The 72,089-nt window shown below is 41.6% G+C and overlaps 1 protein-coding gene across 3 annotated transcripts; it reads right to left on the bottom strand.

Annotated features, from left to right (window-relative positions):
* Nucleotides 1–12,916: 12,916 nt before the first annotated feature.
* Nucleotides 12,917–54,021, bottom strand: atf3 (activating transcription factor 3). Of its 3 annotated transcripts, XM_078405796.1 has the most exons (5): nt 53,957–54,021; nt 18,872–19,110; nt 18,637–18,744; nt 16,885–16,946; nt 13,497–13,658 (listed from the first exon to the last, which is right to left on the bottom strand). In XM_078405796.1, the coding sequence occupies exons 1-5, from the start codon at nt 53,982–53,984 to the stop codon at nt 13,634–13,636; spliced, it is 462 nt and encodes a 153-aa protein (XP_078261922.1). In that variant the 5' UTR covers nt 53,985–54,021; the 3' UTR covers nt 13,497–13,633. The 3 variants fall into 3 exon arrangements, with proteins under 3 accessions (XP_078261920.1, XP_078261921.1, XP_078261922.1); XM_078405794.1 differs by lacking the exon at nt 16,885–16,946 and having other exon boundaries at nt 12,917–13,658; XM_078405795.1 differs by lacking the exons at nt 16,885–16,946; nt 53,957–54,021 and adding an exon at nt 37,100–37,231 and having other exon boundaries at nt 12,917–13,658.
* Nucleotides 54,022–72,089: the final 18,068 nt, after the last annotated feature.

Here is a 72,089-nt window from a genome sequence, read left to right as displayed (position 1 = left end):
TTTGTTTACTCATCTTTCCTCACTTTTCCTGCAACTTAAAATTTATTTTATCTCCAAAAACGCTCTGTGTTTTTCTCTTCATCAATGCTGCCTGTAAATAGTTTTTTATTTATTTCCCTTTTAAATTCCCAGAATCTATAGTATTTTACTATTGTACCTTGACTACATTTCTCAATAATCTTTTCCTGATAAGACACAAAATGCTGGAGTAACTCAGCGGGACAGGCAGCATCCCCGGAGAGAAGGGATGGGTGACGTTTCAGGTCGAAACGCTTCTTCAGACTGATGTTTCGGGTCGAGACCCTTCTTCAGTAGGGCCCCTTTTCCTGATACTCTGTGACAATGTAACACCAGCCAAGCAAAGCACCAAGGCATGGTACACAGTTACAGAGCGCAGAGAGCAATTGCACAAACACAGAATAATAGACCCACCTTGGGGTCAGAAGATGCAGAGCTTAAATTATAAAGCTCCCAAAAATGGGAACAGAAATTATTATGGATGCGACTCAGTGAACATGACAGGGTGGAGTATGGGATAATGTTTCCCCTGGGACCAGTTCTCCCAGATTCAAGATAAGGGCTTTGCCATTCAGAACAGATATCAGAAATAATTCTTCATCCAGAGGACTTTCTAGCCAGACTGTTGTGAAGGGTCGGCTGCTGAATATGATCAAGGCACAGATTTGCTTTTTTTTCAGCTTAATGGAAACAAGGGATGTGTGGTTAAATGTTTAGAGAGGAACTGCAGATGCTGGTTTACATTGAAGATAGACACAAAATGCTAGAGTAACTCAGAACTCAGGTTGACCCGAAACGTCACCCATTCCTTCTATCCAGAGATGCTGTCTGTCTCACTGAGTTACTCCACATTTTGTGTCTATCTTCCGAGATGTGGTTAATGCAGGAAAGTGGCATTGAAGGAAAAGATCAGCCCTCACCTTAATAAACGATGAAGTAGGTAGAAGCGACCAAATGCTAACCCCTGATTCTACTTGTGGTCTATTTGTCCTTAACCTTCCCTTGCTTTGATTCAGATGCAGCATCAAAGTGGCTTTATTGTAGTGTACAGGCTGTCATTGATGTTAATATTAGTTTAAAAATAGTGCTGGAGAAATTAATGTGAGTGAAACTCAATAAAACCCGATGTCCTGTTAATTTGCAACAAAGTGTATTAAAGAAGTAATCATGGAAGCTGTGCATGAGTTGGCTGTCATCTTCTGAAATTCTACAGATTGTGGAACAGAAACTGCTGAACAGAAGAGGCCAATAAATGAGGGAGAGCAAGGAGCTACAGACCTGTGGTACGGAAAATGGTCAAAGTCTATTATGAGGAATGCAATAACAGTATATCAAAAAATATCAATGGGAAGGAAAACGTGGCTTTATAAAAGGTAACGTGGGTTTAAAAAATGTAGTGGAGCCTTTTGAGGATGTAACTGATAAATGGTAGATGAGCAGTGAATATTTGGATTTTTAGAGACCTTTGATCATGTATTTGAATGCTTACCTTTACAACCAAGTAAATGAAATATAGTAAACCCTCGTCATAACGGTCTGTGTGTGTGTGGGGGGGGGAATGGTGTCCCTTATTGCCGATTGGCTGCTACAACTGAGAAAGGTATAAGTGTAAGTACATTGCATAAGTGGTAGAAGCATACAACTGCAGTTGCTGGTTAATACACAAAAGGATACAAAGTGCTAGAGTAACTTAGCAGGTCAGGCAGCATCTTTGGAAAACGTGGATAAGTGACATTTTAGATCTAGATTCTTGGTCAGACACTCGGTCCGGAACTGGGCTTGGAATCCAGGTGGGTTGACGGCCCTGGCATGCTGGTGGCCGGTGGAGAGGCGAGGATCAGCGGTGGCAATGGTCATGGACAGTTGGAATGTCGGCAGCTGCAGTGGCGGTGGCAGCTGCAGCCTGGAAATGGGCGTGAAAGCTCTGTGGGCCGGCGGTGGCAGCAGAAGGTCCAGCCTGGAAGTGGTACAAACACATGGGCAGCCGGGACAGTAAGTGGCAGGGGACGGGGTGTAAGCCAGGGGTGGCGTACAGGCAGCTAGGGCAGTAAATGGCAGGGGAAGTGGCACGAGCCAGGGTTTGCATCAGCAGCCACCGATAGATCCGTCTGCTATAAACGAGGTCCATTATAAAGAAGTCCGTTAGAAAAAAAGAGGGTTTTCTGTGCTGGCACATAAATAAGTAAATTGGTGTGATTTATCTGCCTATTGTGGAAACATGGCTGCAGAGAGACAAAAGGTGGGAATGAAATATTCCAGGATACTTGACATTTAGGAAGGACAGGCAAAAGGGAAATAGGGTGTTTGGCTTTATTAATAAGGGAGGAAGTCAATGCAATGGGGAGAAATGACCTTGGTGATGATAATGTAGAACTAGAATCAATTTGAGTCAAACTATTCCAGCAAATGTGATTCATCCAGACTAGTCTCCGAGAGAGAGAGAGAGAGAGAGAGAGAGAGAGAGAGAGAGAGAGAGAGAGAGAGAGAGAGAGAGAGAGAGAGAGAGAGAGAGAGAGAGAGAGAGAGAGAGAGAGAGAGGGGGAGGGGGAGGGGGAGGTGGAGGGGGAGGGGGAGGGAGGGGAGAGGGGAGAGGGGGAGAGGGGGAGAGGGGGAGAGAGAGAGTGTCGCCTTTAAGATTTCTTCAGTCTCCAAAAACTGTACTGAAACACCATTGCTGGCTTTGTGGTGTCAATGCAATGGTCTGAAACAGAAAACTACTGAGTAATAAGGATTAACGAAAACCACCATGTTAATGAAACCCGCCACTTTCTCCACTTTACTTTTAATTCAGTGCAGTTCTCAGTCATTGACATTTGTCCCTTGTGTAGAGTAGAGATGGGGTACAGCCTTAATGCAAAGAATGATTTAATTTACCATTACATTTGATTTCATTGTCTGTTTATTGTGACCTGCACATGTGGACGTTCGAGTTTCAATGATTCAATGATACTTTATTATCACATGCACCTAAGTGCAGTGAAATGCTTTGTTTCACATACAACCTGGTAAAATCATACAGCAGACCTCACCTAGACAGTACACAAGTGTCATCACAATTTGGCGCCAACAAAGTTACTAAAGTTCTCCAAACATGCCTATCTTTTGCCTCCCGCCACCCGTGGCAGCAGCCCCTCCCCTCCCCCCTCCACCCCCACATGGTCCCCCATTCATTCTTGGCAGCCCTCACCCCTGCTGGGTTACCCTTCATTCTCAGCGCATGTACAAAAAAAAGTGGGATAACATACTGTAGAACTGGTGCAAATGGGGAATCGGTGGTTGGCGTGAATGGAGTGTGCAGAAGGGCCTGTTTCCATGCTGCGTCTTTCAAAGAAGTCATGTTCACGCAGAAGATCCACGCAAAATGTTGGAACAACGTTGTACGTGGTACAACGGACCCCTTGTGGAGCTGTTTTCTTTCTTTCTCCCTCTCTCTCTATCCCTCCCCCAACCTAGTCGTCCGACCAGTTTTGCTGCCATCCTGCTTCTCTTCACTATAGACAATAGACAATAGGTGCAGGAGGAGGCCATTTGGCCCTTTGAGCCAGCACCGCCATTCAATGTGATCATGGCTGATCATTCACTGTTTGAATCCACTCATTATCAACTTCTCCTCAGCCAACAATGGGCCATTGTGGGCTCCACCTTTCCTTGATCATCGTTGCTGGCTTTGATTTGTTCTTTCGCATACCTTTCATTCATTTGTTCTTTGTACCTTTTCATATTTCTAGTTTCCATCTCCCATGATTCTCAGTCTGAAGAAGGATCTTAACCCGAAACATCACCTATTCCTTTTCTCCAGAGATGCTGCCTGTCCCGCTGAGTTACAATAGACAATAGACAATAGGTGCAGGAGGAGGCCATTTGGCCCTTCGAGCCAGCACCACCAGTCAATGTGATCATGGCTGATCATTCTCAATCAGTACCCCGTTCAACAGTTCAACAGTCCAACAGTTCAACAGAGCTTTATTTGTCATTCGGTACCAAGGTACCGAACGAAACTACATAGCAGTCACACACAAAAAAGAACACAAGACACATGACCGCAACACAAACGTCCATCACAGTGACTCCAAACACCCCCTCACAGTGATGGAGGCAACAAAACTTCCACTCTCTTCCCCACGCCCACGGACAGACAGCTCGTCCCCGACCGACCCGCACAGTCCCCGCAAGGGGATGGAAGTCCCCGCGGCCGAGTCGCACCGTTCCTGCCTTCTCCCCATACCCCCTGACTCCGCTATCCTTAAGAGCTCTATCCAGCTCTCTCTTGAATGCATTCAGAGAATTGGCCTCCACTGCCCTCCGAGGCAGAGAATTCCACAGATTCACAACTCTCTGACTGAAAAAGTTTGCCTCATCTCAGTTCTAAATGGCCTACCCTTTATTCTTAAACTGTGGCCCCTTGTTCTGGACTCCCCCAACATTGGGAACATGTTTCCTGACTCTAACGTGTCCAACCCCTTAATAATCTTATACGTTTCGATAAGATCTCCTCTCATCCTTCTAAATTCCAGTCTATACAAGCTTAGTCGCTCCAGTCTTTCAACATATGATAGTCCCGCCATTCCGGGAATTAACCTAGTAAACCTACGCTGCACGCCCTCAATAGCAAGAATATCCTTCCTCAAATTTGGAGACCAAAACTGCACACAGTACTCCAGGTGCGGTCTCACTAGGGCCCTGTACAACTGCAGAAGGACCTCTTTGCTCCTATACTCAACTCCTCTTGTTATGAAGGCCAACATTCCATTGGCTTTCTTCACTGCCTGCTGTACCTGCATGCTTCCTTTCAGTGACTGATGCACTAGGACACCCAGATCTCGTTGTATGTCCCCTGTTCCTAACTTGACACCATTCAGATAATACTCTGCCTTCCTATTCTTACCACCAAAGTGGATAACCTCACACTTATCCACATTAAACTGCATCTGCCATGCATCCGCCCACTCACACAACCTATCCAAGTCACCCTGCAATCTCGTAGCATCTTCCTCACAGTTCACATTACCACCCAGCTTTGTATCATCTGCAAATTTGCTAATGGTACTTTTAATACCTTCATCCAAGTCATTAATGTATATTGTAAATAGCTGCGGTCCCAGCACTGAGCCTTGCGGTACTCCACTAGTTACTGCCTGCCATTCTGAAAGGGACCCATTTATCCCCACTCTTTGCTTTCTGTCTGTCAACCAATTTTCTCCAACATTTTAGGTCTATCTTCGGTGTAAACCATCATCTGTAGTTCCTTCTTACACAAGTTGTTCAGGCAACTGTTTACCAAGACTGTGTTCAATAAAATATTCGCAATTTGAATTGGGCTTGTGCCTCAGAGATCTTCCACAATGTTGGTGTATTTATCCCTCCAGAATTCTGTATTCTATGTAAAGATTGTGCAATATTTACTCGTCAGTGGCATTGTCATTGAATGTTTACAGTCTAACCAGACCACCAACCCTTCATCCAACATTTACTGGCACTCCACCAACATACAGGTGTTCTGGAGCTCTCAATATCAAATGGTCCCTCAGGGGTCTTCTGGTTTATTTTCAATGTTTCGGTTTCCTTGAACTTGGGGATATTTTTGCGTGTTAGCTACATTGACACATCTGCTTGTCAGTGAGGTGATGCTTACGTTGGCAAATGAAGGAACTTGGCTTACACTTCGGAATTCTTGGAGAGAATTTTTCTTAGATGTGGACACATTTTTACACTAAGCCACGTGGAGAAAAATAAGGGAAGGGAAGGTCGGAAATAACATAATCAACCGCATGTACAGCACCAAGAGATAGATGTTAGGGTCTAATTGAACACTGAATGAGAAAACATTTGAAAGTGGTTTAAGAGCGAGTAGGATACGGTAAACCTGTGTTATAACGGACCATAGAGCGGGGAATGGTGTCCGTTATTGCCGATTGTTCGCAATAACCAAGTTAGGGTCCCCCCCCCCCCATTGACATCACTGCCCGGGTGCTGTGTCAGAATCCTGGAGCCCAGTGGGACCTCCCTCACCACATGGCGAGCAGCATCCCAAGATGGCTGCCAAGCGCCACCTTGTCCAGTGCAGCTGGGGAACGGCAATAACCACGTCCCCTGCTACTGATCCCCACATTCAAATATTGAGAACAAAAATGAGAGGTCTGGGGCGCTGGGGTGACAGTGTGGTAGGGTAAGGAATCCCTGTCCTGCTCTAAGTGAGATTCCCCGACCAACTGCCTGCCTAGAATCCTGGTGAAAGGACATCGACCTAAGGACATCAGCGGCACGGTAGCGCAGCGGTAGAGTTGCTGCTTTACAGCGAATGCAGCGCCGGAGACTCAGGTTCGATCCTGACTACGGGTGCTGCACTGTAAGGAGTTTGTACGTTCTCCCCGTGACCTGCGTGGGATTTCTCCGAGATCTTCGGTTTCCTCCCAAACTCCAAAGACGTACAGGTTTATAGGTTAATTGGCTGGGTAAATGTAAAAATTGTCCCTAGTGGGTGTAGGATAGTGTTAATGTGCGGGGATCGCTGGGCGGCACGGACTTGGTGGGCCGAAAAGGCCTGTTTCCGGCTGTATATATATGATATGATATGATATGATAAAACATTAACTCCACTTCGCTTTCCAAAGACACTAATCTGCCTAGCCTGCTGAGTGTACAAAGTTATTTTTAACAACTAAAAATGCATTTTTGTTACTGCGAGCTAAAAATACTAAAGGCTGTTTGTTACGTTGTTTAATAGAGTTAACTGTAGAGTTAACAAGCAGTCGTTTGCCAATTTCAATTGTTTATCAGTTTCAATGGCCTCCGCAGTGTAACTGGCAGCTTGTGTTCTTAAAGAGAGAGTCCTCTATAACCAAAATCCGTTATAAAGAGGTCTGTAATAACACGGCTCTACTCTATTTCCATACATCACCAGCCTCTCCCAAAATCTCCCACTGTTCCAGCATCATTTTGGATGGTAAAAAATCATTTTCTTTACAATCAATCCACCCTTTTCACAAATCCTAAAGGTGAAAAAGCTTATGATTATCATTAAGATTGGGACTAGAAGCAGAAAATGCTGGAAACATAGACCAGGTCAGGCTGTGGACAAAGAAACAAGGTTAACTACTTAGGTTGGAGACCCTTTGTCAGACCTGGGAAGGAGAGAAAACAAGCAACTTGCCCCAAAGTCAACCCTGACTTCACTCTCCCACCAGCTTGATACCAACTTCCTTTTCTCCTGCCTGACTCTGTCCAAATAGTCTTCTGCTCTTTCTATCCATGTTTTCCACCCTCACATCAAAATTCTGTTCCTAATCGGTCTTCCCTCGCTTTTCATGCCATTCTCTCCATATTCTACTCATCTCATTTCATTTTTTAAGGCAGAGATAGATAGATTCTTGATTAGTATGGGTGTCCGGGGCTATGGGGAGCAGGAGAATGGGGTTGAGGGGGAGAGATAGATCAGCCATGATTGAATGGCGGAGTAGACTTGATGGGCCGATTGGCCTAATTCTGCTCCTATCACTTATAAACATGATTCTATCCTGGTCTCATTATTCCAGTGTTACTTTGAACCATGCAACTTTTTTTTTACCAGCTTCAACATTATTTAATGTTGCCTATGGTTCCCTTTTATTCCATCTTCCTTTCATTGGAACTTCTGTCAAGCTCAATTAAAGGAAATACCCAGACTGCTGTTGCTAGGTAACTGGAATAGCTGCAACATTGGGTTCTTCTTATCATTACCATCTTCTAATCTCACCATTGGATTTTCGCAACAGTCTTGTCCTGCAGTCTTTCATCAAGAGGACTGATTGTCAGAGTTAGTTAGGCATTGCTGTATGTTAATGCTACAATTTCCACAGTGAATGAGTGCAATCTAAGCATTGGCTATGAATCCCTAATATCTCTGCTTGACGTGAAACCTTAAATGTCAGGAATTATCCAAAATGCTTGCTAACTGTGTCACTCTTGAGAAATCATGCACGCATTCTGGGTGGGGTGATAAGTCGTCAGCATGAAATGCTTTCTGTTTCTCCCTCTCTGCAGTTTCAAAATTAGGTTTGGCATGTAGGACAAACCTGAGAAGACATTCTTTCACCCAGAGGTGGGACGTTCTTGGATTTCTCAATCTAAGAAGGCTGTGAATGCTCAGTTTTCCAGAATACTGCTTGGATTAGAGGGTAGAGATGCAGTTCATTTTTTTGTGTCACCTCATTCTGAGTATTTCTCTTAAAGTGTATTTTGCTGACATCATTGTCAACCACAAGAATAATGTCTTGGCAGGACAGACACACAGCACCATCTAGTGAATGTACACTTTCTCTAACACATTCTTCCTACTGCCTGTCCTCACTCACATTGATTGTGCTCTTCATGCAAATGGGGCTATCCTCCACACAGCTTCCTAAAGGAACCTCCCTTGGCACATCCCTTAAGTATTTACACAGCAGTTCTGCTTCAGTCCCATTCACAGCGGCAACTCCACCACACTTCAACTGTTAATTCTTGCTGAGCCCTCACTGATCTGCCATCTGAACTGACCCAAACCCCATTCCCATCAACTGAGAGTTCTCCAGATCATGAACCCCACCCATCACACTTCAACATGCCCTGAACCCACAAACCATAAATCAAGGAGCCCACTCAAATGCTCGTCACTTGACCTTAGTGCAGCTCCAGAAATATAAAGAAATTCAATTCTCTTCAAGACGAGGCTGCCCATTTACCACCCTGAACATTTATTACCACCTTGGCTTCTGCGTGCATTTTGTTTTTAAAGTTTATCCATTCCAAGGCCAGGATTTACTGTCCATTTCTAAATGCCCTTAAGAAGGTGGAAGGGTGGTCACCTTCCTGACCCACTGCAGTCCCATCAGTGAAGGTGCTCCTTCACTCCCCAAGTACTGTTGGGTAGAATGTTCCAGCATTTTGATCCAACAATGATGAAGGAATGGCAGTATTTCTGAAGGTAGAATTTCTGGGCATAATCCAGAAGATGCAGGATCATTTCATTCCAAAGAGGAAGAAACATTCTAAGGGGAGTAAGAGGCAACCGTGGCTGACAAGGGAAGTTAGAGATGGAATAAAACTAAACGAAAAGATGTATTAGATAGCAAAGAGTAGCGGGAAGCCAGAGGATTGGGCAACTTTCAAAGGACAACAGAAGATAGCAAAAAAGGCAATACGGGCTGAAAAGATGAGGTACGAAGCGAAGCTGGCCAAGAATATAAAGGACAATAAAAGCTTTTTTAGGTATGTTAAGAGAAAAAGATTAGTAAAGACAAATGTGGGTCCCTTGAAGGCAGAAACGGGTGAAATTATTATGGGTAACAAGGAAATGGCGGAAGAGTTGAACAGGTACTTCGAATCTGTCTTCACTAAGGAAGACACAAACAATCTCCCAGATGTACTAGATGACTGAGGATCTAGGGAGACAGAGGAACTGAAAGAAATTTGTATTAGGTGAGAAATAGTATTGGGTAGACTGATGGGACTGAAGGCTGATAAATCCCCAGGGCCTGTTGGTCTGCATCCCAGGGTACTCAAGGAGGTGGCTGTAGGAATCGTGGATGCATTGGTGATCATTTTCCAATGTTCAATAGATTCAGGATCAGTTCCTGTAGATTGGAGGGTAGCTAATGTTATTCCACTTTTCAAAAAAGGAGCGAGAGAGAAAACGGGGAATTATAGACCAGTTAGCCTGACATCAGTGGTGGGGAAGTTGCTGGAGTCAATTAATAAAGAGGTTATAATGACACATTTGGATAGCAGTAAAAGGATTGGTCCAAGTCAGCATGGATTTATGATGGGGAAATCCTGCTTGACTAATCTTCTGGAATCTTTTGAGGATGTGACAAGTAAAATGGATGAAGGAGAGCCAGTGGATGTAGTGTATCTAGACTTTCAGAAAGCCTTTGATAAGGTCCCACACGTGAGGTTGGTGAGAAAATTAGGGCACATGGTATTGGGGGTAGGGTGTTGACATGGATAGAGAATTGGTTGGCAGACAGGAAGCAAACAGTAGGAATAAATGGGTCATTTTCAGAAAGGCAGGCAGTGGCGAGTGGAGTGCTGTAAGGCTCAGTGCTGGGGCCGCAACAATTTACAATATATATTAATGATTTGGATGATGGAATTCGAAGTAACACTAGCAAGTTTTCAGATGACACAAAGCTGGGTGACAGTGTGAACTGTGAAGAGGATGTTAGGCGGTTGCAGGATGACTTGGACAAGTTGAGTGAGTGGGCAGATGCTTGGCAGATGCAGTATAATGTAGATAAATGTGAGGTTATCCACTTTGGCGGCAAAAACAAGGAGGCAGATTATTATCTCAATGGTGTCAGATGAGGCAAAAGGGAAGTGCAATGAGACCTTGGTGTCCTTGTACCCAGTCACTGAAAGTAAGCATGTAGGTACAGCAGGCAGTGAAGAAAGCTAATGACATGTTGGCCTTCATAACAAGAGGATTTAATTATCGGAGCAAAGAGGTCCTTCTGCAGTTATGTAGGGCCCTGGTGAGACCACATCTGGAGTATTGTGTACAGTTATGGTGTCCTAATTTGAGGAAGGACATCCTCGCTATTGAGACAGTGCAGCATAGGTTCACGAGGTTAATCCCTGGGATGGAGGGACTGTCATATGAGGAAAGATTGGAAAGACGGGGCTTGTATTCACTGGAGTTTAGAAGGATTAGGGGGGATCTTATAGAGATGTATAAAATTATAAAAGGACTGGACAAGCTAGATGCAGGAAAAATGTTCCCAATATTGGGGGAGTCCAGATCCAGAGGCCACAGTCTAAGAATAAAGGGGAGGCCATTTAAAACTGAGGTGAGAAGTAACTTTTTCACCCAGAGAGTTGTGAATTTGTGGAATTCTCTGCCACAGAAGGCAGTGGAGGCCAAATCACTGGATGAATTTAAAAGAGAGTTAGATAGAGCTCTCGCTAGGGGGTTGTGGAATCAAGGTATATTGGGAGAAGGCAGGCACAGGTTACTGATTGTGGATGATCAGCCATGATCACAATGAATGGCGGTGCTGGCTCGAAGGGCCAAATGGCCTCCTCCTGCACCTATTTTCTATGTTTCTATGACTTAGGATGACATAATGTAACTTAAAGGGAAACCTGAAGCTGGTGACTTTCTCATGTGCCTGCTGCTCTTGCCCTAGTGAGTGGTGGAGGGGCTTTGGGAATAATCTTGACTGGAATAACAATAAAACACACAGCTTTGTCTTGTAGGGCGTTCAGCTTCTTGAGTGTTTAGTTTAAACATACAGCATGGAAACAGGCCCTTCGGACCACTGAATCCGCGCTGACCAGCGATCCCCGCACACTAACACTATCCCACACACACTAGGGACAATTTACAATTTTACTGAAGCCAATTAGCCCAAGCCTTTGGAATGTGGGAGGAAACTAGAGTTCCCGGAGAAAACCAACGCAGGTCACTGGGAGAACGTGCAAACCCCGTACAGACAGAACCCGTAGCCAGGATTGAACCCGGGTCTATGGCGCTGTAAGACAGCAACTCTACCGCTGCGCCACCGTGCCGCCCTGAGTTGGTGTTGCACTCAAGGTAAGTGGGGAGTATTCCATTATGTCCCCGAACTGTGCCTTGTAAATGGTGGAAAGTCTTTAGGATGTCAGGAGGAGAGTCATTCATCAATTGATACCCAGTCTTTGGCCTTCCTTGTACGTGGCTGCTCCAGTTGAGAGTGATCACCACGATATTGAAGGGATTCTGCAGTGGCAATGCCTAATGTACTCTGGCAGCATTTCCTAAATCTGTAACATTGATAACCAAGGAGGCCACCAGGTGCCTGACCACCACCGCCTGCAGATTCCCCATCAAATCACGCAGAATATCACTCAGAAATATATCACCGTTCCTTCACTCTTCCAGGATCGATTAGAAGGGACGGTGCGTGTACTTGCTCTGTGTGGCCTGACAGATGGCAACTCTGTAGGAATGTGATGGGCCGGACCACAGGCAACTACAGACAGCCTTGTGTCAGGAGAAATCTGGCAACTGGAGGGAGAAGTTGTCCTTCTGGTTCCTCCAGCTGCCCTGGCAAGGGCTAGAGCCTGTAGGGATTCAGGGATTGATTTGTACGGGTGTCAGGGGTTATGGGGAGAAGGCAGGAGAATGGAGTTGAGAGCTTGATAGATCAGTCACGATTGAATGGCGGCGTAGAATTTGATGGGCCGAATGGCCTAATTCTGCTCCTGGAACCTATGAGCCTCTGGAGAACAGATGAACCTTGTGTCAACATGGTTATCAAAGCAACCAGATCAATATTCGTCCCAAGGCTCATGACATATCCTGAGTCAAATGTTGAGAACCTATCACTTGTCACCAAGTAGCCAGGCTGTGGTCTCCCGGTGTGGCTGACAGTGGGATGGAGGACTAGCACAAGGCCTTGTGGCTGTTGCCAGTGAACAGTGGAGCCTCGATTACGAAGATTAACAGCCTTCTGGGTGCTGGGGGTGTAGTATCATTTCCACCAAATGGATACATGTAAAGGGATCAGGGCAAAGTGCTCAATTGTCTACCATTTGCAACCTTGGGAAAGAGTGGACCCACCACAATCAATATCACTAACAATCAGCTTATCTACCAAAGATAGACACAAAGTGCCAGAGTAACTCAGTGGGTCAGGAAGCATCTCTGGAGAACATGGATAGTTTATCTACACATTGCCCTATGCAACTAGTGGCCGTGTGTATCCACATAAATACAGGTACATCTAAACTAATGAATTGGCTGCAAAGAGCTTTGGCTTGTCTTGGATGCAAGTCTCCTTTCGCATAATCAAATCAAGAAATGTGTTTGGAAACATGACAAAATTAAATGATATGACAATATTTATTATTAAAATGTATCAAATACAAACCTCAACTATCACAGCGTAGAAAAAAAAATTATATTAGAGCACTCCATTTAAAACTCTTTAGTACGTACATACACGCTTAACTCTTTCGTAACATTGCTTTTCCATCTGAGATTTATGTAACACGCTCATAATAACATTCTGAACGAGTGTAAGTGCTTCAGACCAGAGTAAAAAGCTACAAGGTATAAGAGTCACGTGGCCTCCAAAGCAACAATACCACAAACATGGCTGGCATGCGGGTACATGAACTGGGCATCAATAGCAACAATGCACAAGGAAAGCATGACGCCTGCGTCACTAATAAAAAAATAATTGTGCAGCCTAATGTCGAGACAAGAGAGCAAGTGTTTTTTTTTAAATCTCCCAGTTGCAAGCAGTTTATATGCAGGGCTTTTCCAAGTTCATTTGCATTTAGTGAAACAGATGAAATCCATGACGGTGGAAGTGCAAGCTCTTCTGGCTAACGAACAGCCCTTCCTTAAGTAGGTCGGGAATATACTAACATTAAGCTACTTCTGTTCTTGGTGTTGCCTGGGAGACGGCTTCTGGATCCAGGATTTTATTTCCTTTACAGGTTCAACTCTGTAGTGTTCCTTCCTTGATCTGTTGGATGAAAAGATTTTTCTCATCTTCTGGAGTTCTCCCATTCTGAGCCCTGACTATACACGTTGGCCTGTGCAAGTTCAGCATGTAAATCAGCTGCTGCTTCTCCATTTTGAGTTCCTCTATTTGTGCTTTCAACTCTGCGTTCAAAGATTCCAGTTTTTCAGACTCCTAGAGACAAGATTTTCCCAAGTTAGGATTCTTTATATGGCATGAACAAAGATATTGTTTTTTTGGAAAAAGGATAACTCTTCAAACGCAGGTAACTTTACGTAGGTAAAGTGGTAAACAGCAAAAGTCAAAAGATACAAAATATTTAAATAATAAAATATTTTTTTAAATAAATGGTTTTTAAAAATTAATTAATTTTATTTCAAAAAGGACAAAAGGTATAAGTGACAAATAGCCAGATAGAAACATAGAAAAATAGGTGCAGGAATAGACCATTCTGACCTTCGAGACAGCACCGCCTTTCAATATCTACTGAGGTGAGCGTGTAATGATCCTGATCTGATAAGGGGACTAGAGGTAAAAGAGCCATTAGGAGGCAGTGATCACAACATGATAAGTTTTACTCTGCAAATGGAAAGGCAGAAGGGAAAATCGGAAGTGTCAGTATTACAGTATAGCAAAGGGGATTACAGAGGCATGAGGCAGGAGCTGGCCAAAATTGACTGGAAGGAGGCCCTAGCAGGGAAGATGGTAGAACAGCAATGGCAGGTATTCCTGGGAATAATGCAGAGGTTGCAGGATCAATTTATCCCAAAGAGGCAGAAAGACTCTAAGGGGAGTAAGAGACACCTGTGGCTGACAAGGGAAGTCAAGGACAGCATAAAAATTAAGGAGAGGAAGTATAACATAGCAAAGAAGAGTGGGAAGACAGAGGATTGGGACACTTTTAAAGAGCAACAAAAGTTAACTAAAAAGGCAATACGGGGAGAAAAGATGAGGTACGAGGGTAAACTAGCCAATAATATAAAGGAGGATAGCAAAAGTTTTTTTATGTACGTGAAGAGGAAAAAAATAGTCAAGGCAAATGTGGGTCCCTTGAAGACAGAAGCAGGAGAATTTATTATGGGGAACAAAGAAATGGCAGGCGAGTTAAACCGTTACTTTGGATCTGTCTTCACTGAGGAAGATACACACAATCTCCCAAATGTTCTAGGGGCCGGAGAACCTAGGGTGATGGAGGAACTGAAGGAAATCCACATTTGGCAGGAAATGGTTTTGGGTAGACTGATGGGACTGAAGGCTGATAAATCCCCAGGGCCTGATGGTCTGCATCCCAGGGTACTTAAGGAGGTGGCTCTAGAAATAGTGGAAGCATTGGAGATCATTTTTCAATGTTCTATAGATTCAGGATCAGTTCCTGTGGATTGGAGGATAGCAAATGTTATCCCACTTTTTAAGAAAGGCGGGAGAGAGAAAACGGGTAATTATAGACCAGTTAGTCTGACATCAGTGGTGGGGAAGATGCTGGAGTTAATTATAAAAGACGAAATTGCTGAGCATTTGGATAGCAGTAACAGGATCATTCCGAGTCAGCATGGATTTACGAAGGGGAAATCATGCTTGACAAATCTACTGGAATTTTTTGAGGATGTAACTAGGAAAATTGACAGGGGAGAGTCAGTGGATGTGGTGTACCTCGACTTTCAGAAAGCCTTCGACAAGGTCCCACATAGGAGATTAGTGGGCAAAATTAGAGCACATGGTATTGGGGGTAGGGTACTGACATGGATAGAAAATTGGTTGACAGACAGAAAGCAAAGAGTGGGGATAAATGGGTCCCTTTCGGAATGGCAGGCAGTGACCAGTGGGGTACCGCAAGGTTCGGTGCTGGGACCCCAGCTATTTACGATATACATTAATGACTTAGATGAAGGGATTAAAAGTACCATTAGCAAATTTGCAGATGATACTAAGCTGGGGGGTAGTGTGAATTGTGAGGAAGATGCAATAGGGCTGCAGGGTGACTTGGACAGGTTGTGTGAATGGGCGGATACATGGCAGATGCAGTTTAATGTAGATAAGTGTGAGGTTATTCACTTTGGAAGTAAGAATAGAAAGGCAGATTATTATCTGAATGGTGTCAAGTTAGGAAGAGGGGATGTTCAACGAGATCTGGGTGTCCTAGTGCATCAGTCACTGAAAGGAAGCATGCAGGTACAGCAGGCAGTGAGGAAAGCCAATGGAATGTTGGCCTTCGTAACAAGAGGAGTTGAGTATAGGAGCAAAGAGGTCCTTCTACAGTTGTACCGGGCCCTGGTAAGACCGCACCTGGAGTACTGTGTGCAGTTTTGGTCTCCAAATTTGAGGAAGGATATTCTTGCTATTGAGGGCGTGCAGCGTAGGTTCACTAGGTTAATTCCCGGAATGGCGGGACTGTCGTATGTTGAAAGGCTGGAGCAATTAGGCTTGTATACACTGGAATTTAGAAGGATGAGGGGGGATCTTATTGAAACATATAAGATAATTAGGGGATTGGACACATTAGAGGCAGGAAACATGTTCCCAATGTTGGGGGAGTCCAGAACAAGGGGCCACAGTTTAAGAATAAGGGGTAGGCCATTTAGAACAGAGATGAGGAAGAACTTTTTCAGTCAGAGAGTGGTGAAGGTGTGGAATTCTCTGCCTCAGAAGGCAGTGGAGGCCAGTTCGTTGGATGCTTTCAAGAGAGAGCTGGATAGAGCTCTTAAGGATAGCGGAGTGAGGGGGTATGGGGAGAAGGCAGGAACGGGGTACTGATTGAGAGTGATCAGCCATGATCGCATTGAATGGCGGTGCTGGCTCGAAGGGCTGAATGGCCTACTCCTGCACCTATTGTCTATTGTCTAATATGATCATGGTTGATCATCTAAAATCAGTACCCCGTTCCTGCTTTATCCCCATATCCCTTGATTCCTTTAGCCCTAAGAGCTAAATCTAACTCTCTCTTGAAAACATCCAGTGAATTGGCCTCCACTGCCTTCTGTGACAGAGAATTCCACAGATTCACAACTCTCTGGGTGAAGAAGTTTTTCTTCATCTCAGTCCTAAATGGCCTACCCCTTATTCTTAAACCCCTGGTTCTGGATTCCCCCAACATCAGGAACATTTTTCCTGCATCTAGCCTGTCCAATCCTTTAAGAATTTTATATGTTTTTATAAGATCCCCTCTCTTCCTTCTAAATTCGAAGTCTGACAGAAATAGATAGAGGTGGCTGGTTCACTGAAAGGCACTTGCTAGAACAGTGTCCATCAGGCCAAAGTAATAGAAAACCTGAACTATTTCTCTGACTGTTTCATGGAAATAGTAATTGATCTTTGGAAATAAATGCTTATTTTCAAAGAAATTTCAAAATGCCTTCAAAAGTGAAAACGTTTGTATGCATTAAAAGGAGGGTAAACTCCTCACCTGGACATGGTGCAAACAAGGTTATGGTTGTGTTCCATGTGGGATCGTAACAGAATAAGATACTGCATCAAAAGGATTAGAAAGGGAATTGAATACAGCGATTGTATTTTAAAAACAGAAGCCAAGCAAAAGAAAAGGGCTTCTTATTCATTATAGTTTTGTGAAACCAATTTCAATCAATGGATAAAATATTAACAGTTTGTCCTGAAACACTATTATGAAACAGAGAAATAAACTGATGAAAGCAGGTTGACCCAATATCTTTGGGGCTGATAGGTGGGTCTGTGGGAATAGAGGAATACTTTATGATAAACTCTAGGATGTTTCCATTAGTGGGAGAGTCTAGGACTAGAGGTTATAGCCTCAGAATTAAAGGACCTCCCTTTAGGAAGGAGATGAGGAGGAATTGCTTTAGTCAAAGGGTGGTGAAACAGTGGAATTCTTTGCTACAGAAGGCTGTGGAGGCCAAGTCAGTAGATATATTTAAGGCAGAGATAGATAGATTCTTGATTAGTACGGGTGTCAGGGGTTAAGGGGAGAAGGCAGGAGAATGGAGTTAGGAGGGAGAGATAGATCAGCCATGATTGAATGGTGGAGTAGACTTGATGGGCCGAATGACCTAATTCTGCTCCTATCACTTATGACCTAAACCTGTCACATTTCAGAAATGCTGGATTACTAGAACCACTGACGTTTATCTGGAGCAGACCTTTCACATTAGCTACTGAACACATGACTAATTGTATGTTTGACTCATAAATAAAAAGGCAGAATAAACACTGTTGGACATATGGTCCCAATACCAATTCATATGGTTTGACCATGGATTTATTGACAAAAATAGTCAGCTGAAGGATGTGCATGTGTTTTAGATTGTTGCAAGTACTTCACTGCCTTGAAATATAAATAGTGATGGATGTGAATGCATACAAGTGAAATATCAGTGTAAAAGGGACCATGTAGTCCGAAGTACAACTCAACCGGCAATTTTAAATCATTTATATTGTCTTAAAACGAAAAATGGAAAATGAACCTTGTACAGAATTGGCTTGGTTTAAGAAAAGCCTCTTATGTAGGAGGCAACTGGAAAATTATAGGTTATATATACCCACAAAGAGGGACACAAAGTCTGCAAATATTCAGTCTTACAGATGTTTTGGTTTAGATTATTCACCACAACTTTACTTTCTCAAGAGCTGCAACAGCAGAACCAAGAATTATCTGTAACGTCATTAACAGCTCTAAGGGACTAAGATAGCAAATCCTCAGACTCAGATTCACTCCAACTCAATGTTCTATTATCAGTTCCCATCAATCCCAAAATGAAGCTCCAAATTTTATTTTTCCATTACTTCTCATAAATGTATCCACAAGAAACGAATTATTTAATTGCAATCCTTTTCCACCAAACCCCATCCCCAATTTAAACCAGATTTCAATGGTGAGTCGTCATAATTGTTTGTCTCTTGTCACAAGAGTGCTGCTCTGCCACAAAGTTAATTTACTTTGAGGGATAATACCCATGACTGACCATCAACTTTCTGGTTGCACCCACTCACACTAATATGACAAACATTTATACCTGGCTGGCAAACTAGAACTATTGCTTTCAAAAATGAAACATGCACTAGAGCACAATTCTTTTAGACAGTAAATAGCCATTGCACAAGCCCAATTTCACCAAATCAGATTAAGGCAGCGTTCATACATCAGTGCAAATGAAAAATGCTTATTGATTACACGTGGACTTACTTTTTGCAATATGTCGGTTCTTTCCTTCTTTTTATTTCGACATTTAGCTGCTGCTATTTTATTTCTCTCCCGTCTCCTGCATCTCCTTTCATCTTCACGTGGTGTCAACTGCAAGAATGAATATCCAAACTCATTTTCTAATAGTTGCGAGATGGATGTAGTGTCGAAAGATCAAATTATGTCTGCCCTGTTGCTTACACTGTGGTATTACAAGGTATTTGTTTATTTAACATACCCGTCTTTCCACTGCGTCGCTTGAGCTCTCAGTTCCTGTGCCAAATTCCACGTTTGGCTCTCCATTTGATATCCGTTTGCTTTGAATGGCAAATCGCAGCTCTTCCTTGACCAAAGGTGTAATGTACGTAAACTCATCAAATACCAAAGACATGGAGGGTGAGGTACATGGAACAACTGCAGCGGTACTGACATCTGATGCAGATCCTTGTCCAATGAGTTGCAGCATGTCGGCCTTGCCTGGTCAAAAAAAATATTGGAGCTAAAATTATTATTTGCAATCTGGTTAACATTTTCAACATTTGTTTCTAACTTTTCTTTAGTTATACCACTACGCCTGCCTGTCACAGGCCACTTATCAGTCAAGGTAGGTGGTGGATAAGTCACTCAATCACCATCAACCCCAAACATCAGCTGGAATGGACAAATGCTATACCTGGCGTTTGGGGTGATAGGAGGCAAGGCCAAATGATCTTGGACTTTACTTCATAACAGCACCCCAAGGCATTTTGAAAAGATGAAAACAATTTAGAGCTTACATAGCTGTGTCAAAGTGGCTGATGCTTGGGGGTTCGGCATCTTTAATTCATTGGCTTTTCCCAGTGTACAGTCTGATATGTTGATCGTCTTAACCTACCTGATCTCCCGGTGCCTCAGCACTTCAACTCCCCCTCCCATTCCCAATCTAACCTTTCTGTCCTGGGCCTCCTCCATTGTCAGAGTGAGGCCCAGCGCAAATTGGAGGAACAGCTTGGAACAGCTTACATCCCAATGGTATGAACATTAACTTCTCTAACTTCAAATAGCCCTTGCTTTCCCTCTCTCTCTCTCTCTCCATCCCCTCCCCCTTTCCAGTTCTCCCACCAGTCTTACTGTCTCTGACTACATTCTATCTCTGTCCTGCCCACTCCCCTGACATCAGTCTGAAGAAGGGTGTCGACCCGAAACGTCACCCATTCCTTCTCTCCAGAGATGCTGCCTGACCCGCTGAGTTACTCCAGCATTTTGTGTCTACCTCATGTTGATACTCACTCCGCTTTCCTCCCATTGGCCCTCAAATCCCCTCACGTTGCAACAGTATCAGTTTACACACTCAACGGCAAGGCCAATGATAGCTCTGAACATTTCTGCAGTAGCACAACAACCAAAAGTATCACAAAAACAACACAGGCATATTTCGACACGGACTCACATGTGAATAATTTTGGCAGGTAACCACAAACTCCGTAGCTTTTAGGAAGGATCATAAAAGAAGCAGGGCTGGGAGGTGCTTAGGGAGAGGGTCGAGCCTTGGTTCAGACACCAGTGGTGGAATGATTAAAGCGCAGGGTGATTAATGTAACAGAATTTGAAGAGTATAGATATTCAGGAAGATTGTAGACATGGAGGAAATTGCTGAAAAAGCACAAAGCCAGTTCATAAATTTGAATAGAAAGATGACAAGTTTAAAATTGAGTTGTTTAACCAGGAGCCAATATTTGTCAGCAAGCACAATGTGCAAATGTAAAGGGGCAACTATGAAATAAAGAACAAACATTTATGAATGACACAAGTGTATGGAGAATACAACAAACGAAATTGGCCAGGAATATATTGAAAAGGCCAAGTCTGGAAAGCAGCAATACATGCCTGAAACTTTTGGGAGAAAAATGGAGTCATAGAGTCAAAGAATTGTTGGGTCATACAGTGTGGAAGCAGTCCCCTTTGCCCAACTTGCCCCAGCCAAACAAAATGCCCCATCTACACTAGTCCCAAATGCTTGCATGTTTTCAGTCCAGATCTGTATACATCTTTCCTATCCATGTGCCTGTCCAAATGTCTTTTAAATCTTATTACAGTACCTGCCTCAACTACCTCCTTTGGCAGCTTGTTCCATGCACCCACTGAGAAAGGATAAAGTCAGATGCTGCCAAGGCTGAAATATGTCTCAAATAATATTGTATATTGCAAAGCTCATAATCAAATATGACATGGTTAGAAATGGTTCGAACGTAGACCCTTTCCACAGAGAAATTATCCGTGAAGCAGTTACATTCGTATTCTCATTAAACTCATGTACATATCTTAAAATCCTCGGGGAAACTGGTCTGCAAGTTCAGATATTTATCTTTCAATCAGGCACTAATTTAAAAAATACACTATAGAGGTTAGTTTAGAAAACTATTCTTCAGCTTTATTATTCCAATTTATTACTCTTATGGGTGAGACTCAAAGTTGAAGGTCATTCACCCCTATTTTTCTTTTACAACATAGGTTGCCGAAACAATTGTTGGCACCACACAATGCATTACTGGCTGAAATCAGCCTAATCAGCACACACCAGAGACATTAGTTTCTGTGTCTCCGCTCTTTGTTAAATACAGTAATCTCAGACAACAGAATGACATTCAAACAATGAAACAGGAGCAATGATGGATGAAAGAATTGAAATGTGGAGTACTATCACATACTTTCCCTTCCCATGCCAATTTATCTTAGAACCCTTAGAATTTTTCAGTACATTTTGTGGATTCTAAATTGTTTCTGAAAGATGAATTGGAATTATTCTAAGTCAGTTTAGTTTACCTTATTGTCACGTGTACCGAGGTACAGTGAAAAGCTTTTTAATTCAGCCGAGTCTACTCCAATTGTGAAGCCTTTTCAACCAGTGGTTAGAGTAATCTGTTAGTCACTAATGAATGAGCTCCTTTTCCAGCAGATGCTGCAAGCCAAGAATTAAACAGGTGCTCCTCAACTTACGATGGGGTTACGATGCGACAAACCCGTCGTAAACCCAAAATATCGTAAGTCGAAATGCATTTAATACACCTGATCACGTGGGCGGAAGCGTGCTGCGGCCCGCTACGGGCCACTGCCGTTTACACCATCGCAAAGTCGAAATATCGGAAGTCGAAGCATCGTTAAGTCAGGGAGCATCTGTCCTGGAATTGACATCAACGGACAATTTGAAGAATGTTGTACACATCCAAGCAACAAGGAGTTGTCAATGGAGAGATGTGATGTCACACCGCAAGTGGTTTTATAAAAATCTAATATAGCCAAGAGATTAGAAGGCAGCTGTTCCGTGACAACTCAGTGCGAACACTTGCTCGATGCGGCCCTGTCATCACCTCAATGATCAATTATTTATTACTGCCACATAAGCACCTAGGAATGTTTTATGTCAGAACCCAGGGTTCCACACTGTACATGCACTTCCATTCTTAACAATTGCCGCCGCCAGTACCATCTTAATCCTTAATCAATTGCATCGAATGATACAAAGCTATGTGCTATCTCTATAATGCTAAGCTTCTAAACCTTAAATGTCTACATTTATCACCAACTGATTTATCACCTGACTTACAGTATTAATGCTTTACCTCATGCGCTCCTTTCCGCCTCACTATTCATGCTCCTTTTAAACTTACCTGCCTCACTTGTAATACTGCCCAAGACCCCAAAAAAGTGAATTAAAGTATGTTGAGGTATTAATAGGAATAACATCCAGCAATCTGGAAAATCTGCTGGTCTGGCACCGACTGAAGTCTGGATTGCGGCTGACTAGCAGTCTGTCCGTCTTTTTTTTCCCTTTTTTTGTTGTGTGTCGGTGTTGGGATGGTTTTTATATATATTTTTTTGGTTGTGTATGTGTGGGAGGGGGTGGTGGCGTGGGTGGGTGGGGGGACTTTTCTCTTCCTCACGGCGCGGGGTGCGGCTCGGCTGCGGGGCCTAACATCGCCCGCTGCGGCTCGGCCGCTGGACTTTACATCCCGGTGCGGCTTGGCCGCTGGACTTTACATCCCGGTGCGGCTTGGCCGCTGGACTTTACAGTGCCCGGTGCAGCTCGGCTGCGGGGCTTAACATCGCCCGGTGCAGCTCGGCTGCGGGGCTTAACATCGCCCGGTGCAGCTCGGCTGCGGGGCTTAACATCGCCCGGTGCAGCTCGGCTGCGGGACTTTTCACCGCGGCTCGGCTGCGGGGCTTTTCATCGCTGGTGCGGCTCGGCTGCGGACTTAACATCGCCCGGTGCGGCTCGACCACGGGGCTTAGCTGCGCAAGGCTTGGTCGCGGGCCTTTCATCGCCCGGTTCGGCCGCGGGACGTTTCAGCGCCCGGTGCGGGGACTGTGCGGGTCGGTCGGGGACGAGCTGTCTGTCCGTGGGCGTGGGGAAGAGAGTGGAAGTTTTGTTGCCTCCATCACAGTGAGGGGGTGTTTGGAGTCACTGTGATTGACGTTTGTGTTGGGGTTATGTGTCTTGTGTTCTTTTTTTTTTTTTTTCTATGACTGCTATGTAGTTTCGTTCGGTACTTCGGTACCGAACGACAAATAAAGCTCTGTTATACCTGTTACACCTGTTATTACTGGAGTTTTGCCATATGCACAAGAGCACTGATGTAAATACCACTCAAAAGATATGAAGGTGGCAGACGTTCGGCTCCTTTGCGTACTACACCAGTATAGGCGATTCAATGGAGTGGTTCATCTTGCTCCTCTAGTATCTTTGACTGGATCGGAGGGCAACTGTTCAGTGCAAGAGATGCCTAATTTCAGATGAAAGTTTAAATCGAGAGATTCCAATGATGCCAATTAAATAAGGTTTGAATGTAATCATTGGATTTCTACCTATTCCTCGTGAAGAAATACCAATCTTAGTCCATGACGGTTACATTTGAGCACAATAAATTTCTGCTACTGAACTCCATAATTTTAATAATTCACATGTCAGCACAAAACATGATTTTCTCACTATTTTCACCCTCCTTGGCACTTTCCTTGTCATCATGAAAATTCAAACTGCCCCATTTCTTGAGGAGATGCTTTTCATCGCCCTAAAGAAGCCCGGTCTGTAAAAAAAAATGTATGTACAGTAACTCGCTGTTGTGATCACTTCACTCTGTCACTGACCAGAGTTTACCCGAATCTTACTAAATTCCTTTAAAAACTAAGAACGTCCAAACTTCAGCTGTGCTGCAAATGAAAGGATATAACCAGCATTTTCTTTAAAATAATTTACATAAGATTAACGAAAGAACCAATTTGTAAAAGGGTGACATTTGGCTTGATCATAAACATTCATGAGACAACAGTTTGCTCTTCTTGCATCAGCAGGCAAGAACCAACAGGTAGGTCACAATTACTGGCACGCACTATCTGAATGCAAGTTAAAGATGCCTGTGATTAAAGGATGAGAAATTAACAGCCTTTGCTCAATCCAGCTGCTGGCCCTTACTATACTTGGCACTCGGAACCATGATTAATAGAAAAAAACAACCATGACGCACAGACGGAAACATTCCGCACAGCCTAATCTGCTCTGATACGTGGTTTTCAACAGATGCATTAACAATTTAGAGGCTGAAAACCCATAAAATGGAATTTACTAAGTAATCATGACAACACACCAAGGTTTAAATGTACGGCTTGGATTAAAGCCTGTGACAATTTAACACGCAGATGCAAAACCTTTCTGATGATAGAGCCTTCATCAAGGCAGCACTGGCCAAATCTAGCTTGAAATTTTTGTCCTTTCTTGAAAAAGTTGTCAACTCGATTGCCAAGATAGTTGACTACTACATGGCTTTTATGGTGGCAACGGTATGCACCACAAAACCTGCTGAGTTTTAGTCATGATTCTGGTGACGGCATTATATTAAGCCCTTTTTGTAGGCACTATTTGCCATTACTTTCACAGAATGACATTAAGTTAATTGGCAACCCACAACAACAGAACCTGCTCTCAATAAGTTCCATTGAGCCAGTGATGTCGTCTGGGTTCACTGGCTCTATAAAACTTCCAAATCTCCAGAGAAAAAAATATTTGTATTCACTTTCAAATAATGGCACCATGTGCACTGTAAGTACATAAAAATATACAAAGTTAATTTTAACACCCCAAGATGAAAACTGCATGGTGGTAAAGATGATGATATCAATTTTTAAACGTAGCCATTTCTAGATCAAATATTGATATATGTGATGGAGCAGGAAGTGGTAGAAGGCCAGGTTTAAATACTATTGCATCCGCTGCTCTAGATGTCAACTGATCTATATCGGCGAAACCAAGCATAGGCTCGGCGATCGCTTCGCTGAACACCTGCGCTCGGTCTGCATTAACGCAACTGATCTCCCGGTGGCCCAGCACTTTAACTCCCCCTCCCATTCCCAGTCTGACCTCTCTGTCATGGGCCTCCTCCAGTGCCATAGTGAGGCCCGCCGGAAATTGGAGGAGCAGCACCTCATATTTCGCCTGGGCAGTTTGCAGCCCGGTGGTATGAACGTCGACTTCTCCAACTTCAGATAGCTCCTCTGTCCCTCCCTTCCCCTCCTACTTCCCAGAGCTCCCTCTATCTTCCTGTCTCCACCTATATCCTTCCTTTGTCCCACCCCCGACATCAGTCTGAAGAAGGGTCTCGACCCGAAACGTCACCCATTCCTCTCCCGAGATGCTGCCTGACCTGCTGAGTTACTCCAGCATTTTGTGAATAAATAAATTTAAATATTATTCGTTGTTAGGGGGCTTCTCTGCTATTTAACAAACAAAACTTTGCAGTAACAATTCATTTTCCAGGTTAAATATTTTAGAAAGTATAGCAGAGTAATCACTAAGCTCTGTCCAAGTTTCATGAATTCTATGGATGAGATGTTGAACATCGATGAGCCCAATTTAGCCAGCAGAGGTGCATTGAATGTTTCCCAGTAACATCCAACATTACCCACACTGTTGCACAGAGAGGTGATGTTTTAGTTGCAATTATCAAAGAATAAATGGGGCAAGATGAAAAATGTCCATGTACTTTTTTCTTTAAAAAGAAACTCCAAAATGTACGAAGTATACCATGACAAATTTCATCATCAAGTAATAGATTTGTCTCACAAGCTTTTTGCTATTCATATTGAAAACAATGCCCCTAAAATGGAAAATTGAGGGCAAATAGGCCAAATCTCAAAGGAGCAAAGCCACTTCTTAATATGTGTAACATGTGCTGTTAAATGCAAATGATCTGGAGAAACCTCCGCTGATTAATTTTCTTTCTGGAAAGTCCAGTGGATTCCATTTCCCTGAAATTCAAATTGAATGACCCTCCTCGAAATGGCATGTTTGGTGCTTGGCAAACAGCCAAGTTTTCATTTAGTACAAATTCCAAAATAAAAATCTTTTAAGACATTAAAATTTTAACTGACTTGTTTAATGCTGCACATATTAACAATGCTTGTAATTGTTAATTTCCTCTTGGTTATCGAGGAAGTGTAGGATCAATTTATGCCCTTTATTTTTAAAAAGGATTCATTTTATAGGTGTAGGAAGGAACTGCAGATGCTGGTGTACATCGAAGATGGACACAAAATGCTGGAATAACTCAGCAGGACAGGCAGCATCTCTGAAGAGAAGGAATGGGTGACATTTCAGGTCAAGACCCTTCTTCTGACTGAAAGTCAAGGGAAAGGGGAACGAGAGATATAGACGATGATGTAGAGAGATATAGAACAAATGAATGAAGGGTCTTGAGCAGAAACGTCACCCATTCCTTCTATCCAGAGATGCTGCCTATCCCGCTGAGTTACTCCATTAATTTTATAGGGTTTGTAAGTCTTTACGCCCTTCTCCTATTGTCCAGCCCATTGTGAAATTCACTGCCATGGAGAATGCATGTTAACAACACCAAGCCGCATCCTGATAGTCAGCTTATACATAGGTGTGGCCACTGCAGATGCACAGTTAGTATTCTACAACCACCTCCAAATAGGGAGGGAATCATGATAATCATTTCTTAGAATAAAGGGGAGGCTATTTAAAACTGAGGTGAGAAGGGACTTTTTCATCCAGAGTTGTGAATTAGTGGAATTCTCTGCCACAGAGGGCAGTGGAGGCCAAATCACTGGATGAATTTAAGAGGGAGTTGAATAGAGCTCATGGGGTTAGTGGAATCAAGGGATATGGGGAGAAGTTGGGCAGTTATTAGCCAGTGGATGATCAGCCATGATCACAATGAATAGCGGTGCTGGCTCAGAGGACCGAAAGCAAGAGGTTCTCACTTCTTTTAACAGTTCTAATTTCTTGATATCTGATTAGGCATTAGCACAATGTGCAAAACACATTCTGCACATCAGATAATGGCCATTCAGGTTTAGTTTAGGAAGTAACTGAAGTTAGGTCATCTGTGGTCATCAGACATTAAACATAAAATATTATTTTTACCATGCTGCATGAAGTTTTTAAATTAGAGATACAGCTCGGAATCAAACCCTTCGGCCTTAATGAGTCCACGCTGACCAGCGATGGTCCCATGCACTAACACTATCCTACACACTAGGGACAATTTAGAATTTTACTGAAGCTAATTAATCTACAAACCTGTACGTCTTTGGAGTGTGGGAGGAAACTGGAACACCCGGAGAAAACTCACACGGTCACAGGGATGAATGTATAAACTCCTTACAGAAAGCACCCGTAGTCAGGATCAAACCCGGGTGTCTGGCGCCGTAAGGCAGCAATTCTACTGCTGCGCGCAACTGTGCCACCCCAAAGTGAAAGAAAGATTCTCCAGAAAATAACAGACTCCATAGCTATCAGGAAAGATCCAAAAAAAAGGTTATTTCCTCAACAAAGGAAAGACGTACTGTGGATGAACCAACTGTTCCACCACAGCAACAGTGAATACGATGATTATGTGTGGACAGTCCAAAATTAGAGGCCATAAATACAAGATAATCACAAAAAGGAATTTAAATTTTTTTTTTAAAAATCTGGAAAAATTTCATAAGAATGGAAATGAATATCTGTCGGTGTAGTTGAGGCAATGAGCCAGGCCGCATCCAAATTAGTCAAATACCAAAGGAACAAAGGAATAAAAGCATGATGAAATAAGTGTGAAAACTACATTAGAATGAATGGCCTATATCTGTGCTGCAATCTGTTATCTCCCTCTGCAACCCTTCTCATATCATAGCTGCAGAATATCATGCTGACCAACATCATTTATAGTAGCCAGAAATTGAAGATGCTCCACATTATTCATTTTCATACTCTTAAACAAGCTGCATTTGAAAACATGGAAAAGAGCTGTCAGGGTGTTGTCACGCCATTGTTAAAATTGCCTATGGCCTAAACTCAGGAGTTCAGGAGAAGAACTCAAATTATGTTTGGTCTAAATAATAAAAAGTGAGAAATTACATTTACTGTCTGGGAGGGTTCCTACACCATTGTCAATTAAAGGTATTGCCTCCAAATAGTCCCTGCATTTCTAATTTCCAAGTCATCCACAAGGTTATATGGCATTTCTTCTTCCATGGTATGTGCCAAGCAGTAGGTAATATCCTCAAAGACCTTTTACTACAAAATAACACTGGAGATTAGAATATCTGTCAGTAGCAATTTTAGCTTCCATCAAATTTCTACATCCATGATCTCACAAAGACCCTGATATCTGCATTTCAATTAAAAACAGATTTGTTGTCATTCACTCCCCCTCACATGACATTCCATGCTCCGACAACTCTCAGAATGAAGTAATTTCCCACAAATTACTATAATTTCAAATTAAAGGCCCCGTGATACATATTCTCCTACAAGGGGTAGCATATTGGCATCATCCAAAAAATTATCAATCCCGACAAAATCTTTCTTAATTTCAGTAGAAAGAGCCACATTATCTTCCCTGTTTCTTCCCATAAAAAAAAATCTAATCCAGGGTGTCATCCCAGTTAAGAAACACTTTAATGGCTCTTAAATTCTTTTGACAAAAGGGCACCTTAATCTGGGCTATAACCATAGCTTTGTGTGCTTTTGCACCTAACATGCATGCTGGGCCTTATAAATAAGCATGCACAATTTATGGCTTATTATAAGTATAATGTCAATATTCTGATCACACTGTTACAACAGTCTCATCTGTGAAGGGAATGGACAAACAATGTTTTGGTCAGGAAGCTTCTTCTTGATCCGAAACATTGTCTGTCAATTCTGAACATTTAAACGTCGTTTGGACAGGTACATGGATAGGAAAGGTTTAAAGGCATATAGCTGAAACACAGGAAAATGGGAACGAGCTGAGATGGGCATCTCGCTTGGCATTAGGCCAAAGGGCCTGTTTCGGTGCTTCATAACCTCCATGACTCTCTAAAATCTATCCACTTTGTTTCTCTTTCTAATGAAATATTCAATAGTATTTTTTTAAAATTCATTTACATTATTTTTAGACCTTTGTTTTTTGTTTTTTTCTGAATCAATGTTCTGCTTTTTGACACTGAAATGATATTCAACATAGACGTCTGCAAGCCTGACAGAGCAAACAGCAAATGAAAGTCAAAGAGGCATGGTGGATTAATTTCAGAAAACAGGAACTAGAGCAAGCTCTTGTGCTCCTCTGCCATTCGAGAGGCGATGGTGACCTTTCACCCAGCTCTAAATACACGTTATACCTCACTCCCACCATCCAACATCCCTCACTACCAATTCATAATCCATACCTCCTCAGTGGATCCTCCTGATAGTCCTGAAAGATCTGGGTCCAATTTGAAGACACCTGGCCCTAGACACCCCAGTCTGCGAGGTTTTCCCCCATGTACCCGACCTTCTCATGTAAAATAAATTAGGTGAACTGAGGAAAGCTTCATGCTATATTTCTGACTCAAACAATTCACAAGATCCTGAAGACCAATAACCTCAAGTTTATATTTCATTCTATTTAAGATTTCCAATATATTTTTTGTTTTAATATCATCAGGAAATATATTCATGAGTATTCCATAGGTATTGTATTCCTTCTCTCAATTTCACCTGTTAAATAAACACAAATACACCACCATTTTGGCAAAGGGGGCACATTGGAATAAAGGCTTGTTAGTAATGCTTCTCATTTTTATACAGGAATAAACTTCAGCAATAAGGATGAAGTGGGTTTTAAGCATACCCAATTTCAACATGAACGTTAATAGGATATATTTGGCAGATGTGCAGGGAATTCCACATTACTCCAAATGAAAAAAGGCAAGGCATCATAACCAGATACCTTTTAATGTTCAAAAAGTTAATCTTTCGCTTTCAGCTTCACTGCGGTTTAGTACAGTGTATTTTATCATCTTAATTTTACTCCAAAAACATTAATGACTGTATTTTGTGGAATTTCCTCCCTAGAACTCATCAACCATGTAGAATACAGATTTGCTTTAGTCACCTTTAACAATGACTAACCAAGACAGACCATGCTCTAATAACATTTTGAAGTGAACCGCACCCCAAACTTAATCACCAAAACTGCACTATGACAGCCAACTATAGAGTGTGTATATATGAATCAACCAACAATGGAGATTTAAACTAAAATTAATTTCTGATCAATATTTTCTTTCTATTCTGCTATCTACAAAACAGAATTAATGCATTGCAATTTGCATTACGTTAATTATCTCAGACTCTAGATTAAACTTTTTCCAAAATGTTCTACAATTACAGTGTACTTACAATTTTATGGTAGCATTTCAGGTAATGGCCCTTCCCAGCCCAGCTAATGTGGTCATTCCATTATTATTTAGTCCATTCACTTTTAACACATGTCATAAAATTAAGAAGAAACGGATGCCATACATATCAAAACAATGTTTATGATGAGTCTGAAGAAGGGTACCAACCCAGAACGTCACCTATCCATGTTCTCCTGACCCTGAGATGCAGCCTGACCTAGTTACTCCAGCATTTTGTCCTTTTTAGGAAGTCTTTGATGGTATTTGAATACGTTATTTTCAGTGCAGAGTTTGTGTCAATATCGTTTTGATAAATGAAATTCATAATTAACTCTCATAAAATACTTAATAGATATTGGTCACCATTCTTGAAACATGTTACGGAAACTTTACAATTTTTGCAACTGTTAGTTTCTACATCCAGAATTGCAGAGTTTAGAATGATGCAATATTTAACAGAAATAAAATAAAAGTCTAGAATTTGTAATGAATCATCATGATGCAAAGGAATAGTGCAGATGCTGTGGGACAAAGAAGCATTGCAATTTTCACGCAGAAAATGTGCTACCCTCTCTTGCTTTTCCAAAGCTAGATCCTTGGAGTGACCTATGTGCATTCATCTACGGCCTCAATTCCTGAACCTCAGTCAAATACTGTTTCAGATGCAAAGGGGAAAAGGTCAAGGGGCTGGAGAGCACTTGGAGGGAGAGAGTGGAGGGAAGCACCACGGCATTTGGTATGGAAAAACTGAGATTTATAGCATTTGATGAGGAGGTGGGCTGTGCCTGGGAATGATTGTTCAGGAAACAAATGTATATTAGAATTGGTGTAGGAAGGAACTGCAGATGTTGGTTTACACCAAAGATAGACACAAAAATGCCAGAGTAACTCAGTGGGTCAGGAAACACCCCTGGAGAAAAGGAGTAGGTGACGTTTCGGGTCGAGACCCTTCTTCAGACCGAGTCATTTTAGAATTTGTTGGGCTTGGAGATCAGGTTACCGGCTGAACATTAAGGAGAAAGAATAGTCGGCAGATTGGCAGGAGGAGGCAGCAAAGTTATGGGAAAGGACTCCTGCATCTGCCCTGCCTCCCCTAATGATTTAGGTAAGTATTTTACTTACTTGTAAACCCCTGGTGTCAGTGCTGTGAGACTGAGTTTATTGTACAGGATGCACTGCATCAGGCAACTCCCAAAACACTGTTTCAGTTTCAGGGGCACTTCATATAAACTCTTGCTCTTCATCTTTGCACAGACATTTCTTCATTCTCTCCACCCCAAAGACCTCTCTGCAACCCGAAACATACTCGTTTTCTCACTTTTCCAATTCTGATGACAGCTCAGCAATCTGAAACATTCACTCTCTCAACACAAACAACGCTTGACCTGCTGAGGGTGTTTTCGGTTTCCATTTCATGGAGCAAGTGCCTGGCTGATCTGCACAATGGCCATGATTTGACATTAGAATGATGACAAAGAAAAATGACTCTGGGTAGATTTAATTCTCACTATTACAAAGAAAGCCTTATGATTTGAACTTTTAGGAAAAGCAAAGTGCCAAATAGAAACCAGATGCCATCAAGTGCAAAATGATACTAAAATGTTAAAGCGTTTATCAATTCAATTATGCCATTGAAGTACTTTGCCTTGTTATTTTTCCATTATAGTATTAGGCATGAATACATATTTGAAAGTGCACATGACAATATTTATACACATTAATACGACAGTGGAAAAGTGATTTACAAACTAAATAGGCTGGAAGAGTAAGAAAGCTAAAACCACTATCATTGCTTTTTGGAGTTTTAACTCACCACACAAGAAAATATCACTGATCTGAACTTAAGGTTTAAGTTTTATTTTGCCTTATGAGGTGCACAGAATGCACCAGTTATTCATCCTGCTGCCCTTGACACAATCAAAACAGCTTGTCCCCTGCCTTAAAAAAACCCTCAAAACAAATGACAATTTAGAGAGTAGACACAAGGAATGGCAGATACTGGAAACTTGAGCAAAAAAATAAATAAATGCTGGAATAATTAATCGGGTCAGGCAGCATCTCTGGAAAAACATGGATAGATGACGTTTCAGGTCAGGACCCTTCTTCAGACTGAAGAAGGGTCCGATCTAAAATGTCACCTACTTATGTTCTCCAGAAATGCAGCCTGACATGCGGAGTTAATCGAGCACTTTGTGTTTTTTTTACCATTTGGAGATACTGATGTCCAATTCATGGGATACATCAAACTGGTAGAAGAAATGGAGGAGTACTGGAATACTGTTTCTTAACCAAATGTAATGGATTTTTTGCATTCCAGCCTACTTACCTTTCAAAACAAAACATCCATTCCCCCCCAATATAGCATATTTATTTTAAAAAAGACATTAAATTAATTATTTAAGATAGTCATATCTGAAAACGATATTTCTTTCTTTCGGAAGCTTTCCCCTTACCATTTGTTCTTTGAAGAGCAACAAATGTCATTGCTTATTTGTTAAATCTTTCATAGCATGAACACACATGGTCTCACAAAAGCTTGTTCACTTTGACTCTGGCCCTGGGGAGCAGTGTCTAGTCAATCTGAGTGGAGGCATCAACTCTTCAGCCTCAAACATTAACTGTTTCATTTTCCATGGATGCTGTATACATGCTGGGTTTTGTTTTCCTGCATGTTCTGTTACAGATTTCCAGCATCTGTAGCTTTTTGTTTTAAACTTACAAACCTGTAAAGTTCCTCCTGCACATTGAACCATCGGAATGTTTTCAATGCTAATCTGTGGGATTATTGTCTGTGGGATTAATGCTAATTGTTTGAAGAATCACAACAAATCCAGAGATATAGTGGGAGTGTTCACAGATAACTTAGTATCCATCAACAAATTAGTAGCCACGAGCTACACATGTACATTATATCCACTTAGGGGCAAAGAGGTCTTGGATGAAGGGATTAAAAGTACCATTAGCAAATTTGCAGATGATACAAAGCTGGGTGACAGTGTGAACTGTGAGGAAGATGCTATGAGGTTGCAGGGTGCAGGAAGATTGTTTACCTTTTGATATTGGTTCGATATTATTTGCTACGTCTAAATTAAACAAAAAAATTTATAGGGAAAACCCTATAATATTTAGTGCTACACGAATTTGGAAACAATTAAAAAAGACATTAAAATTAGATAATTTATCACTTTTTCTTCCAATTGTGAATAATCCTTTGTTTAAGCCTTCATGGGTAGACAGGGGTTTTACACAATGGAAGGATTATGGAATTAAAAATATGGGACAACTTTATAAGGAAGGCACCTTTCTGACATTTCAGGAGTTGCAACAGACTTATGGTCTTCGTGGAAATGATTATTTCAGATATCTTCAACTTAGAGATTATGTAAAATCGAACTCCCAAAATTTTCGAATTAGAAATTCAGAAATTCTTGATGAATGTTGGAACAAACATCCTAATACAGAAAAATTAATATCTTATATATATAATATCTTATTAGACAGTGACATTCCCTCCACGGACTTATACAGACAAAAATGGGAAAAAGAATTAAACCAAGTAATTACGAAAGATACTTGGGAAGAAAGTTTGCAACATATACATCAGTGTTCACTAAACGCCAGACATTCTCTAATACAATTTAAAGTAATACATAGGTTACACTATTCAAAAACAAAACTACATAAAATTTTCCAACTTATCTCACCTAAATGTGATAAATGTCAACATTTAGAAGCTACATTATTTCATATGTTCGCAAACTGTATAAAAATTAAAAAATTCTGGGTAAATATTTTTAGCATAATATCTAAAGTAACCAGCACACAATTGGACCCAGATCCAAAATTAATTATACTCGGAATATTAGAATTAAATCAAACATTTAGAACAATACAAAGAAACTTTATGGATTATAGTTTAATAACGGGAAAAAAATTAATTCTAAAATTTTGGAAAGGCCCTACGGTCCCCACAATCAAAATGTGGATTATAGAAATGACGGAGACCTTAAACGTGGAAAGAATCAGATTTTCCCTGTTGGACAAACAGGAATTATTCATTGGAATATGGTCTCCTTTTATTGATTACTTAAAGGGTCAGAATGGTTCAGCACAGGAACCTGACTAGCACTCGGACTAAAGAATGGATGAAATGCTATACTTTGAAATGTACGTATATATCTCGAATGAAGTTTTTGTTATTTTAATAAATTTTTCCATTCTTCTTTAACTAACTTTTTCCTTATCTTTATAATTTGTTTTTGTTTTTGTTTTTATTTTGCTTCTCTCTCTTTTCTTTCTTTACTTCATCTATTTCTTTAGTTCTATCTAGTTTAAAAAAAAAAAGGGGGCAAAAGGTATTGGAGACAATATAATAATAATTGACAATATTATCAATTTAAAAATGTATGACTGTAAAGATGTACCTATCTCCAATAAAAAAAAAAAAAATTTAAAAAAAAAAAAAAAAAAAAAAAAAGTACCATTAGCAAATTTGCAGATGATACAAAGCTGGGTGACAGTGTGAACTGTGAGGAAGATGCTATGAGGTTGCAGGGTGACTTGGACAGGTTGTGTGAGTGGGCGGATGCATGGCAGATGCAGTTTAATGTGGATAAGTGTGAGGTTATCCACTTTGGTGGTAAGAATAGGAAGGCAGAGTATTATCTGAATGGTGTCAAGTTAGGAACAGGGAACGTACAACGAGATCTGGGTGTCCTAGTGCATCAGTCACTGAAAGGAAGCATGCAGGTACAGCAGGCAGTGAAGAAAGCCAATGGAATGTTGGCCTTCATAACAAGAGTTGAGTATAGGAGCAAAGAGGTCCTTCTGCAGTTGTACAGGGCCCTAGTGAGACCGCACCTGGAGTACTGTGTGCAGTTTTGCTCTCCAAATTTGAGGAAGGATATTCTTGCTATTGAGGGCGTGCAGCGTAGGTTTACTAGGTTAATTCCCGGAATGGCGGGACTGTCATATGTTGAAAGTCTGGAGCGACTAGGCTTGTATACACTGGAATTTAGAAGGATGAGAGGAGATCTTATCGAAACGTATAAGATTATTAAGGGGTTGGACATGTTAGAGGCAGGAAACATGTTCCCAATGTTGGGGGAGTCCAGAACAAGGGGCCACAGTTTAAGAATAAGGGGTAGGCCATTTAGATTGGAGATGAGGAAAAACATTTTCAGTCAGAGAGTTGTCAATCTGTGGAATTCTCTGCCTCAGAAGGCAGTGGAGGCCAATTCTCTGAATGCATTCAAGGGAGAGCCAGATAGAGCTCTTAAGGATAGCGGAGTCAGGGGGTACGGGGAGAAGGCAGGAACGGGGTGCTGATTGAGAATGATCAGCCATGATCACATTGAATGGCGGTGTTGGCTCAAAGGGCCGAATGGCCTCCTCCTGCACCTATTGTCTATTAAGAGTCATGTATTTGGTATTTATTTCAAATCGGGAGGATGTTGCACCACATTGGCTGTCTTTCAGGAGGGGACTGGAGATCTTCCCGGGTGGCAAGGACTGCCTTGTTTAGAGCCCTCTAGATATAGCTCCGGTCTGATCGTCCAGCCGCTGTGGGCAGGAGAGCCCCTTTTAACAAACCCAACGCTAATAGCGGCTGGTGACAGCGGCAGTTTTAAAGTGCGTCTACTCTGAAGTTTAATGCACCGGCTGTGACATGCAAAGGGAGGGAACATCCATAGGCCCACAGTGGGGCGTACGGGAAGCCTACGCCTCTCACACTGTCAGCTCTGGCAGCCGCTGTGTTTCCATCATGCGTGTAGACGGAGTACTGCAACATCTGAACTTTGCAACGATCTGCAGCAAGGCGGCGATTGGAAACTTCAGCCCTTTTTACAGGAAACTCCACTGTGTCATCTGACCAGTGACGCCGCTCTGACTAAGCAGATGTGGACCCCGAGTTAACTTTGTAGGGGGGTTGGAGTGGAGTGGAGTAGGGAGGGGAGTGTTGGGGGTTGGAGTGGAGTTGAGGGGAGTGGAGGGGAGGGGGGTTGCAGTGGAGTAGAGTGGAGGGGGGTTGGAGTGGAGGGGAGTTGGAGTGGAGGGGAGTGGGAGGGGAGTGGGAGGGGAGGGGAGGGAAGGGGTTGTCCAATCACAGTCAGAATATTTACACGCTTTCACCACGGCGGGTGGGGGTAAATGAAAAATAAAATAAAGCCCCCCCCCTCCTGTGTGCTGGGTGAACTGTCAGGGTGACAAGTCGCCATGATCAGCCTCATTCAAATCTCGTCCAAAAAACTTGTTTTTTTTGGATGACAATAAAGGTAATTCTGATTCTCTGAAGTCAACAGGCAAAATGCAACAACTGTAGAGATTCGAGGGGATCCTGTACAAGACAGGAATCAAGTCAAGTCAAGTCCATTTTATGTGTACAGCACATTTAAAAACAACCCACGTTGACCAAAGTGCTGTACCCCAGTGCAGGAATGGTCACACAGCCTCCCCCCTTGTCCAGGGGTCCCGGGGTCTCAGCAACCTGGACCAGGTCCCTCAGTCTCCCCGGACCCCGCACTGGGTGGACTACAGGACGGCAGCGTTTCCCGTCCCCCCCCCTCCTTGAAAATAGGCATCAAAATTAAAAACGAAACCACTAGGAAGTATCGCCCTCGCCACATCTCACACCAGTCCCCCAGTGTAAGTGTCCCCGGCACGATGTGTATCAAGCAACTGCAGATACACTGGTCTAACACGGAAGATGGACGCAGCTTTCTGCAGTCTATGGTGGGTGTTCCCCGAGCTCTGTAAAGCCGTGGCTGGCGGCTGGTGGCGGACCTACCTCTCTCTCGGGTGGACTACCTCTGGCCGCCGGGAACCACTGCTACTTCGCTCCTGGAGCAGAGGCGCTGTCTGTGCTCGGCCGCCGGACCCCTGTACTTTCCGAAAAAGTTGCGGAACACCGCTCGGCGTTGCATCACTGCCCTTATATAGTGAGTGTGAGTGTGAGCCCTGGTATTTACAAGCCTAGGCAACTGACGTATTTTCTATTTATAGAGCAGGGAAGCTTTACAAGTGGTGATGCAACGCTGCTCTCAGTGAGGAAACTCAGCACCGCGAACCATAACAGGACCAGATCACTTTGATTAAATCCAGGCATGGCATAGTAATGAGCAAATGTGGCTCCGAACAACGAAATGACCGTAGACGCCAGGCATCTGATGAGAGAGGACCCCCAACTTCGATCTTTAAGCTGTTTTTTCTAAAATAGACAACTTGTCCTCGGCACAAAAATATTGTTTTCGAAAATATGTGTCACATTTTGAGAAACAGACATTACAGTATATTAGTGCTGACTCGGCAGTTTCTTTTTCATTTGATAAAGATACTTTTTGAACTGAAAGTACACATTGTGAGATTGTAAATAATCATTGTGATTTAAATTAGACAAATCGATGGCAGGGAATCAATCCACTGTGGAAACCGGTGCCGCTGGCCACTCTACCATTGGAAAATACTGGCCAATGTAGAATAACACAATCCAAAATATATCTCGGGTTTTAAATCAGGTCACACACAATCACACACACTCGACTATGATCTTTAATCCTTGGAAGTAACGAATTCTTACCGAAAGTGTGGAACAACCTTCTGAGAGTTTCAACTACTGAATCAATATTCCATGCGGTCAAATAACTGAACTGTTTAATGTTATGGCATTATTAGTAATACACCAGTCTTTCAAGTTTGCTATACCCAATAATCAACTGGTTTGGATTCTTAGTTATATTGTAACGTACCTCGGAGATCAAAGGACCAATATCCTCAAAAGATTTTTTAATCAGATATCCAACTTATTACTTATTACTCGTGTAACATCATGCTGAACAATATTTCAGTCTGAAGAAGGGTCTCGACCTGAAACGTCACCCATTCCTTCTCTCCTGAGATGCTGCCTGACCTGCTGAGTTACTCCAGCATTTTGTGAATAAATCGATTTGTACCAGCATCTGCAGTTATTTTCTTATAATATTTCATTGATCTCCGATAACAAGAAATAAGATTTTCACACTTCAAAGGAGGCGCCAGGTATGAGTAAAATTAATTCAACTGTAATATTCAAGCGATGATCACCGTGTATCATGTACATTGAGACAAGTTTGAATCTCTTTATCTCTTATTTATACACTTGAAACATGAACAAATATTGAGAAAAGTCAAATGACTCTAGGTAATGGAATCCAGCGGTCACGAATGCATTATGCGATCAGTGAATTGATTTGTTTTCGATGACTACGAATACAGGAATTTGCTTCGCGGTATTATCCTCTCTATCACCGTCCTCTCTTGGTGCATTTATTCAGCGGGTAGATTTACGCCCCTCTATAAATTACCCAACTCCTGTTAGTCTTAACGAAGACTCAGTTCTTCAAGATTCCCGGCGTGTGCGGGACAACAAAGTTGCCAACCTATGCAGCTATCTCCAGACTTGGACGGGTTCGGGTAAGGTATCAGCCATATGATGAGCACACTTCGAAATTCCCGAACACCGCAAGACTAGCCATTGACGTATTGGAGCTGCGTGGGAGATGTTTCAAAAAGGGGAAAAGAAACTCGAAATATTCACCTTTACAACTCACTGTAAGTCGGTCCTGGCTGGCCTGGTTGGTTCGTGACTTGCAGAATGCTTTCCAAGCTTTAGTGACTTTACTATGTATATCGGGTCTGATATTTCCAATTTATATTTTACATCAGAATGGTCACGGTATTTACAATGAATTTAAGTTCTGCCGGTGTAATGTTAACTTTAAACAGCTTAGGTTATAAATAGCGGTTGTATTTTAGTTCATACAGGGAAACGACGTTGAAGGCATTTGAACTGAACAGACTAATATATGAGTGAACGGGTTATTAGTGAAATGTATTTCTTTATCCAGATGTGTGCGCTTAAAATAATGTCTTAAATGTTTGTTTCAATATATGTACCCGCCCATGGAAACAACTGAAATCGTCTTTGATTGTGTCCAGTTTCGAGTTCTCAGGGTGCGAGGAAGTTTGAAGTAGGGTCCCAACCCGAAACGTCGTCTATCTATTCCCTCCACAGATGCTGCCTGACCACCTTTTTTTTAGCTTAACCTCTCGGTTAATCGACATAGGGAATAATAGTTGCACATAGAACAGAAGAGAGGTTAGTAATTAAGGCAAACTACAATGCCTAAATATTTTGAATTTTGGAACTGTTGAATATGTGGTCAAAACATCCTGGAATATGGCAATCCAGTTATTAATTAGAGCAATAATATATTTATATTCCCTAAAGTAACATAACTATTCATTTACCATCCTGACAGACAAATGTTCTTTTCTCAAAAAATTTAAAATTGTGCAAATTTAAAAATTTTAAATTGTGCAAATTTTAAAATTTTAAATTGTGCAAATTTTAAAATTTTAAATTGTGCAAATTGTCAAACTGCTCATGTGTACGTATATAATACGTGTCAAACGAAATGTCACTGTACCTTCTCGCCATATAAATCTTTTGACACGTACCTGAGGTGAACTTTGACATGGAGCTAAAATATTAACAAAACCATAAAAGCAGAAAACGCTTATTAAATGATAAATTGGAGGTTTGCACAACATAAATAATTTAAATAACTTCATTGACAAGCTTAAGAAATACAGAGCTAAGTGGCTGAAGGCTTTTCTAGATAATGTACATATTACGTGTACATATTATTAATCATTTTAGCCCAGTTTCAGTCATATCTTATTCTATGTGGGTAAGAGAGAGTTAGAGTAGGGCTAACGGAATCGAAGGATATGGGGAGAAAACAGGAATGGGGTACTGATTTTGGATGATCAGCCATGATAATTTTAAATGGTGGTGCTGGCTCGAAGGGCCGAATGGCCTACTCCTGCACCTATATTCTATGTTTCTATATTTCTTATGTTTTCCAAGAATATATATAGTACCATCATTCCTCAAATTCAAATTCCTCCATGTTCTCTTCCTTTCAATTCCAGCCATAACTTTGCTGTCCTCAAAATCCTACCAAACCTCTTCCCCTTCCCTGCTGCTTTCAAACATTTTAGAAACATAGTAACATAGAAAATCAGTAACCTGTGCATGCCTGCCTCCCCATTTCCCATGACTCCACTAGCCCCTAGAGCTCTATCTAACTCTCTTTTAAATTCATCCAGTGAATTGGTCTCCACTGCCTTCTGTGGCAGAGAATTCCACAAATTTACAACTCTCTGGGTGAAAAAGTTTCTTCTCGCCTCAGTTCTAAATGGCTTCCCCTTTATTCTTAGACTGTCCCCTGGTTCTGGACTCCCCCAACATTGGGAACATTTTTCCTGCATCTAGCTTGTCTAGTCCTTTTATAATTTATACGTCTCTATAAGATACCCTCTCATCCTTCTAAACTCCAGTGAATACAAGCCCGTCTTTCCAATCTTACCTCGTATGACAGTCCCTCCATCCCAGGGATTAACCTTGTGAACCTACGCTGCACTGCCTCAATAACAAGGATGTCCTTCCTCAAATTAAGAGACCAAAACTGCACACAATACTCCAGATGTGGTCTCACCAGGGCCCTATACAACTGCAGATGGACCTCTTTGCTCCTGTACTGAAATCCTCTCGTTATGAAGGCCAACATGCCATTAGCTTTCTTCACTGCCTGCTGTACCTGCACATTTACTTTCAGTGACTGGGTACAAGGACACCAAGGTCTCTTTGCTCTTCCCCTTTACCTAATCTGACACCATTGAGATAATAATCTGCCTCCTAGGTTTTGCCGCCAAAGTGGATAACCTCACATTTATCTACGTTATACTGCATCTGCCCACTCACTCAACCTGTCCAGGTCACCCTGCAACATCCTAACACCCAAATGCAATCTTTTGATTACATTTTTTCACTAATTCTTAAATTACTTTATTTTCCCAATTATGCTCTTTGTTTAAATGTAAGATATAGATTATTCAGTACCCAATGTTGCCATTTGAGTGTTCAAATCGAGTGAACCCATACTGGTGAGTTTCATTTAGTTTATATGTGGAATTATGTAATCCAAAATATCTTTTTGTCGGAGGGCTAATCATATTAACAGAAATTTCATGAACGTTTCAAATTAAGTAAAATACTGAAAATTCTGGTACATTTTTATGCCATGGATGGAGAATATGTTAAACCAAGATGCACATTACAGCTAAGGTATTCTACACAATATTCTATGGTGTTTCAATAAATGAAATATCCACAAATATGTACATTAAATGATTCCTGGAGTTGTGCAAATTATCTGAAGTCTCATTTCAGGTTCATTACAAAACAAATGCATAATAATTTTGGAAATGTGTTATGATTCAAGGGAGCCCTTAGTGATGTTACCCAAACTAGGCAGCTTATTATTTTCATTGCATAAAATAAAATTACCAATAAATATATTTATGCAACTTCTATATTAAATCGTTTCATGTTATGAGAATCAGTCTCCTTAAGGATCTATTTTGAATTCTATAAATTAAAACAAAGCATGGATATTTTCCCTGGATATTTTCCCTGATAGGATTCTGTACAAAACTAATGTTTATTGATTAGATTTTATACTTTGTCAATAGAGACCTAAAATGAGTTGAGTTGTAAAACGTGTCTACTACCTATTCCCCTAAAACGCAGTTAGAAATAATGTAATTACTGGTATAATAATGTTGTTTTATAGGAAATATTGGAACATTGTTTTCTTCATCTTCATTTTCTCCATTTTGCTTTAATCTCACACTGAAGAAACTGATTGTTACACTTTATGAGCAGTTTGACAATTTGCACAATTTAAAAATTTTAAATTTGCACAATTTAAAAAATGTTGAGAAAAGAAAATTTGTCAGTCAGGATGGTAAACGAATAGTTATGTTACTTTAGGGAATATAAATATATTATTGCTCTAATTAATAACTGGATTGCCATATTCCAGGATGTTTTGACCACATATTTAAAGGATTTTAAAATGTTCTTTAAATTAATGTGTGTTCTCAGATATTCATTTACCAGATTAGTTTCATTACATGTGAATCCGAAATCAAATGCAAAGTGATGAATTAACATTACAATTTGTTAGGTTCTGTGGATAATTGAAGGGGTAGAAACAAAAGGGGATAAAACTTTGGCTAAGGGAAAGTTAATGAGGATTTTACTGTAAAGATTCTAAAGAGACAGTCATGAAATAAGAAGTTAAATGGATCAGTGTTGGAACACAGGATGGAATGCCGCAGGTTTACTCAGTGAAGTTAAGCAAGGCCTCCCAGAAAGTGTTATAATTTTCATGGGATCAATTCAGAGCTAAATTGTACCAATTGAATTAAGTAACAATAACTATTACTCTCTATGTTTGGTTTACAATGGTATAAAACAGATAAATGATTAGAACCACATTTTAAACCAACCACCATTGCAATGATCTACTGTGTAGAAGACAGAAGAAGTATGTGGTGCAGATCCTGGTCAGGTTTCATCATTGTATTATTATGCCTCATAATTGCACAAGTTGAAAGTGAATGCATTCAGTTCATTTATGACTATGACTACCTGAACTTGAGTAGACCTACAACTGTAGAAAACTGGTTTCTAAAAACCTTTGTGAAATTTTCATTTTCAGTACCTTCTGATGGTAATCTGTTTACCACCAGGTTTCAGTTACAGTAGGTTGTTGCTTCATAGGGTCCAGTTCACACAATAACCCTAAATCTGCCCAATAGAAAGAAATCAACGTCTCTTGATGGAATTTGAGGAAGGACATTCTTGCTATTGAGGCCGTGCAGCGTAGGTTTACTAGGTTAATTCCCGGAATGGCGGGACTGTCATATATTGAAGGGCTGGAGCGACTAGGCTTGTATACACTGGAATTCAGAAGGATGAGAGGGGATCTTATCGAAACATATAAGATTATTAAGGGGTTGGACACGTTAGAGGCAGGAAACACGTTCGCAATGTTGGGGAAGTCCAGAACCAAGGGCCCAGTTTAAGAATAAGGGGTAGGCCATTTAGAACGGAGATGAGAAAAAACTTTTTCAGTCAGAGAGTTGTAAATCTGTGGAATTCTCTGCCTTGGAAGGCAGTGTAGGCCAATTCTCTGAATGCATTCAAGAGAGAGCTAGATAGAGCTCTTAAGGATAGTGGAGTCAGGGAGTATGGGGAGAAGGCAGGAATGGGGTACTGATTGAGAATGATCAACCATGATCACATTCAATGGTGGTGCTGGCTCGAAGGGCAGAATGGCCTACTCCTGCACCTATTGTCTATTGTCTCCAGTTATACTCTAAGGTCTTGCTATTGAGGGTGTGCAGCGATTCTTGCTATTGAGGCCGTGCAGCGTAGGTTTACTAGGTTAATTCCCGGAATGGCGGGACTTTCATATGTTGAAAGACTGGAGTGACTAGGCTTGTATACACTGGAATTCAGAAGGATGAGAGGGGATCTTATCGAAACATATAAGATTATTAAGGGGTTGGACACGTTAGAGGCAGGAAACACGTTCCCAATGTTGGGGAAGTCCAGAACCAGGGGCCCAGTTTAAGAATAAGGGGTAGGCCATTTAGAACGGAGATGAGAAAAAACTTTTTCAGTCAGAGAGTTGTAAATCTGTGGAATTCTCTGCCTCGGAAGGCAGTGGAGGCCAATTCTCTGAATGCATTCAAGAGAGAGCTAGATAGAGCTCTTAAGGATAGTGGAGTCAGGGAGTATGGGGAGAAGGCAGGAATGGGGTACTGATTGAGAATGATCAACCATGATCACATTGAATGGCGGTGCTGGCTCGAAGGGCCGAATGGCCTCCTCCTGCACCTATTGTCTATTGTCTATTGTCATACAGGGGAAATCAGAATCCCATTGTCAGGTTGTTTCCCCATTAGCTGATAGATTTCAGAGGAGACTAAATTCATAGTGACAGCTCTAAATTAGAGAAGTATCTCTCCAATTTAGAATCTAGCTGCACGAAATGGAGGATGATATTGATGAGTAACAGATTTTTCACAACCTGTTGCATGCTCTAGTTTAGCAAATAACAGATATTTTTACATTAGAATTTCTGGAAATATGCAAACTCAGGACAGAAAATGTGCATATGACATGCCATTTCACTTCTGACATTCTGTAAGGAAATTGCACAACTTTTTTTGCAATTGAAATTTAATTAAATGGTGTTTCTGTATACTTCTAACTTTGCGCACAGTAGAATTTTAAAGCTATCCTATACAGAGCAATTCAATACTCAAAGAGGAAATACTAACATTGAGCATTAACATGTTTACTTATTAACAGCATTAGAACAAAGGAAACAGGTGTAGGTAGTGGGATGTACCAAGTGGATATTGAGATTCAGTAACTTCCATGTTGACATGACCTGTAATTCAACTTCACTTGTCTGTCTGTTCTACATTACCTTGACTCCCCTACAGACCAAACAGCTGTTTATCTCAGCTTTCAATATCTGCAATAACTTTAGTTCCACGGCTCTTTGGGGCAGGAAATTCCAAAGATTTGCAATTCTTTGAAAGAAGAAATTCAGTCACACGCCTGTTATAAATGGGAACCATTTCTCTGAAACCATGCTTCCTTACTCTAGGTATCCCTCTTGGGGAAATATATTATCATCGACCCCAATAAGTCTACAAAGAATCCTACAGGATTCAATATGTTAACCTTCAATCTTCTGGACTCCAAAGAGCATTAGCCCAACTTTTTCTCATATGGTAATCCTTTTATCCCACGAATCAACTGTAAAGCTTCTTCGTGTTATCTCTAGTGCAAATAGGTCTTCCACTCCGTTAAGTAAAGAGACCAAACTGTATGCAGCACTCCAGGTGTAATCACGCACAGCCTATATTTCGGGGCCTTTTTATATTTTATCCATTTTGCAACAAAGCACCAACCTTACATTAATCTTCCTACTTACCTGCTGTACTTTAATAGTGCAAGGGTTCATAAATCTCATGAATTGTAAGATTCTCTATTCCCTTTCTATTTAAGCAATGCTTTTTTTTAAACTCTACAATAGTGGATAATCTCACATTTCCCAACATTTTACTCTAACTGCCAAATTTCCCCCCTCACTAAATCTGTCCCTTTACAGACACTTTTTGTTTTCATTATTGTATATAGTATGCAAGGGAAATCCCTGTAGCACTTACAACTACAAAAAAAGAATCTGCCAAAACAAAATTACTTATGTCGTTATAAAACATAAATTAGAACAACAATAAAACTATTTCCTCCCATCTGCTTCCCTCCGCAAAGTACTGTTGAGAAATTTTGATACAGCAGTGGTGCAGTTTCATAGAAAGGAAGTATCAGTGTATATCTAACTGTGGGTCTATTTCACCCTTATAGGTTCATATATATATGATATGATATGATAAGACATAGGAGCAGGATTAGTCCTTTCAGCCATTGTCTGCTCCACCATTCAATCAAGGCTGATCTATCTTTCCCTCTCAACCCCATTTTTCTGCCTTCTCCCCATAACCTTTGACATCCTTACTTATCAGGAATTTATCAATCTCCACTTTAAAAATTACCAAAGACTTGGCCTCCACATGTGACCTTGGCAAATTAATTCCACAGTTTCACGACCCTCCGGCTAAAGACATTTCTCCTCATCTCCTTTCTAAAGGTACGTCATTTTATTCTGAGGCTGTGTCCTCTGTTCCTAGATTCTCACCCTTTACTTTATTTCTGATTTAACTGATAATACTCTTGATGAACAATGGAAAAATGCAAACATGCCAACAGTTGTGCCAGATTTCATATTTCTGCAGAAGCATGTCATAACACAACCGACCAGTTGCTATTTCACTGGGCTCTGACAGACTGGTCTGACATTAGAGTCACCAGATGACTCGCATTCAATGTTGTCCCCTTTACCCTTTATCATTGCATTGTGCATGGTCTGATTGATTTCATGTATTGTCTTTTTTGTCCTAGATACTACACAAACAAAAGCTTTTTTTCTGTATTCAGCACATGTAACAATAATAAACTAAACTAAACAGAACAGATCCGCTGCACAACACACTATTTTGGATTGCAAGATTTTTATTTATTTTTAATCTGAGAAATAGATCCAAATGTACCATCTCAGGTTACCAGTAGTAGTAGTGATCCATTATTTCCTGGAGAATACCAGTCCTGCCGATTTCAACATTCAGCAATATATGGGGTACTGATTCTGGATGATTCTAGATGATCAGCCATGATCGTATTGAATGGTGGTGCTGGCTCGAAGGGCCAAATAGCCTACTCCAGCACCTATTTTCTATGTTTATTTAATCTTAGAATAAACTTCTATTCCTTTGCTTTCTGTTGTAGTTATCCCGATTCCCTTTTAAATGCTTTAGACATGATTAATCCAAATGCCAGAGAGTTTTAGATATCAGTCATTCTCTAGTAAACCTTCTCCTAAAGGATCTCCACATATAATCACAATGGGTCTGTTATTATTCATTTAAAAACAAACTAGAGATAGTGGTGAACTTGAAAGCGGATAAATCCCAAGGACCTGATGATCACATGCCAGAGTACTGAGAAAAATGGGCGGCATAGTGGCGCAGTGGTTGAATTGCTGCCTTGCAACGCCAGAGACCCAGGTTTGATCCTGACAATGGGTGCGGTCTGAATGGAGTTTGTACATTCTTTCTGTGACCCTGTGGGTTTTCTCGAGGTGCTCCAGTTTCCTCCCACATTCTGAAGATGTGCAGGTTTGTAGGTTAATTGACTTGTGTAAATTGTCCCTAGCGTGTTGGATAGAACTAGTGTTCGGGTGATTGCTGGTTGGCGCAGATTCGGTGGGCAGAGGGGCCCGTTTCCACGTTATATCTCGAAAACTAAAACTAAGATGGCTTTAAAGATAGCTGTTGCTCTGTTTTCATCTTGCAAGGCTCTGTAGATTCTGGATTTGTTCCTGTGGTTTGGAAGGTAGCAAATGTGACCCAACTATTTAAGAAAGTAAGGAGACACAATAGGGAACAACTAACCTTCAGATTAGAACATAGAATCAGGGGCAATGTCCTGATATGGACTGGGAATTAGCTATTGGATACCGAACAAAGAGTGGGAATAAATGGACCATTCTCAGATAGGCAGAGGATCATCATCGGCCCATGACATGTGTCAATTATTTGGCTGAGGGGACAAACTGACATAGTCAAGTTTGCTGATGTTTCTAAACCAGGTGGAATGGTACATCTGGAGGAGGATGTAGAGTGGCATCAAGGGATATCAACAAGCTTAGTGAGTAAAAGCTTGGCAAATGGAATATAAAGTGGTAAACTGTGAGGCCATCCACTCTATCACACATAAGAGTAAAGCGAAGTATTTGTTAAATAATGAGAGACTGGGTGGGACAGGGGTGCTTGTGCACAAGTCATTGAAGGTCAACATGCGGGTGAAGTTAGCAACAAGAGGGCAAAATGTTTAAGAACCTTTATTTAAAAAAGGGTTATAATTGCAAGAGACAGGGACCTTGTTGAGATACATCAAGAGTACTGTGGGTTCCTGACCTAAGAAACAATATACTTGCCATAAACGGAATGCAGCGGTGAATTATTCAACTAATTTCAAGTATGACGAGTCCCCCTTACGAGAAGAGATTGCACTGATTGGTCTGCAGTCTTTGAAGTTAATGAGAAGGAGAACTCAACAAAACGTACACAATTCTTGAAGGGCTCGGCAGACTAGATGCCAGGAGGATAGTTTCCCTAACTGAGACATTTAGAGGACAGGCAGCACAATATCAGAATAGAATAGAAAAGAGAAGCATCTAAACATTAAGGGAATAAAAGAATATCTGGATGGTGCTGGAAAATGACACTGAGACAGAAGATCAGACATGATCTTGATGAATGGCAGGGCAGGCTCAAAAGGCAGGATGGTCTACTTCTATTTCTCATCTTAAATTAGTTTTGATTCCATTCCACCCATCGCACACATGCAAATGGGAAAAAATATTTTATTTGTACATAACCTATCAAACCTCTAAAGAAACTTCTCTAAAGATCCCCGGCATATTCAGTCTTTGCTGACAATTATAATCCTCCATACCTTCATCATGCGTGTAATTTCTTTATTGTCGGAGAATTGTTATCATGGACGTTATTGTTTGCTATCCTTGCTAACGAATTAGATAATGACCAAACTTGCAGGGCATTTATTCACAAAATGCTGGAGTAACTCAGAAGGTCAGGCAGCATCTCAGGAGAGAAGGAAGGGGCGACGTTTCTGGTCGAGACCCTTCTTCAGACTGATGTCAGGGGAGGCGGGACAAAGGAAGGATATAGGTGGAGACAGGAAGATAGAGGAAGATCTGGGAAGGGGGAGGGGAAGAGAGGGACAGAGGAACTATCTAAAGTTGGAGAAGTCAATGTTCATGTAATTTGTAACATAAAATCTGTGATGCTGAGGTTAGTTTGGTCCTTTGCAAGAACACGTAATCACAGAATTAATTTATAAATTGATAGATCATAAGCACACTCCCAGCATGGTCTCTGCTCTAACCTTTCAAAACAAGCATTCAAATGTAATAGTTGTGATTATTACATGATAAAAGAAAATAATGATTGCAGTTACTAGATACAGACATGAGGCCGTGTTTGACATGGACATTAGGGTTTTAAAGGCGCTGCCTGTTTATTCGTGGTGGTGACAAACAATATCAATTTACTCTTCGGCTCCTATATTGGTATTAGTTTATTATTGTCATGTGCACTGAGTGAAAAAGCTTCTTTGCATGCTATCTTGTCAAATTACACATGAGTGCAATCAAGCCATTTATAACTACAACAGGTACTGCAAAGAGAAAAATACCAGAGTGCAGAATATAGTGTTGCAGCTTTATAGCATTACAATAACAGAGAAAATGTCCAACGTCTGCAATGCAAGTTGAATCAGGAGATAAAATTGGCGTGTCAAAAATGTAATGCTACGGTGGTTATGGGAGATTTCAACATGCAGGTAGACTGGGAAAATCAGGTTGGAAATGGACCCCAGGAAAGAGAGTTTGTAGAGTGCCTTCGAGATGGATTCTTAGAACAGCTTGTACTGGAGCCTACCAGGGAGAAGGCAATTCTGGATTTAGTGTTGTGTAATGATCCTGATCTGAGGTAAAAGAGCCATTAGGAGGCAGTGATCACAACATGATAAGTTTTACTCTGCAAATGGAAAGGCAGAAGGGAAAATCGGAAGTGTCGGTATTACAGTATAGCAAAGGGGATTACAGAGGCATGAGGCAGGAGCTGGCCAAAATTGACTGGAAGGAGGCCCTAGCAGGGAAGACGGTAGAACATCAATGGCAGGTATTCCTGGGAATAATGCAGAGGTTGTAGGATCAATTTATTCCAAAGAGGTGGAAAGACTCTAAGGGGAGTAAGATTCACCTGTGGCTGACAAGGGAAGTCAGGGACAGCATAAAAATTAAGGAGAGGAAGTATAACATAGCAAAGAAGAGTGGGAAGACAGAGGATTGAGACTCTTTTAAAGAGCAACAAAAGTTAACTAAAAAGGCAATACGGGGAGAAAAGATGAGGTATGAGGGTAAACTAGCCAATAATATAAAGGAGGATAGCAAAAGTTTTTTTAGGTACGTGAAGAGGAAAAAAATAGTCAAGGCAAATGTGGGTCCCTTGAAGACAGAAGCAGGGGAATTTATTATGGGGAACAAAGAAATGGCAGGCGAGTTAAACCGTTACTTTGGATCTGTCTTCACTGAGGAAGATACACACAATCTCCCAAATGTTCTAGGGGCCGGAGAACCTAGGGTGATGGAGGAACTGAAGGAAATCCACATTAGGCAGGAAATGGTTTTGGGTAGACTGATGGGACTGAAGGCTGATAAATCCCCAGGGCCTGATGGTCTGCATCCCAGGGTACTTAAGGGGGTGGCTCTAGAAATAGTGGAAGCATTGGAGATCATTTTTCAATGTTCTATAGATTCAGGATCAGTTCCTGTGGATTGGAGGATAGCAAATGTTATCCCACTTTTTAAGAAAGGAGGGAGAGAGAAAACGGGTAATTATAGACCAGTTAGTCTGACATCAGTGGTGGGGAAGATGCTGGAGTCAATTATAAAAGACAAAATTGCTGAGCATTTGGATAGCAGTAACGGGATCATTCTGAGTCAGCATGGATTTACGAAGGAGAAATCATGCTTGACAAATCTGCTGGAATTTTTTGAGGATGTTACTAGGAAAATTGACAGGGGAGAGTCAGTGGATGTGGTGTACCTCGACTTTCAGAAAGCCTTCGACAAGGTCCCACATAGGAGATTAGTGGGCAAAATTAGGGCACATGGTATTGGGGGTAGGGTACTGACATGGATAGAAAATTGGTTGACAGACAGAAAGCAAAGAGTGGGGATAAATGGGGCCCTTTCGGAATGGCAGGCAGTGACCAGTGGGGTACCGCAAGGTTCGGTGCTGGGACCCCAGCTATTTACGATATACATTAATGACTTAGACGAAGGGATTAAAAGTACCATTAGCAAATTTGCAGATGATACTAAGCTGGGGGGTAGTGTGAATTGTGAGGAAGATGCAATAAGGCTGCAGGGTGACTTGGACAGGTTGTGTGAGTGGGCGGATACATGGCAGATGCAGTTTAATGTAGATAAGTGTGAGGTTATTCACTTTGGAAGTAAGAATAGAAAGGCAGATTATTATCTGAATGGTGTCAAGTTAGGAGGAGGGGGAGTTCAACGAGATCTGGGTGTCCTAGTGCATCAGTCAATGAAAGGAAGCATGCAGGTACAGCAGGCAGTGAAGAAAGCCAATGGAATGTTGGCCTTCGTAACAAGAGGAGTTGAGTATAGGAGCAAAGAGGTCCTTCTACAGTTGTACCGGGCCCTGGTGAGACCGCACCTGGAGTACTGTGTGCAGTTTTGGTCTCCAAATTTGAGGAAGGATATTGTTGCTATGGAGGGCGTGCAGCATAGGTTCACTAGGTTAATTCCCGGAATGGCGGGACTGTCATATGTTGAAAGGCTGGAGCGATTGGGCTTGTATACACTGGAATTTAGAAGGATGAGGGGGGATCTTATTGAAACATATAAGATAATTAGGGGATTGGACACATTAGAGGCAGGAAACATGTTCCCAATGTTGGGGGAGTCCAGAACAAGGGGCCACAGTTTAAGGATAAGGGGTAGGCCATTTAGAACGGAGATGAGGAAGAACTTTTTCAGTCAGAGAGTGGTGAAGGTGTGGAATTCTCTGCCTCAGAAGGCAGTGGAGGCCAGTTCGTTGGATGCTTTCAAGAGAGAGCTGGATAGAGCTCTTAAGGATAGCGGAGTGAGGGGGTATGGGGAGAAGGCAGGAACGGGGTACTGATTGAGAGTGATCAGCCATGATCGCATTGAATGGCGGTGCTGGCTCGAAGGGCTGAATGGCCTACTCCTGCCCCTATTGTCTATTGTCTATTGTCTATTGTATCGGAAGATTGGGACTGCACCCTAGCTTATGGGAGGTCCCATGATTTTCAGTAGTCAGATAAAAGCGAGGAAGAAGCTGTGTGTGAATCCAGTGGTCTGTGCTTTCAAAGCTTTTTTTTAATCTTCTGCCCAACAGGGGAGGGTAGAAAAGGAAATGACAGGGGTGAGAAAGGTCCATGGCTGTTTCCCTGAGGCATAGACTTCTTCGAGGAAGTATAGATGGAGTCAATGATGGGGAGTCTGGTCTGTGTGAAGGACCGGAGCTACATCCATAACTCTTTGCAATTTCATGCAGTCTTGGGCAGAGTTGTTGCCAATCCTGATAGGATGCACCTACAGATGTTGGCAAGTGTTATTGGAGACATGCCAACCTTCTTTTGTCTTCTGAGTGAAGTAGAAGAGTTGATGTGTTTTCTTGGACATAACTCCAATGTTGTTGATCCAGGACAAATTGTTGGTGATATTTACGCCTAGAAACTTAAAGCTGTCGACCATCTCCACTTCGGCACCATGGGATGTGTACCCCACCTCACTTCCTTGAGTCAATAACCAGGCCTTTCTTGGTGTTGACATCGAAGAAGTTGTTGTCTTGACACCATGGTACTCACCTTTCTATTTCCCTTCCTGTACCCCCTCTAGTAATTATTCAAGATCCTGCCCACTACATGAAGCTAGAGCAGAATTTGGCCACAAAGTATGTGAGTGTATAGTTTCAGTTTCAGTTTAGTTTACAGTGTACCACGTATACTGAGGTACAGTGAAAAATTATATACTAAGAGCTGAGGGGCTAGAGCTGACTCCTAGGCTCAGGAGTTTGGAGATGAGTTGTACAGGATTATGCTGTTGAAGACAGAATTATAATCAATAAATAAGAGTCTCAGGTGTCCTAGTTATCTAAATATTCCAGTGATTAATGTAAGGCCAAGCAGATGGCCTATTGCATTGGAAGGCAAACTGTAGTGGATCAAGACTGTCGAGGAAGTTAGAGTTAATGTGTGCCATGACCTGCCTCTCAAAGCATTTCATGATATTGCCGCAGATCTATTTTTTGTTATGCCTTCACAAACGCATTACATAAATTAACAAGATATAATGGGCTATATGCAAGGCAGTATAGTTAAACAATTTACATACTGAGACTTTGAGCTGACAGAATAAATATTCCGGACCATCTATAACTTTGTCTAAATCAGGCACATCACATTATTCTGCCGTCCTATACTGTTAGAACTTGAACATGAATATAGAGAAAACGCGTCAAGATACGCCTCAATTTTGCAGTGGAAACTCTTGCAACATTATCTGAATCCCTTACAATAAATAAGTGTCGTAGAATGTGCAGCAGTATTCATAGCTGCAACAAAGGATGACATTTGACAGATGGTTCAGTGAAAAACAAGCAATGCTGTAGAAAGAAAAGGTGAAGTAAATGGGGAGAGAGGAGAAGAGTGATTGGAGAAATTAAAATGAGTGTTAGCTCAAGTGAAGTACAGGCCACATGGTGAGGGTTATAGGAAAATAAGGCACATGAAGTTATTGACTGGAGAATGTGCAATCATCCAGTTACACCAAAGAGGAGAAGAAATTACATATCAACTGTGGAAAGGAAGTGAAAAGCTAGAATATTCAAAGCGGGAAATAAAGGGATATTGGATGGAGACCATCTCCGACGACAAAGAGCTAACAGGGAAGTTCTGCAGAAGGGTCCCAACCTGAAACATTGCCTGTCCATATTCCCCAGAGTTACTGCCTGACCCGCTGAGTTACTCCAGAACTATGTGTCTTATTTTGTATTGTAGCCCCATGGGTGCCCTTTTAAATGGAATGAGTGACTGTTGAGGAGCAGTTGTAGGATGTTATGATCTGCTTTGTTTTTTGCAAAATCCAAATAATTTGTATTAATTATTTGTATTAAATTTAATGTTATGTCAGTCCTAAGTGAAATATCAGGTCCTGTATCCAACCTTGGATTCCTGAGAAATGTTTGACTAGCTTGTACAGACCACACTTGTCCACACCACTGTCTGGAATTAATCCGCACTCAAGAAAATCAGTTTTAAATATTTCCATTGGTTTTTGACAACTGCAGATAAATGATTATTTACAGAATATTTTTCTTCAGTTAAATTGTTATTTTCTCCTTCCAAAAAAAGATAAATGTAAAAACAGAAAAGTAACAAGGATTGGAAGCAATTTTGAATAATAAGGTTAAAACAAACCTCTTCTTTTCTGAATCTTATCTACCATTCCATCTTGCGTCTAATATCACATTAGTCACAGCACCTGAGAAGAAATGTTTGCTCATTAATGGTTTTCATATATTGTTTGTTTTCTATCAAATCTTTTTCTATCTATTGTACAGAAAAATGACTTTTGCTGCCAGTTTCCAAGAGATTCATTGTAAATATATGAATGTTTCATTACCAGAGGATCCATCTCTTAGATGAGATGTTTGCATAAGGCCTCAGAGGTGGAGTTAGTAGATCCCATGTCATATTTTGAGGTAAAGCAGATACATTATCCCCAGTGTCACAATATCTATCCCTCATTTAGCAATTCCAAAACCAATATTTGGCCGTTATCATATTGTTTGTTGAGAACTTGTCTTGCGCTAATTGTCTTCCCATGTTTCCTACATTGCAATAGAGACTGCCGTGTAAAGCAAGGTGGGACGTTATGGAAAGAACGTGAATGATGCTTTTGAATGTAAACTCTTGAAATTATCATTTTGTGAACAATTAGGCGGCGCAGTGGCACTGTGGTAGAGTTGCTCCCTTACAGCACCAGAGACCCGGGTTCGATCCTGACTACGGGTACTGTCTCCACAGAATTTGTACATGCTCCCTGTCTCGGCGTGGATTTTCTCTGGGTGTCCCAAATACGTGCAGGTTTGTAGGTCAATTGGCTTCTGTAAATTGTCCCTAGTGTGTCGGATAGAAGTCATGTATGGGTCCACATCTGTAAAGTTCTGCTCATTCAAATTAGTTGTAGGTTTATCATCGTGATGCGTACCGAGGTGCAGTGAAAAGCTTTGTGTTGCATGCTTTCCAAGCTGATCAGATGTATCGGATTGTACAAATACAATTGTCAAACTCAAGTACAATAGTTAGAGCAAAGGAGAAGATACAGAGTGCAGAATATATTTCTCAGCATTGCAGCGCATCAGTTCCATGGACAAAGTCCAATGTCCTCAATAGGATAGAGGTGAATTGGACAGGACCCTAGCTTGTGGAAGGACCATTCAGAAGCCCGGTGACACAGGGGACGAAACTGTTGCTGAGTCTGGTGGTGTGTGCTTTCAAGCTTCTGTACCTTCTGCCAGACTGGAGCAGGAAGAAGAAGGAATGACTGGGGTGGACAAGTCTTTGATTATTTGGGCTGCATTATCCACCATAATATTCTCACTAATTACTCTTGCAGAGGGACATCTGACCCCAGTCCCTCAATACTTCAAATTAAATTCCATTCTTTTATAATCTAATCCATCCAGAGAACCACCTCAAACTCAACGGCACAAAAACAAACCCCGCATTCTTTATTTTCCTGTCTGAACATTCATAATCTGCAGGACGACGGGCCTGAGAAATTAGATGAACCTTACGTTCATTTATAGCGGTATGGACAGGATGAGCCGAATGGCTTCCCCGTGGGGTGTTGAGTTCTCTAGTTCAATGATTCCCGCACCTCCAACTGAAGCCTCTCCGCCTTCTTGCTTTCAAGGGCTGCTCAAAACCCACACGTTTCACCTGCGTTCAATCCCTCCACCACCACATATTCATACTTGCAATGTGTGGTTTGAAAGTGCCCTGGCAAGTTTCCCTTAAGTAAGTGGAAATGTGCAATCTTCTCTGTGACTGTGGGGGCAGTTTCGATGCGGATGCAGAAAGCAGGAATGTACGGGACAAACACACACACACACAAACACACACAGAGAGGGCGTTCTGACATTGGAGAGAATCCGCACATTTCTATGCACCTCGGAGCACAGTCGGTTTTAACTTTCCCTTTGATTTGAATGCTCAAATGTCGGGTGCGATGGGGGTTTCTGTTCCTGTAATCCGCCAGACTGATCGTTAGTAGAAACAAACAGCAGCGATTACAGGTCCGAAAGGAAGATTGGTTTTATGATACGGTCCGGTCCGCCCACGTAATCCTTGTCTTCCAGGAACGGGGATGGGTTCAGTTTGGGGGAATTGTCACCGTGGGACAAAATGTGCTGATTTGCAAACTCTCATTATCATGTGTTCTTTACTGTCAACGAAACCGACAAGGGAGCAGGACTGGAGCAGAGGGCAAGGCTGCGACGCGCTCTGCATTTTCGATACTACAGGCTGACTTCCCGTAAAGCCGATTACTCACCCATCCAGAGCCGAGCCCACACTCTGAGCTGACGCAATTGCAGCCGAGTGAAGGCATTGTATTGATCCCCAGGCAAAGCCGGGAACCAGTGTTGTCATGGGTCGAGTGGAAAATAACAAATAGAGCATTACAATGCAATCAGCATTGCGGTGTGCTACTGCCAGGCTGGCTGGACCTTGCAAAACCTTCATTAACTAGTTCACAACTGGGGAAACGAAAACAGTAAACTGGTCAAGTTTAAACGAAGGAAACTAAAACATGCAGATTTAATGCATAAATGATCTTACTGCACTCTGAATAGCTTTGTAATGTTCATCGTTTTAAGGCAGCATCACACGATTCAGATTTTAATATAAAAGTGGAAGATGAAAATTAAGTGCAAGATGATGATATTTATCTTGTCTTTCAAGGTGGCACTGGCATGATCTGTTACCGTTCAGATTACATCAGTAACTGCTGACTCACTGTTTGAGTTTCCACGTGGTATTGACATAAGCCGAAACCGTGAAATATCAGATGACCTTATATCTCTTAGTCACTCAAGCGTAAACAACATAACAGAGATGGGAATATTACCCTCAGAGTACTTCCCAGTCATACTGGAAAAAAGAAAACACAAAACTCTTGAAAACAGATTATACTGAAACTGTTCTCATTTTTGCAGCATTTGTTTTTGCTTTACATTTATGACATCCGTGGAAAAAGTCACAAGCACGACCAGACTATTCGCTGATGATTGTTTGCTGTACTGTCCAATTAAGTCAGCTGATGATAAAGATGCTCTTCAAAAAGATCTTGATACTATGGTTTTTATTCACAAAATGCTGGAGTAACTCAGCAGGCCAGGCAGCATCTCGGGAGAGAAGGGATGGGTGACGTTTCGGGTCGAGACCCTTCTTCAGTCTGAGAAGCTGCCTGACCTGCTGAATTACTCCAGCATTTTGTGAATAAATACCTTCGATTTGTACCAGCATCTGCAGTTATCTTCTTATACTACTTGATACTATGGTTGCATGGTCACAACAATGGGGGATACAGTTCAATCCTTCCAAATGTGAAACCATGCGTGTCACCAGGAGGAGGAAACCAGGTGAAACATCATATAATATCCTTGGTGTCACCCTTGAAGAATCCAAACAGACCAAGTATCTTGGCATCAAATTACAGAACGATCTACGTTGGAATGGTCAGACTCATCACGCAACGGTGAAAGCAACAGGTGTCCTAAATGTTCTGAGACGCAACTTTTGTCATTGTTCAACTTCAATCAAGGAGAAGTTATACTTCACCCTTGTTAGACCTCATTTGGACTAGGCAGTTGCAGCATGGGATTCATACACAAATAGAAACATTTCTTCCATCAAACGTGTCCAATGACAGGCAGCTCGATTTGTTACAAATACTTACGAGAGAGAAGCGAGTGTTACCAAACTTCTAAATTCATTGGGGTGGAACCCGCTCCAAGACAGACGTAAAGCCCACCGTTTGACCTGTTTTTACAAAATGTGAAATGGTCAACAAAATGTTAAATTGCCAAATCTACACCAAACCCAAACCTATCAGAGGCAGACGAGGGCATTCGATTCCATTCGAGATACCAGCTACCAAGACAGATGTGTCTAGCAATTCATTCTTCCCTTGCACAATTAAAGCATGGTATAGTCTTCACCCTACTATAGTTACTCAACCAGACGCAACTAAATTTAAGGTAGCTCTTCTTCTCCAAGAAGCCCTTCTTGCTTAAGTCCATACTCCGCCACCTCCAGTTTAAATTCCATTTGGAATATTTTGGAGGACCAAGAACCAAGAAACCAAGAAAACCAAGAGGTAGTGCAAGTGGTTTAAATAATGTGATTAACTTTCACAACAGACTCTTGCTACTTATGATAATACCAGAGGTACTAATCCTCGCAGTTCTTCCCACCCCATAGTGTCAGCATGTGCGAGGTATTTATTAGATTTTTTTTAGATTTAGAGATACAGCGCAGAAACAGGCCCTTCGGCCCACCGGGTCCGCACCGCCCAGCGATCCCCGCACATTAACACTATTGTACACACACTAGGGACGATTTTTAATTGTTTTTACATTTGCCCAGCCAATTAACCTACAAACCTATACGTCTTTGGAGTGTGGGAGGAAACCGAAGATCTCGGAGAAAATCCACGCAGGTCACGGGGAGAACGTACAAACTCCGTACAGTACAGCAACCGTAGTCAGGATCGAACCTGAGTCTCCGGCGCTGCATTCGCTGTAAGGCAACAACTCTACCGCTGCGCCACCGTGCCGCCCAAGCATTTATGCCAAGGACTTCCATTCCACGTAGAACATGTTCCAGTATTGGGGGAAGATCTGCAATAATTGCCCTTGTCTGATTTATTTTACAAAGTTGGTGGCTCTATTGAAACTTTTCACACTTTGAATTTACTCCCAAGGTGCTGTGGTCGAGTATTCCATGTTTTATCCCAGTGGCAATGACAAAACTGCTATATATTTTCAAGTCACAATGATGTGTGACAGGTGTACAAGAGCGGCTTCTGTGTGAAGCAGGGCATCGTGAGAAAAAGTTGGAAGAGGAGATACTTCATCCTTGACGAGAATTCTTTCAGTTACTTTAAATGTGAAATGGAAAAAGAACCTTTATGAGCAATCCCTCTAAAGGACATTCAGAGAGCTCAGGACTGTGGCTGCAGCCAAGCCCTGATGAGGGATAATTTATTGCTTTGCTGCAACTTTGAACAGAACATGATTTAGACCATACCAGGTATCCATATTTATTTGCATTGGAGACAGTACAGAATAGGTTCACTGAATAGATTCCTGGGATTAGGGCGTTGACATGTAAGCAAAGGTTGAGAAAGTTGAACCTATACTCATTGCACCCGGAGCACCCGGAGAAAACCCATACCCATAAATATTTGTGCATCATCAGCAAATTTGGCTTCACACAGGAAAAATGTACAAACTCCATACAGACAGCACCAGTAGTCAGGAATGAACCCTGGTCTCTGGCGCTGTAAGGTGGCACCCTACCGCTACATCACTGTGCCACCCCAAGTGTGCAGACTCACCCTAGCTTATCACCAACAGATTGATTAACACTGTATTCTATGGGGTGTTCCTTGTGGTGTATTTTGAGAAGACCAACACGCCAAGTAAAGTGGTCCTGTGATCTGGCCAAAAATACTCTGGCTTTCCAGAAGGTGAAACTAACCATAATGGAGTATCAACAACTGCTTCAAAACAGTTAACCAAGGTGCAACCTAAGCAGAGGACCAGAAGGATGTAAATAAGTTCATCTAAATGGAGACCACCAAGGGGCCACCAAACATGGGGACATTGAATGATCAGCTGAATTGCAGGCTACATACGCCTGGGACTTTAGCCTGGGACTAAATAAATAGCTGAAGCATTCACTGAAGAAACCGTTTACAATGCAATTGATAACCGAGTGTGCACAATGAAAAGGTACTGGGCAATTATATGACCTTGTATGAGGCTACAGTCATGGAGGCCAGTGAAAATGTACCCAAGGCTCAATGCCCACCCGTATAGGCTGAGCAGCCACATTATCACAGAATTATCTATGATAATGTAGCCACAGAAATTAGTAAGAGTCATTGGATTCATCATGAATTTCCGCAGCTTTAGAAGGAAATAGAGGCATTGATGTGCATTATTACCCGAAGAATCGTGTGGTTGGACAAGGACAGATTGCTGGTGATATTTACAGCTTGAACAGGAAGCTCTCGACTATCTCCACTTTAGCAACCATTGATACAGACTCCTCTATCCTGTTTCCTGAAGTTGATGACCAATTCCTTTGTTTTGCTGACATTGACACCGTGCTACTAAACTCTTTATTAGGGAATGTCATAGGGGAGGGGAAGGTGGAGTGAGGGGGGAGGGAGTGAGGGGGAGAGGGAGGGGGGAGAGAGGGGGAGGGAGGGAGGGGGGGGGAGGGATGGGGGAAAGGGGTAAGGGGGAGGGGGCGAGGGGAGGGGGTGATGGGGGGAGGGAAGGGGGGAGGTGAGGGGGTGTGGGGGGGTAGTGGGGGAGGAGGGGGTGCTGCACCAATTCGGGAGTGGTTTGGGCCCAAAAGGTCCACTTGATCTAGTTTCCTTTAAACTTTCCCCCTCTGACCTTAAAGCTATGGGCTCTCGTCTTTGATATTTTCATCTGGGGAAAAAACACTCTGACTCGGATACTCAGAATTTATGTTCTATTAGATTTTCCCTCAACCTCATATACTCCAGTGAAAGCTGTCCAAATGTATCCATAGCTCATATCCTCTAATCCAGGCATCATCTGGTGAACCACTTCTGCACCAAAGTCTCCATATCCTTCCTGTAATGGGGCGACCAGAACTGCACAAAATACATCAAATGCAGCTTAACCAAGGTTGACGTCCTGACTCTTGTACTCAAGGCCAATGTTTTCTTTAATGTTTTCTTGGACACAGAGAGCTATCTGAACATCAATGCTGTGTACTTTAACTGTATACTTTTCCTTCACATACCACCTCCCAAAGTGGAACACCTCACACTTGCTCAGAATAAAGCTCATTAAAAAAAAACTTTTAAACAATTGTATTTGTTTTATCTGTATGTCTCTCCTTGTTATCTTGTGTTTGCCCCAATTTGTATTTTCTTTTCTGAACAATGATTTCAATGTGTTTAATATTTTCAGCTATTTATTTCCTGCTTTGTAATCTGTATTTAATTAGCCTGTCTGCTGTATTCCATGTAGGTTTTCCACAAAGATCCTCAGTGGTTGGTGATGAATGTATAATTATATCAGAATTATGGGGTTGGCGTTGATGGCACTGCCCTGAGCTGGTTCGTTTCCAACCTCAAAAATAGGAGTTTCTCCATCAATATAGGCAATTTCTCTTCCCCAGCTAGTCTCTCCTGCAGGGTTCCACAGGGCTTCATCCTAGGCCCCATTCTCTTCTCTATGTACATGCTCCCCCTCGGCCAAATCATTCAAAGGCACGGCATTTCTTTCCACTGCTATGCGGATGACACACAGCTTTATCTCCCCCTGAAACCCAACAACCGGTCAAATTTAATCAGCCTCATGCACTGCCTTGCGGACATAAAATTTTGGTTGGCACAGAACTTCCTTCAACTAAACGAGGGCAAGTCTGAGGTCATCCTATTCAGCCCCCCCGACCTGACTCCATCAAAACGATGACAGGCAGCCTTGGAAGCCTATCCTCCCTAGTCAAACCTCATGTCAAAAACCTTGGTGTGATATTTGACTCCGCTTTTAAGTTTGACAAGCAAGTCATCTCTGTGGTAAAAGCCAGTTTCTTCCAGCTTCGTACCAAGCTAAAATCAAACCATTCCTCCAATTTGACGATCTAGAAAAAAATCATCCATGCATTTATTTCCTCCCGCCTGGACTACTGCAACTCCCTATACACTGGGATCAGCCAATCATCCTTGTCCCGCCTGCAATTGGTCCAAAATTGATTCTGGCCTCTCTCCACTGGCTCCCAGTATGGTACAGAATCGATTTCAAGCTCCTCCTATTTGCATACAAAGCCCTAAATGGGCTTGCCCCCCACTATATCAAAACTCTTCTAACCCACCACTCAATATCCAGGTCCCGCAGGTCGGCCGACTTGGGGCTACTGACTGTCTTGCGGTCTAGGTTTAAGCTCAGGGGTGACTGCGCTTTTGCGGTTGCAGTTCCTAGACTGTGGAACAGCATCCCACTCCCCATCAGAAATGCCCCCTCCATCGACTCCTTTAAGTCCAGGCTCAAAACCTACTATTCCCTAGCGTTTGAGGCCCTCTGAGGGGGCGCTGTAAACTGTTTATGTGTGTGTTTTTAGGTTTGTGTGCTATTGTATGTTCTTTTTTAGTACCTGCACTGATGTACAGCACTTTGGTCAACGTGGGTTGTGTTTAAATGTGCTATACAAATAAAATTGACTTGACTTGAGAATTGAAAAAGCTGAAATTCTAGAGCCTGCATTTTTTTACACAACAAAGACAATTTACCCTTTGCTACTGCCATAAAATCTAGGCCAATTCTTTTTACATTAAAATTTATAATTCAGTCTCATTTCTTAAGGAATTCCTCTAAAATCATGCAAGAGAGAAAATATTGAAGTGCTTAGTTAAAGAAAATGATATTTTGCTATATGATGTTAAGAAAAAAATATTTAACCAGGTGAACTGGACAAGGTACATCAAATTTGAAGAGTTTTCTAAAATTACAATTGATTAGGTTTTCATCACACCAATCTATTTGACCCTTAGTATGGAAGTGTTTTTGTTATATATATATATATACAAATCTGCACTGCAGTAACCCAGTAAAGAGATTACTGTCAACAGTGATATTTTTATACCTTAACCCATATGTCCATTGTATCCTCAACACATTTATAAGATTTACTTATGGGAATCGCCATTTATAATAGAAAAACACCATATTTCAAGATACATTATTCTTTAATGACCAACAGGAATCAATACACCAGTCCTTTGCAAGGATTCTATGAAGTAATCATCAAAATAAATCAATCTATCCAATCATATTAGTTGCTATTTTATCTTTGCAAAAATATACATTAATTTATCAAAACTACTTCCTAGTCCATAAACCCAGTACTTCTTTTGTGGACAAAAATATGCTGGTACACACCTTTAATAAACATTCACATCACATGGCCAGAAAGTGGAATAATAATGTTTAACGTTTGAGAGGTGTGCCAAAAAGAAAGCTCTGCATAAACCATTCGCCGTAAGTCAAAAGTTTGAGTGGTGTTTGTGCCAACTTTTAAAAGAGCTTGAGCAAACATACTTAAATCAAAGGTCAACATTCAGTATGGTTTGCAATGTAAGCCTGTATAACATGTCTAGTTTTTGTCATCATGACATGTCAATTAAAAAAGTCAAATATTTTCAAATGCTTAAACAAAATTTTCAGTTTTGTTTATGTAATTTTCTTCAGTAGGGAGGAAAATCTTAAAGCCACAGAACTTTTAATATTCAAAACAAGGGGTGAGGTTGTGCTAGCCCTACCAGCCCCCAGCTTGTATTGCTCTGCACGTATACATTTACTGCATTACTCAAGCATAATATGGATGGCTAATTTCATTGGCCCGGTACACCCTGAGGTCAGGTAGTCAGGTCAGCAAGGCGACTTGGCAACATACCATTGAGGCCCTGCTTCTCGAAATCCTCCAATATAGTTTAATACAAACAGTGTACAAAATGCGGAAATGTACAAAATTATGAGAGGAATAGATTGGGCAGACGCACAGATTCTCTTGCCCAGAGTAGTGGAACCAAGAACCAGAGGACATAGGTTTAAGGTGAGGGGGGCAATATTTAGTGAGAACCTGAGGAGTAACATTTTCATACAAAGGGTGGTGGGTGTATGGAACGAGCTGCCGGAGGAGGTAGTTGAGGCTGGAATTATCGCAACTTTTATGAAACATTTAGGCAGGCAAATGGATTTGACAGGTTTTGAAGAATATGGGCCAAACGCAGGCAGGTGGGACTAATGTAGATGGGACATGTTGGCCGGTGTGGGCATTGGATCGAAGGGCTTGTTTCCACGCTGTGACTCAATGACAAAACAAAACTGAGGTTGACGTTTTAATCAACAATTTTAACAATTGTTAAATGTGCCATTCAGAGTAACATCGGTAAAAACAATTAAAATGGAAGTTACCTATTATGTTAAAATGGTTAAAATTCCATATTTTCTTTGAACCCTAATTCATATTTTTAATGGTATTGGTTTATTATTTTACTGTCATGTGCAGCAAAATACAAGATAAAGTGAAACACTTTGTTTTGGATACTATCCAGATAAATTATATCATGCATGAATACATCAGGTAGTGCAAAAGTGAAAATCAACAGAGTGCAGAATATCTTGTTACAGCTGCTGGGAACTTGCAGATAAAATTAAAAGTCATCGTCTAGATAGAAAAAAATAAAAATGGTGGAAAAAAGAAATAACAAAATTGTTGAGCCATTGTTGCAATGGACAGGTGATACAGACAGAGAAATCATGTTCTCTAAAGTTATGGACTACAATATTAAACCCAGAAGGTTGCAACATTCATCACCTCCCACCACCCACCCAACCCCTGTCTCCACCACCCATTTTTCATTATTTTTCCCTCTGGAAGTGGAGGGGGTGCCCAACCCGACCTACCCGGCATCTTCTTGCCCTACTATTCACATCTTCTATGTTCTTGTGTGTTTACTACCTTTGTTCTCACTCTCTAACTGCTCCCATTCACTCTTTGATCAGATTCCATGTTTATGTACCAGGTACCAGGCTTATCTCTACCATCACCCTGGCTTTACGCTATCAAAGGCATCTCTTACCCTCACTCTCATAGACATAGACATAGACATAGAAAGTAGGTGCAGGAGTAGGCCATTCGGCCCTTCGAGCCTGCACCGCCATTTAATATGATTATGGCTGATCATCCAACTCAGTATCCTGTACCTGCCTTCTCTCCATACCCCCTGATCCCTTTAGCCACAAGGGCCACATCTAACTCCCTCTTAAATATAGCCAATGAACTGGCCTCAACTACCTTCTGTGGCAGAGAATTCCACAGATTCACCACTCTCTGTGTGAAAAAAAACGTTCTCATCTCGGTCCTAAAAGACTTCCCCCTTATCCTTAAACTGTGACCCCTTGTTCTGGACTTCCCCAACATCGGGAACAATTTTCCTGCAACTAGCATGTCCAACCCCTTAAGAATTTTGTAAGTTTCTATAAAATCCCCCCTCTCCTTGCAGTTTATTCAGCTTCTCTTACTTCCTTCCCAGTTCTGACGAAGAGTCTTTGACCTTTAATGTCAGCTCGATTTCTCTTCCCATGCATGCAGCCTGACCTGCTGAGTATTTCCAATATTTTCTGTTTATATTTCAGAACACCATTGTTTTAGTTGTCAAGCACCACAGTACAATAGACAATAGACAATAGGTGCAGGAGTAGGCCATTCGGCCCTTCGAGTCAGCACCACCATTCAATGTGATCATGGCTGATCATTCTCAATCAGTACCCAGTTCCTGCCTTCTCCCCATACCTCCTGACTCCGCTATCCTTAAGAGCTCTATCTAGCGATGAGATATATTGCAGAGATATAGTTATAGTGATGGATTGGAAATCCAGAGACTTGGTCTAATAACCTGGAGACAGGAATGTTAATCCTATTATATGGGCTAGTGAATTTCAATCACATTAACTAAATAATCAGGTGGAATATTTTAAAAAGTTGCTCTAACTATGGTGTGTGTAAAACTACAAGATTGTCACCAAAAATGATATGGTACACATTTTTGGGAAAAAACTATCTTATATATGACTACAAACTCATACCACGAGTATAATTGGTAATTGCCCTCTCAAATGGCCGAACAAGTTATTCAGTTAAAGGGTAGTTAAGATAGACACAAAGTACTGGAGAAACTCAGCGGGGGGTCAGGCAGCATCTCTAGATAGAAGGAATGGATGACGTTTCTGGTCGAGACCCTTCTTAAGAAACGTCGCCCATTCCATCTATCTAGAGATGATGCCTGTCCCACTGAGTTACTCCGGCACTTTGTGTCTATCTTCGGTGTGAACCATAATCTGCAGTTCCTTCTTACACAAAGGGCAGTTAAGGAGGAAACAATAATTGTTGGTATCAAGAGTGATGCCAACATCCTGTGAATAAAGACAAGTAAAATTAACATTGCAATCACCTGAAAACCACTCACCTCAGCATGGTTGATATATTTGCCAGGGTATACACAAAGTAAACTATAATTTAACACTAAAGTCCTCCACAAATTCCCAACAACAGACCCCAGCAATCCAGCAACTTAGATTCATTGGGAAACTTGGAGAATGTGAAACGCTATCCCTGTCTTGAAACCGATTCTTACAAATGGTTAAGATCTGCAAATAAATCCAACCAGTTACCCCAGTTACACAAGTACAGCCTTTGTTCGATCTGAGAAAAAAGATTTTGCTTGTCCCTGATGTTAGACCTGAAATCAGGCTGGTTTATAAAACCATTGTAAGCCCTTTCTGCTCAAAGGAGCCGTGACGTCGGTAGTTTTTATGAGACCACAAAATACTGGAGCAGTGCCACCAATGTTTTATGGAGATGATCCTCTCCAATACAAACACAACAAGCATTGAAGCAATGATCATCCAACATTAAATGCAAGTTGGCGATTCCCAAAGCAAACCATTTTCTCTGAGTTCAATGCTGGAAGGAAGGACAGAGAAAGCATTTCAAGCACAACCTCAAGGGATACACAGTGAACCAAAGCATCAACACCAAGCTGTGTCAGATGATCACACAGGACCTCGCCAGATGGGCGGAGTGGCTTCTGCAAGGATCTAAACACAAAGAATCGACAAGAGGGCAACAAGAAATGGAGAAGTGGGAATGAGAGAAAGAGGAGATCAACAAACTAAGTCTGCCCATCTCACTCAAAAATATATATTTCCAAGTTAGCAGAATCTGTTAACACCAGATCAGACTCATTGGACATTTCTAGTCCTTCATTGTGAGGATTATTAGTGAGTGAGCAGTTGTAGAAAAGTGCCCATGGCATTATTTTCACCTTGATAAAAACATCTCTGTTACAAAGCAGTGCAACCTCAGGCTCAATATGAGCAGCATCTCCTGGGATATAATATTGTTATAACCTCGTTAGAAGCGGTAGAGTACATTTCTTGTTTTAAGTGGGAAATAAATATCAGGAATGCCATCACTCTGTTATGATTAAAACTAAAGTTCTGTCTAAATTATTTGAATTGCATTTTGTTTATTTTCATTACTATAATTAGTGGCCACACAAATATGCGCGTACACTATTTTTGTAATGTGGGTAACAGAATACAGTATTAAGATCCATACATGGCATTCTGAGCGTGTGCCTTCAATGTGTTTCCTGATTGGCTACTGGAGGTATTAATAGGGACAAGTAGCAGGAAACTGTTTCTAGGTAACCACTGAATACAAATACATACAAATGTGCACAGTTACGTAAACGCCCCGAAGTACAATTTTAAAGGAACACTCCAGGTTTCAAACAATGCCTAAAAACGAACAGAATATTCTTCAAGTTTTCATTTTTTTTAAAAGGTTTTTCAGCTAATGTTTCGCAGCAAACATTAGGAACAACTTTTAACGTATCTGAAAACTAGGGATGATTTAAAGTGACACTGGAGAAATAACAAGGCTTCAATTAAATTGTGGAATGAACTTCAAAAAAATAGCAGCAATGACAAACAAAATTAGAGATAACTCTTGTTATACTGGACCATGGCGGGGGGGGGAAAGATGTCTATTATTGCCGATTGGCTGCAATAAACGAGTAAGGGGGATAAAAATGTACGGTATGGAAAAACAATGATTCGATTATTCCATTCAATGATTAAATGTTACTGTACTTTATTGTCACATTCACCAAGGTACTGTGAAATGTTTTGTTTTGCAGACTAACCGGCAACATCATGTAGCAGACCTCACCTAGGCAGTACATAAGTGTTGCCACATTTTGGTTTGCCGACAAAGTTACAAAAGTTCACCGAACAGTCCTGGCTACTGTCTGCCGCCACACGTGCGTACCTGTCCAAATTTATTTTAAATATTGTTATTATTCCTGTCTCAACTACTACCTCTGGCAGTTCGTTCCAGGGCTTAAAAGCCTTAAAATAAGGCTTTTAATACGTGGAGTATTCTGTTCAGTTTGGTCACCTTGCTATAAGAAAGATGCCATTAACCTTTAAAGAGTGCAGAGAAAATTTATGAGGATGTTGCTGGGACTTGAGGGCCTGAGCTATAAGGAGAGATTGGGCAGGATAGGATTTTCAATCTTGGAGCGCAGGAGGCTGAGGGATGATCTTGGTGAGATGTGCAAAAGCATGAGGGAAATAGAAAGAGAGTCTTTTCCCCAGGGTAGGGGAATTAAGCACTAAAGGCGATAGGTTTAAGGGAAGAGGGGAAAGATTTAATACAAACCTGAGGGGCAACCTTTACACACAGAGGATGGTGGATGGTGGAACGAGCTGCAAAAGGAAGTAGTTGAGGAGGGTATAATAACAATATTTTAAAAACATTTAGACAGGCACATGGATAGGAAAGGTTTGCAGGGATATGGGCCAAACATGGGCAAATGGGGTACTTGGAGGGGGTATTTTGATCAGAATGGACAAGTTGGGCCAAAAGGCCTGTTTCCGTGCTGTTTGGCTCTACAACTCTCCATCCTCACTATGGTACATGGGTGGGTTTCACCTGCATAGTCCATGTTCCCTGCCAATTTTGGTTCATCGAATGATTTAACCTGTAAATCCATTGCTTTTTGGACCAAATTCCATCAGGATACATGTGCCCATCCAATGTAATCCATCCTTCGGCTTTCATTGACATCTCAAACATCTCCATGAGAAAATAATTCATTGCAATTCTTAACTGTACTTTTTTAACCAAACTTCAAAGTCAGACTAATTTCCACGGGTGAATTTAATCTCTGGAATGTATCAATATATCCTGAATTATTGGGTCTTTGTTCCTTTTTCCATTTCTAAATTAGAAATATGCCCTGTGGTTGCAGAGGTAGATTTTGTCAAAGTTAATCCTTTGTCCATTTAAAACTCCAGTCTCTGGAATGTAGAATAAAAGAGGTGTCTGAGGAAATTGTTAACTGCTCTGCAGTTCTGCACAGTCAGCATTTTCAGCAAACGAGTGCAAATTTAATGTTACAATAAATCATTTCTTTGCCTTTTGACTTGTAAAAACTCACACAAACTCTCTGTTGAGGATTCAAAATTGAGTCGAACATTAAAACTATATTAACATCCTTAATCAATCAAATTTATGGTTCCTCCCTGAAAGAATCTATGTGTGGGAGGAGCCAATCCAAAAAACTAGCTTTAGGATTTGCACAACTAAACTGACAGTTGGACAGGAACATGCATAGGAAAGGTTTAGAGGGATGTGAGTCAAACACGTGCAGATGCGACTAGTGTAGATGGGGCATCTTCGTCGACATGGTTAAGTTAGGCCAAAAGGCTTGTTTCCATGCTATATGACTCTATGACTGTACAAATTGCATTTAAATATATAATTCAATCAAAACTGATCACAGCACTCATTTTAATTTACACACACTGACACAAAAGCAATTTCATACTGTAAATGAATTAAAATGCCATTTTTAAAGCTCAATTAGCCAAGATCAGGCACCATGAGTGAATTTTGACTCTAAAGCCACATATTATTTCTAATTCCCACAGTAGTCAAAAATCCATGAACTAACAACAACAAAAAAAAGCAATATCTGCAATTAAGACTTCCATCTTTAATTCAGAATTCCTTCTAAAACTTAGTTTACTAACTTAAGGAATTTAACTAATGAAGAAAGAACATGCCTTTCAATACAACTTAGAAACATTGATCCACATGGTGGATTGGAGGCATCTCTGATGGTGTAATACAGATGCTACACATTGCAAAATCTAGCATCCTCTCTAGTGCTGCTGTACTAATATAACTCTTGCCTTTTCTCCCACTGCACATTGTATGCCTTCTGTTCATCTCAGTGCCCTTCAGCCTGCTCACCTTATTTAGACAGGGGACATAATTTCTCTCGGTGTCAGCTACATTGATTTTTCTTGATCAGCCACTGACAATTTAGGTCCTGCCTCTTCAGCTCTGACATCATTGTACATATTGCCTTCTTACTTGGTGTCACACTGACGCTGGTGGTTACGTACTTCCTCTCTGGGAGCTGCAATCGATTGCTCACCTTCTCCTTTTCTGCCTCATGTGTTTCTGAGTCATCCTTGTAACCCTGTTGATTGCATTCTGATTCCTTTCGTGAACTTTCTACCATTGCTTCTTTTCATCTTTACTCGAACAAATTCTTTCTCTGCTTCCGTGCCTTTCTTTCAGCTGGAACACCCATAGCCTTCTGAACACTGATATACTTCTGTAATGCAGTCTTCATTCTGGAGGGTGGTCTGTATCCATCACATTCAGAGGTAGCCTGTATTCCCATGTATTCCTATATTAATGCTTACATAGTTCCGGAAGCCATTCCTATATTAATGCTTACATAGTTACGGAAGCCATTCCTATCACTGGTCTGTAGATTTAGTCTGGGTATCAACAATTCAAAAGCATCACATTTATTTACACCTGGAAGTTTATTTAACCTGTAAGGTCATTGTACCAGGAGCAGTATTCTCATGTATTCACATGTGATGGGCTGCTTAGCTGCATGGATTCGCCAAGAGACACATTAGAGTGGATGCTCAGTGTTGATGTTCCAACCTCCAGGCAGATGATCGAACTACTTCATCTTGAGCTGGCAAGCTACTACTTTAAGGGCACAGTTCCTGATACCCCATTTTGGGCAGCACCTGGCATGACAATCTGAAGAAGGGTCTCGACCCAAAACATCAATCATTCCTTCTCTCCAGAGATGCTGCCTGTCCCGCTGAGTTACTCCAGCATTTTGTGTTTATCTTCAAAGTAAACCACCATCTACAGTTCCTTCCTACACACACGTCTATCTTCTATGACAAATTCCTGACAGGTTGACCTTCTTGTCCAGTTTTTAGTTTTAGGTTTAGAGATACAGCGTGGAAAATGGCCCTTGGGCCCAGCGAGTCCAGGCCGACCAGCGATCACCTGTACACTTCTTCTACACATTCGGGACCATTTACAGAGGCCATTTACCCTACAAACACTGCACATTTTGGGAATGTGGAAGGAAACTGGAGAACCCGGAGAAAACCCACGCGGTCACAGGGAGAACGTACAAACTCCGTACAGACAGCACCCAGAGTCAGGATCAAACCCGTCTGGCGGTAAGGCAGCAAGTCTACCGCTGCGCAACTGTGCCGTCCTCAGTTCTGAGTGACTGGTCAGTGCGCCACTGGTAGGCATCAGAAGAGTGTTACATCTACCAGAGCCAGTTGACTTTGATAGCCAGCTATCAAACAATTTGTCTAAATGGTATCTGGTAGCAAGTTCCTTTTTCCTTAGTCTCTTGGGGAAGAAAGCAGACTTGTCATATCTCATGTCCTGGCCTCATCCATTGTCAGAGTCAGGCCACACACAAATTGGAGGAACAGCACCTCATATTTTGCTTGGGCAGCTTACAACCCAATGGTATGAATATTGATTTCTCTCATTTCAAGGAACCCTTGCATCCCCTCTCTCTCTGTCCCTCCCCCATCCTAGTCATCCTGCTAGTTTTACGGTCCGTATCCCATTATTAGAGTCATAGAGTGATGCAGTGTGGAAACAGGGTCCTTCAGCACAACTTGCCCACACAGGCCAACATGTAGGACCAGCTATACTAGTCCCACCTGTCTGCGTTTGGTCCATATCCCTCTATCCCTCTTATCCATGTACCTGTCTATCTGTTTCTTAAACATTGGGATAGTCCCTGCCCCAACTACCTCCTCTGGCAGCTTGTTCCATACACCCACCACCCTTTGTGTGAAAACGTTACCCCTCAGAAGTCTTTTCCTTTTCACCCTAAACCTAAGTCTTCTGGTCCTCAATTCACCTACTCTGGGCAAGAGCCTCTGTGCAATTACCTGATCTATTCCTCTCATGAGGAATCACCTCTTGTTATCACCTCTTCCGCAGCCAACAATGGCCCATTGTGGGCTCTATCTTTCCTTTGTCATTAGTGCTGGCTCTGATTTGATCTGTACCTTTTCATAACTCTTCCCTACCTCTCAGTCTAAAGAAGGGGTCCAGAAGAAGGTCACCTATTTCTTTTCTCCAGAGATGCTGAGTTACTCCAGCATTTTGTGTCTATCTCATGAGCCTTTGTTTAGTTTAGTTTGGTTTAGTTTGTTATTGTCACATGTACCATGGTACAGCGAAATGTTTTTGTTTGCGTGCAGTCGAACAAAAGACTATACGTTAATAGCCTGAAGCAATTAATTCAATATTACATTGTTACTGTGTCTTTACTGTCCATCTC

Source organism: Rhinoraja longicauda, chromosome 9, assembly GCF_053455715.1.
Source record: "Rhinoraja longicauda isolate Sanriku21f chromosome 9, sRhiLon1.1, whole genome shotgun sequence".
Classification (NCBI taxonomy): Eukaryota; Metazoa; Chordata; class Chondrichthyes; order Rajiformes; family Arhynchobatidae; genus Rhinoraja; species Rhinoraja longicauda.
This window is presented reverse-complemented; position numbering and strand designations above follow the sequence as displayed.

What these genes read in the sequence shown, in the direction of transcription:
- atf3 (XM_078405794.1), bottom strand. Translation starts at nt 53,984, where the DNA reads ATGGTAGATAAGATTCAGAAAAGAAGAG. An exon ending in TAAGATTCAGAAAAGAAGAG is followed by an intron (nt 19,111 to 53,956) that starts GTTTGTTTTAAC and finishes TTTTTTGACCAG; the next exon opens with GCAAGGCCGACATGCTGCAA. An exon ending in GAACCGACATATTGCAAAAA is followed by an intron (nt 13,659 to 18,636) that starts GTAAGTCCACGT and finishes TCTTGTCTCTAG; the next exon opens with GAGTCTGAAAAACTGGAATC.